General features: G+C 37.6%; 5 protein-coding genes across 6 annotated transcripts in view; 1 reads left to right on the top strand and 4 right to left on the bottom strand.

Moving 5' to 3' along the window:
- LOC137743410 (kinesin-like protein KIN-12E) overlaps positions 1–8,613 on the bottom strand; it is a 9,077-nt gene extending 464 nt beyond the window's left edge. The window contains exons 1-22 of the mRNA XM_068483294.2: positions 8,268–8,613; positions 7,904–8,059; positions 7,729–7,812; positions 7,474–7,593; positions 6,937–7,050; positions 6,747–6,839; positions 6,447–6,536; positions 6,246–6,316; positions 5,747–5,821; positions 5,536–5,623; positions 5,256–5,314; positions 4,941–5,004; positions 4,625–4,690; positions 4,002–4,160; positions 3,802–3,906; positions 3,301–3,536; positions 2,882–2,951; positions 2,729–2,785; positions 2,580–2,642; positions 2,037–2,096; positions 1,872–1,951; positions 1–1,682 (exon numbers count right to left, since the gene is read on the bottom strand). The exon at positions 1–1,682 is cut by the window's left edge and continues 464 nt beyond it. Of these exons, the coding sequence (XP_068339395.2) occupies positions 1–1,682; positions 1,872–1,951; positions 2,037–2,096; positions 2,580–2,642; positions 2,729–2,785; positions 2,882–2,951; positions 3,301–3,536; positions 3,802–3,906; positions 4,002–4,160; positions 4,625–4,690; positions 4,941–5,004; positions 5,256–5,314; positions 5,536–5,623; positions 5,747–5,821; positions 6,246–6,316; positions 6,447–6,536; positions 6,747–6,839; positions 6,937–7,050; positions 7,474–7,593; positions 7,729–7,812; positions 7,904–8,059; positions 8,268–8,519 (3,844 nt within the window). The 5' untranslated portion in view covers positions 8,520–8,613. The remainder of the gene's footprint in view (positions 1,683–1,871; positions 1,952–2,036; positions 2,097–2,579; positions 2,643–2,728; positions 2,786–2,881; positions 2,952–3,300; positions 3,537–3,801; positions 3,907–4,001; positions 4,161–4,624; positions 4,691–4,940; positions 5,005–5,255; positions 5,315–5,535; positions 5,624–5,746; positions 5,822–6,245; positions 6,317–6,446; positions 6,537–6,746; positions 6,840–6,936; positions 7,051–7,473; positions 7,594–7,728; positions 7,813–7,903; positions 8,060–8,267) is intronic.
- A 19,506-nt stretch (positions 8,614–28,119) lies between these two features.
- Positions 28,120–30,472, bottom strand: LOC148698030 (uncharacterized). Its single transcript, XM_088691131.1, has 4 exons — positions 30,129–30,472; positions 29,794–29,830; positions 28,710–28,793; positions 28,120–28,343 (listed from the first exon to the last, which is right to left on the bottom strand). Exons 1-4 carry the CDS (start codon positions 30,438–30,440, stop codon positions 28,291–28,293), a joined length of 486 nt encoding a protein of 161 aa, XP_088547257.1. The 5' UTR covers positions 30,441–30,472; the 3' UTR covers positions 28,120–28,290.
- Positions 30,473–36,338: 5,866 nt separating this feature from the next.
- LOC148698029 (ubiquitin C-terminal hydrolase 13-like) lies at positions 36,339–44,090 on the bottom strand. Its single transcript, XM_088691130.1, has 19 exons — positions 43,928–44,090; positions 43,703–43,822; positions 41,723–41,845; positions 41,375–41,452; positions 41,198–41,286; positions 40,991–41,099; positions 40,526–40,594; positions 40,343–40,450; positions 39,603–39,658; positions 39,290–39,467; positions 39,111–39,212; positions 38,960–39,031; positions 38,696–38,761; positions 37,992–38,057; positions 37,792–37,878; positions 37,553–37,669; positions 37,337–37,411; positions 37,108–37,194; positions 36,339–36,960 (listed from the first exon to the last, which is right to left on the bottom strand). Exons 1-19 carry the CDS (start codon positions 44,015–44,017, stop codon positions 36,919–36,921), a joined length of 1,734 nt encoding a protein of 577 aa, XP_088547256.1. The 5' UTR covers positions 44,018–44,090; the 3' UTR covers positions 36,339–36,918.
- Positions 44,091–44,837: 747 nt separating this feature from the next.
- Positions 44,838–47,312, top strand: LOC148698028 (uncharacterized). The gene has a single exon (XM_088690361.1). The coding sequence runs from the start codon at positions 44,838–44,840 to the stop codon at positions 47,310–47,312; it is 2,475 nt and encodes an 824-aa protein (XP_088546487.1).
- Positions 47,313–50,896: 3,584 nt separating this feature from the next.
- Positions 50,897–64,350, bottom strand: LOC148698027 (ubiquitin C-terminal hydrolase 12-like). 2 transcript variants are annotated; one of them, XM_088691128.1, is made up of 14 exons: positions 64,062–64,350; positions 63,669–63,738; positions 63,219–63,369; positions 62,986–63,143; positions 62,216–62,481; positions 61,903–62,121; positions 61,716–61,824; positions 61,517–61,632; positions 54,465–54,563; positions 53,569–53,678; positions 52,724–52,798; positions 51,784–51,862; positions 51,546–51,692; positions 50,897–51,184 (listed from the first exon to the last, which is right to left on the bottom strand). In XM_088691128.1, the coding sequence occupies exons 1-14, from the start codon at positions 64,089–64,091 to the stop codon at positions 51,038–51,040; spliced, it is 1,776 nt and encodes a 591-aa protein (XP_088547254.1). In that variant the 5' UTR covers positions 64,092–64,350; the 3' UTR covers positions 50,897–51,037. The 2 variants fall into 2 exon arrangements, with proteins under 2 accessions (XP_088547254.1, XP_088547255.1); XM_088691129.1 differs by having other exon boundaries at positions 64,042–64,252.
- Positions 64,351–71,609: the final 7,259 nt, after the last annotated feature.

Here is a 71,609-nt window from a genome sequence, read left to right as displayed (position 1 = left end):
GGTACTCAACGACCAGGCTTTCAATTTCAGTCTTTCCGTTATCTCTTACTTCCAACAGCATTTCCTTCTCTTTTAACACATTCTCAAGTGCATGTTCCATCTCTTCCAACGACTTCACAGCTTTCTGCATTTCCACTTGTACAGCTACCATCTCACTATCTACCTTATCAGACTTCCTGTTTAGATCCTCAAGTTTCCTTCTCTCGACTCCAAGATTTTCTCGACATTGCTTCATCTCCATCTGCAGTTTAGTTTTCTCTTCCGCAGACTTCAGTAACTCGGTAGCTTTACCTCCCAAATGCCAATTTTTCTGTGAGGGGTCTATCTTCTCAACATTATCTATCGCAAAGAGAACCTGTTCATTCTCCTGTTTTCGGTTTTCATCCTCTAGCTTTGACTTCAGGCATGCAAGACTTTTCTTTAGTTCGACTTCAGATTGTTGCATTTTCATCCGTTCAGTAGCTATTTCATCCTTTTGTGCTTGTAGGCAGACCAATTCCCCTTTCTTTTGGTCCAGATACGCTGTCGAAGCTCCTACCCTTGATCTTGCCCGAGCTTCTCGTTGCTCAAAGTAAACTACTGAGGAAGAAAAGTTAGACAAGGAGTACTTGAGAGCTGACAACTTTTTGTCTATCAGATTGCTATTTTCTTTCACTTTTGCAGAGAGGAGTTTATATGATTCAAAAAGCTGCTGCTTGACCTGAAGTTCATTTTCCGTTACTTCAATTTCTCTTGAGAGTTTTTCAACCTCAAAAATTAATTTCTCGATGGAACCAAATAAGGCAACAGTTTTTGCAGAATCTAGAAGTTGTTCATCTGCTTTTTCTAGATTCATTCTGGCCAAATTGAGATCTTCTGAAAGCTTTACTATGGTGAGATCTGATGCGTCCAGTTCCATGTCAGACACAGTTCCAACATCAACCTCATTTCCAGAATCCCCTTCAGTGTTAACTGTGCATATACCGGCAGTAACAAGCACAGATTTCGACCCACCACTTTCAATTTCCGCTTTCACTTCATCAGATATATGGCCGAGCCTAGCTTGCGCATTCAATCCAGACAAACCAGATTCCTCTATTGAGACTGCTCCTCCATCAGAACCAGAAAGACTATTATTGCCAATAAAATTCTTTCCCTCCAGAGACATAGGAGATGCAAGCATCCTTTTGAGTTCATCCCTCTCTTGCATGGCTCTTTCATACAACCCCATTAGTTTCTCATTTTCTTCATGCAAATCTGCAAGTTGATGCTCCAAATTCTCAACCACTTTAGTCATCTCAGCCTCCTTTTCTTTGGCAAGTTCCACAAAACCACCACTATTACTGTGAGCTTCGATGCCGTCATGAGAACATTCAGATTTGTTAATATTTCTGTAACTAGTCTCTGAAGTGGCCCCTTCATATAATTCAATGAGTTTATTGTTATCTTCAATCAAAACCTTAAGCTTCATTCGCAGTTCATCATTTTCTTTAGACAGGATTATTGCTGTCTCATGAGCTTCAGCTTCTCTTTGACTTGCAGCACCAATGGCATCAACCATGGTTTCCAGTTCCAGTTGATCACTGAAATTCATAACGGGCACAACAGCTGAGGATGAAGGAAGCTCAACTTGATGTTTCTCTTCTTTCGTGGCTCTTGACAATTGCTCTTCTTCAAGTTTTGTCATCAAATCATTGATATTCCTGCAAAGTTGGTAAATAATGTTAAGAGTAGAAACCTAATCACATTATAACATAGCAAATAAAAAGGAGAAAGCATAAAATAGAAGACCCAAGAATTTGCAAAAGATATGAGACCTATTTCATAAAACACAAACTCTCAATAGCCCCTCTTCACTCAGACAAATGGAAGATATAAGCTGAAACGATTACCTTTCCAAAGTCTCTTTCTCTTCAAGGCAGAGGTCCAGTTTCTTCTGGAGCGTGTCAATTTCTGATTGGTTATGAATGGCCTGTCACGAACAATTTAGAATCATATATGAAAATCACTTCTATCAATGGAAATAAAGCTCATCACAAACTGTTTGCATGTTTTACCTGCATACGGAGAAATTCATTCTCCTCCTTAATTGAAGACTGCCAAGGTGATGCTTGTTCCTGTTCACATAGATGTAGAAGAAACAGAAAAATCATATAGAAGAAAAAGCAACAAACACAAAAATAAAAGCAGAGAGGGTAAAACATGGTGTAACTTGAAATCCAACCACTTTTAGCGTGAAACTCAAGAACTCAAGCACCTCCAATCCAAAAAACCTAGTGTTTCTTTGAATTTGGGACACAACCGTGATCATTTATTCGGGAAATATAAATCTTAATTGAAAGTTACTTTAGTTCAATGCTCTTCAAACAACATGATGCAGGTGCAAGATGATTAGATGTTAAAATTAGGTAACAATAAAAAATTAATTTGATGTCAGACAATGCTCGCCATGACCCTGCTGTACTTTCCAGTTCAACAAGTTATTGAGACAAACAACTCTCACAGTAAGTTGTCACACATTTGGAAAGTAAAAAATACAACTCAGAAACTGACCAACCATTATATATCATTGGACAAGTAGGAAATAAATTGCAGCGAACCTGATTGGAGATCAGCAAATTATCATCATTTTGACCTTCCATCACCACATCCTGATTTGTATTCTATAGTACAAATGATATGAAAACTATGTAAGATAAAATCCTTTGGAATAACTCACCTTCAAACTTTAAAACAATGCATGGAATACCTGAGCTGTCAAGGACTCTGATTCATGCATGAGTTTCCAGTCGAGAGCTTCTAATAACTACATGTTAGTCACAAGAAGAATGTTCAGTTCAGAGGAAAAGGCAAAGGAGCAATGATTAAAGTCAAACAATTTTATACTAAGCAATTTCTTTACCTTGTTTTGTAGCACCATGATCTGTTGATTCATTATATCTCGTTCACCTTCCTCATAAAATGACTTCAACCTATAAAAATGTAAATGAGTAATATTCAATCTCAAAAAACCACACCAGTAAATTTTAGAGAAATTATTCAGCATATAAGATTAATAGAATAAAAAGCAACAAATCTATGTAGTATTTCGATGTAAAAACAGTTCTTTTTTCAAATGGATGACGTAAGTGAATGAGTGTTTCTGAAACTGATACATTTTAGTTTTCTATAGATAGAATCAAGATAACTTTATGTCAAGTTTAAAACCCTTGAAACTAGTGTATCATGATTAATTCCACTACTGTATGAGCCTCACTAGCAGGAAGAACTGTATATTGTGAAAAGGATGGCTCGCATGGCTTAATAAGAACAAAGACATGCCTTCTGATTTCCTCCTTTAGCCGCAAGTTTTCCATCGCAAACCTGGTCACTTCTTGGTTACGATCAACCTGGGCTCGTAGAACCTCAATTTCTTTCAAATGCTCCTCCTTTTCTTTTAGCAAGTGTGTCTCAGCTGAGATCTTTCCACAGGCAACTGCTTCCAGCCTTTTTATTCCAGCTTCTCGAAACCGTAGCCTCATCTTTAGGCCTTGAATTTCATCCTCTCTTTGTTTTGCCTGGTTCAGCACCAGGTTTATATCCAATATTAATATTTGAATCATTTAATAACTAAAGAAAGTTAAAATTAATATTACAATGACCAAAACTAAACAAAACTTAAAACATAATGGCATGACTATAGAAGCCGTATCCAAAATCAGTTTTTGATATGGAATTAGACATCATGAAGAATAGAAAAATCTTTTTGTGAAATAATCAAGGGATCTGCAACAATACATAAAAGCCTCTAAAATACCACAAGGACAATATTTTCATACATACCAGCTGCAAAGCTGCCTGGCTTTCAGCAGCCAATGTCTCCAATGCAATGTCTTTGTTCTTTTCCCTCCGGAAAGCTCCAACAAGGGCGACTTCATAGTCTTTTTTCTGAAAATCCAAAGAATTTATTTATTAACCAGAAATTTTCAGAGATACATACTTTCAAATTTTCGACTGTACAAGTCAGAAAGAAAGGCTGATACCTGAGATGTCCTCTTTCCAGAAGCAAATGGACTAAATGATCCATTAGGTCCTTCCCACTTAAAAGATCCTGGAGATCTTGGAAAGCTTACAGCTAACATATCATTGTCCTGACTTCCAGTTTCTCCATTGACTAGTCCTCGTAAGTGGGATACTTCTTTCTAGAAATAAATGAAGGTATGCATAAGATAGAATGTAAATCAATAAAAGCTATGAAATGTTCATTGTTTCAACTTAGAACTGCTAACTTAGTAGAGTTTGTCTAATTTGAATCTAGAAAGTAACTCTATTCAAGAAACAAAGCTGCATAATAGCCTTCCAGCAGAATCCTTGGTGTTTCATTACCCTATTCAAAATCAGCATTCAGTATAAAGTTATCTTATTCATAGTAATTATACCATGGCTATCAGTGGTTTTATGCTGGCTCCTATTAAGGTGTATGTGAAGTCATAAATTCTATAATGACTAAACCAGTGAAGCAACAAGCCCCAACCTAATCTTTCAAGAAAGATATCCAAGCAAAAAGGCCAAGCAAAAAGGCCAATAGTTAGCAAACACAATCTATATGACAAAATTATAGACAATGTGGTATTCCCCAAAAAACAGAGAAGATCAAACACTATACCTTGAGCTGTTGAATTTGCACCCTCATGGCAATGACATCTCCAGATGCGTCTTCATTCACAATTGCCTGAGTAAACATAGCACAATAACTGACATAAACCTTTTATCCCACTATTAAAGTAGTACCAAAATGCTGAGTCAAATCATTCCTTGATTGCAATAGTAAAACTCAGTCCATTTTGAAATACAAGAAGAATGCAAATAATAAGTCATGTATTTAATGTTCTATCATCTCACTATTTACCAAAATGTTCATAGCAGAAAAACCAATACATTAAGAGCGTGCATGCAGAAAACAAAAGAAAAAAGTATTATACATTGTTCTTAATGAATTTAGCACGCTGTGCAAACTTCAAAGTGCTCAATGTTTCCAACGAACAGCTGCAAAACCCCACATAAGACATTAAGCGTGATTGATCTTGTCATAAAACATATAGAAGACCGTAAACTATAATGTACAACAACAGGAACTCTACAAGATCAAAATTAAAACATAAAACAAGGCTTCACAACCAATAACCTCTAGGAACTGCAAACATAGATAAATAACAAAGGTTATGATTACAGGGTATAAACCGAAAGCAAAAGTATAGCACAACAACAAGAAGTGTAAGAAAAGGAGATTTACTAACCAGCTAGAAGGACTAATATTTGCTATTATAATTGTCTTTGAATTCCCTCCTAAAGAATCCTGAAAAGGAAACAAAATGGAGTTTTCATGTTACACAGAATCAGGATTATACAAGAAATTGAGAATTTCCAAACAACTAGGCTTACACGTCCAAATTTGTAGCCCACAAATACATGATGTTATCAAACATATTCACTATGCTATCTATAATACTAACCACATATAAACACAAATGAGAAATAACTGAATTGGATAGCATTGTAAATAATATCACAAGATACCTGAAGCAAAAAGGTAAGCTTTGAATCCCTGTATGGAACATGAAGTGACTTCCCATTCGACATGTTCACCAGATTCATAATCACTAGTCTGAAAATATAAAATTCAGTCAGTAAATGAATTGTTAATTAATTTAGCACTTGACATCAATGATAACAAAATTTTTAGGAAATTTCTTTAACCACAAAAGGCTAAAGATTAGAGGAAACATACCCCAATGTTGAAAGAGACTTGTTGATATTCGTAGCTTCCTTTAGACGCTCACCTTCAGCCCCAGAACTCTTTTGCCTGCCATGAACACATGGACAAATATCAAACTCGACACTTTCATTCACTACGGGAATTGAATTAATGATGAAGTATTTCCCGTTTTGATACTGGGAGCAATGCATAGATATGGAAAGTCATACTTCCCCAGAGATTCACACTTAATCAAAATGTGCAAAGAACTGAATAGAAAATAGCTTCTTATAGCATACATTTTCAAAGCTCGGTAGTCTAAATAAAGGGCAACCCCAAGCCAACAAGGCTCCCCGCTTTGCAAGGGTGGGGGAGCAACGTCTATCGTCCGTAGCCTTACCCTTGGTTTGCTAAGAGGCTGTTTTCACAACTCGAACACGTGACCTTATGGTCACAAAGGGAGCAACCTTTCCAGTGCACCAAGGCTTGCCCTACCAACCCCTTGTAAATAAAATTGCAAATTCACATTTACCTTTCAGACCCTGCTAAGTCAACAAGATTAAGCCGAGCAAAACGATGGTGAGTTACTCCTTGGCATTCCCTCTGGTAACAAAAGATCAAACAAAATTTCAAATTAACGAACACTTGAAAAGAAAGAAGAAAAGTAAGCCAAGATTGTTAAACTTCAGTAAGGAAAATATAATAAAATAAAAAAAGAGAAGAATTTGCTCACTTTGCTTTCAATGATGCACGTAAATACACTATGAGAGCGACTGCTAGCACGATTCATATTAGTAGCAGCTACTTTTCTGTTAGCTGCACCCTGTAACAAAATGAACTTTGGTACGTAAGCAAATTCCCAGTAGAAAATTAAATGCCCACAAATTCAGCATGAGATAGAGAAACTTTTCTATCAATATAAATACCACAATTAAGATTCATAGAATGACTGCAAAGCACTATTCTACAAATTACTAATTCAAATGTTTAAAGTTTAAACGACATGAGAACATTGAGCAGAGGTCTTATATACTTGAATAAGTTGTTGGATAACATCTCGAGCACTTGTCACTTCAACCTCTTTAAGATTTTCCACATAAACTCCTTTCTTTATGTCTTCTCTGATCTGCAATATGCTCATGATATTCAGAACAAAGTCAATTATTATATATTTTTATTGATACTGTAGAAATAGAAAATTCTCTGTTGTATGTGATCCATACCTGCAAGTTGTTAGATGAAGGGTCCAAAAGGTCTAGAATGTGTTCGTTGTATATTTCTAAAAAAGAACATTTACAAATAAACTTTAATTTCTCATCCCTGCCAGCCTCTTTTTCCTGGTACTCCACAATAAACAAAGAAACATGCATTAGTATCTTGCAAAGAGTATTAAACATAGATAAGATTCAATGTGCAACTCCCACCTAACTTTCAGCTTAGAATAGAACTAAATGGTGGAAAGTGAGTTATGTAGGCAGCCTAATGATTGTGTCTCGATTAAATATGACTGTTTTTCAAGTTAAGTGGTTGTGTCAATTTGATTACTTGACCACTAAGGCTAGGACAGATAAAAAAAGAACAAATCCCTTCCCAAATACAAAAATAGTTAAACGTCAAAAGGTTTTATATAGTGAGCGAGTAGGTCATAAGAAGCATTAAGCAAGAAGGATGCTTCGGAATGAAAAATTGCCTCATAAAAATGTTGCACTATCAAAATACCCTGGTAGTAAGTTATACCACTGGTTCTACAAGTCACACACCTTTTGAATTCTTGAGAACAAATATCCGAACACTCTAGGTGTCATCCCACAATTGACACTGTGCCTTCCAGTGCCTCCCTCAATATCTCCAAGCATTGTGTGGGTCTTCCCACTTCCAGTCTGCATAGACACAGTTAAGTCATATGAAAACATATCCTCCAATCTTCATATACTTCCAAAGACAAACTAATCACCAAGAAAATATGCACACAAACAAGAATATTTATTGTGGAAACAAAAATGTTGAAGACTCACTTGGCCATAAGCAAACATGCAGCTATTATAGCCTATCATGCAGTTGTCCACCATCGGCAATCCGGCCACTTTGAAGAGTTGCTCCTGCGCATGACAAACCTCAAATGAAGCCCACGCCCGAAGAAAGAAAAAGCGTCAAAATTGCAAAAAAACACAGCCAAATGAGAAAACTAACCTGGCTAACATTCTCATCTGCAACAATGTCAAAAGTAAACCGCGACTCGGGATGGCCAGTCCAAGTAATTGTCTGACAGCTCTCTTGCCGAACGCATTTGCCATAGCCTTGCACTGATATTTCAGCGGTGCTAAGCGGACGAACCCGAATAATAACCTAACCAAAACAGTTTCACCCTAATCGCTTTAATTTTAAAATCAAAAGCTCAAAATATGAGTTAGAGATTTAGGAACCTCAAAACTACATCAAATTCAACACGAATCGGAGAAGCAAATTAAGATTCGAAGCACAAATTAACCTTCATTTGGATTTAACAAATTAATTTTGGAAATCCATAGAAGTAATGTTTCTTTGTTCAAGGTACCTGCACATTGTGGTCTTTCCAAAAGGAAGGGTCTTCATGAAACTCGAAGCTCTGGTTTGAGAAAGTCGGGGCGGCACTGGCTTTTCCGTCGTCATCGTCGTCGTCCCAGTCTCCGATGCTCCGCACCGCCGAGAAGCTCTCTTTGGACGCGGATTTGTGGAGATTCGGAGTGCTCCGGACGGGGTCCGAGGAGTGGTCGTGGAACCCGAAGCGGCTCTTGATGGCGCTGGCGGTGTCCGATATGAACGGCATTTCGGGTCGGATCGAAGTGAGTGGTTCGGGTCAGAGAGTGGGAGATGAGGAGATGGGAGAAGTCGATTTGAATTTTTTTTTTGGGGTGGGGGGGGTACTGGTTAGGGTGGAAGTGAATTTGAATTTGGGAGAGGCGATGGGGCGGGGAAGGGAAATCTGTGATCGGACGGTGATTACTGGTTTTGATGAACGGTCGGGATGATTTCAATTTAAAGATTTGGACCGTTTGAATTCTGGATTCAAAATGTTCACGGAGCCGGGTTTTTTTATTCTCCGCGTCGCACAATACTCTAGAATTAAGGTGATCATATTTGTTTTTTTAAAGAAAAGGTGATCATATAGTGATTAATTAATTAGATGGAAAATTAATCATGTCTCTGTAAAATGGGTCTCGAAATATAACTGGATGGATTCATATATCTTAACTGTTGTTTAACCAAAAAAAAAAAAAAAAAAAGATCTTAACTGTTGAGTTTATTTTAACCTTAAAGTACAAAAGTGGTCCGAGACGATTTAATATCCAAATGGAACACACATATTTTTATTTACTTTTCACATACTCTTTTAATTTCTGGTCGAGAATTGGATGAATTGGAGAATATCAAGTGACAAAAATTAACAAAGAGTGTAAAATATCAAAAAGGGTGTGCTTATAGCACACTGTTATCCAAAATGTGTAGAGTGAGTGGTGCTTGAAATTTTTTTTATTTTGAAACTTCAAATTGCCATTGTAATAATGAGGTGGTGTAAATACAAGAACAAGGAGGAATCGATAATTTTAGAAGGCATTATAGTGTGAGAGGATGCCCACAACATTGTTAGGGTTAAACTACCTAATCATGGAAGCAAGTGAATGCTAAATAAGGAATCTCTAGCCTTCACAAAAAAGAGAACGCTCATCGACATGATTCAAAAGTTTTTTAACAAAGCATCATGATTTGGAATAAAATTCTAAATCTATTGAGTTGAATCATGAGTTGATCACTAAGGCAATTGAAAATGAAATAACCTAATCAAGATGATTGAGAGCATTGTATTATAGAATGAACATATTGCACTATAATTGCAACATAATAGGTTTTATCCTAAATAGTACATTGACTAGGGGACCATAACATGCGACTAGGCGTCTCGCATGGTCTATGAGATCTTCGAAGACAATCATTGTTGTCTTCATAAAGAGGTGGGTTGAAAGATGAGTTTTAGGGGATGTAGTCAATTTGGATTTCAGACAATTTTAATGGACTTTCTTTAGGTGACAGATTTTAAAGGATTTTAATAGATTTTACAATTCCATATAGATTTTGACATATTTATAAGAATTTCTATTATAAAATTGTATGGATTCCTTCTTGGATTTCCTAGGATTTTGAAAAAATTGAGATTCATACACAAAGCAGTAGGATCATTTTTAATGAAATCCTCCGGCTGGGATTAACCACTCCAACTTTCAGTTGGGTTTATGAACTAAAATTAAAAAATAAGAATCACAAAGGGAATTGTTATTGGCACTCCAAAAATCTCACTTTGAACTCCAAACTTTCTATAATTAAAAAGAAAAATACACTTATGAAGAGTGTAGAATGAGATTTTTGGACTACTAATAACAGTTTCCACAAAGAGAATTGTTATTAATGTGATTAAAAGTTAGTGATTTAGATCCTTTTATTTTGCTTCTTATTTTTATTTATCTAATTTTTTTTTTCTATAACTTGATTAACATAAATATATGAGTTAAGCCCTGTAATCAATTAATTTGTTCAAAATTTGGAACATTTGAGGCCGGCACTATCAAATAGTGATCAATTCTGTACTCTCATTTTTTGGGTGGAGGTGTTTTAACCAACTAGGGTTTGGAGCATTGAGATTTTTCAACTTTTGTAGCTTGAATTGTGGTTATACAGCAACCGGGGCACTGCTTATGTTACTACTCTTGTATTGGAACCAACGCAGGCACGCTATGAATTGAAGCTCTTCAACCACTGGAGCTTCGATGATATCTAGGTTTCGGGCTATTTTGTCTAAATTTCGTATCTTTGTACTCCAGAATCTATGACGAATTTGATGAAATATTGAATTAGGGATTTCAGATATTTTTCCTTCAAGTTATGGAAAGGGAAAAGCTCAGAAATTCAAACCTGCAGTTGGTAATATGTGTTTACGATTACAACTTGCATAAAAAAAATTATTTTAATAGACTTTTTTAAGTGATAAATTTCAAATTATTTTAATAGACTCTAAATTATATACGGGTTTTGACAGATTTATATGGATATATAGTATAGATTTCTGTGGATTTGTCTGGTGTATTTTCGTAGGATTTATAAAACATCACGACAACATAGATTGAATTTCTTTGAGATATTTAAGCAAGCCAAATATGCATATACTTAAGGATAGAGAGGCCAAATCACCAAACCCAAGTATATTCTCTTCTTCCTCCTGTCAAGAAGGAAAGGGCCTTGAGCTTATTTATGAAGTGCATATCACCTCAATGAATGGACTACGAGGAGGGAGGGAGTTTTTTCCTTAGAGCAGTTCCACCGGAGGTGGACTAGCCCAGCACCCTGTCCAAAAGTGAGGCCAGCACCCTGTCCAAGTGCTCCAACCCGCAAAATAGCCTGGCACCCAGCCCAAGCCAGGCAACAGACCAGCCCATTTCGGACAGACCCAAAAGCCGGCCTATTTGGCTGGCGCGTGCAGCACACTCGCGACTGGGCGCGAGTAGGAGACAAGGGTGCAGGCGGCAGGGCCCGCTTGTCAGTCCACTTGTGTTCACCCAGATAAGGGCTACGTGGCCCTCCTCAGTGTCGTTGGATTTCCAACGGCTAGTTTTTGTAGGCCGTTGGATTTCCAACGGTAAAAAAAATTTAAATTTGACTTTTAAAATGGACCGTCCGATCACAGATCAACGGTCCACGTTTTTTTCACAAAAAATAAAAATAAAACAAAAAAAAAGGCCCAATGGTTAGAATTTTGACCGTTGACCACGTGGCAGCTCGTTGGCTGTTGGATTTGAATATTTTTCAAATCCAACAGTCCAGATTAATTAACAACATTAAAATTTATTAAAAATTAATTAAAAATTATGATTTTTTTTTTAATACAGAAAAATTTTTAAAAATTATTTTTTTATTTTTTATTTTTTCTATAAATATCTAACCCTCATCTTTCACCTTACACCACATTTCAATATTTTCTACACTTTCTACACTTTCTACATTTGAATATTTTCTACACTTTGAGAGAAAAAAATGACTTCGTGGAAGCTCATTGAAGATGTTATGTTGTGTGAATGTTGGGTTCACACTACTCATGACCCGATTACTGGTAATGAGATGGATAAGCGAGAAATGTGGAGTAAAATTACGAAAGTGTTTTGCGATGTACATGGAAAAGATGCCAGATCTAGTCAAGGTCTTCAAGGTCGCTGGAAAAAACTCAACGCATCCTTTACTTGTTGGAAAAATACCATCTCTCATGTTTCCGGTAATCCACTAACACACCCCGACCCAGAAAGTCCACTTGGACCCTGAATCGAGCTGTGCTGGCCGACACCTGGAAGGTGACGAAGCCATAAAATGTGATAGTGTATAAAAAGTGAATAAATTTGAATCTAAAAGTGTCTAAATACCAGAGTGCGCTACGAGTAGGAGCGAACCCATTTCACACGCAATGCCAAAGCATAAGTAAGGTACAGTAGCGCGAGTAAAAATCATACCCTTAAAAGTAGCCACCAATACTAAGATTAGCTATATATCCTCGTCGATACGAACTCAACAGTTAAAACCTGAAGGGGTACAAAACAGAAAGTGTGAGTAAGCAGTAAAACCAAGCTTCCTAAAACTATTACATTTCTAACAGTAATAACCCTTCACTGTAATTCCCTTATCGTTTTCTATAGGACAGTACAACATATATACATATATCCAAACCATACTCAGAAATGACCAAAACCACGGTTTGCCATCAACTCCACCATGCAATAATAATAGGCCAAATGAACTTAATCAATACAAAATGATATATCAGTCGGAGTCATCTAATATGACATGTACAATTTATCCATATCTCATCAATCATGGCTAGCATATAAGTCGGAGTCACCTATAGTGACATGTACGACTTATCCATATCTCATCAATCATGACTAGCATATAAGTCGGAGTCACCTATAGTGACCTGTACAACTTATCCATATCTCATCAATCATGGCTAGCCAATAGCTCAATAAGTATACCTGCACACGAGTCGGAACCACCTAAAGTGGTCAGTACGACAAGACTAGGTGTAAATAAATACGCTCAAGTGCTACGATCACGTGAAGACTGTGCGAATAATCGCGGGTCACCTACGAGTCGGAACCACCTAAAGTGGTCTGTACAACAGGATTGTGCACCTACCTTGGATCCAAGGTGAGCGTAAGGTGTGGGAGGTGAACATCACGTGAAGGATTGTGCCCTGGCCACGGGCGGGAGCATTAACACCGGGGTGCAGGTTTATGAGCTCTCAATGCATCTCAATATAACATGTGCAACTCATGGCAACCAGTACGACAATATCAAAGTTTCCTAACACATAACTGTAGTCATGCTATAACGCAATCGATTCAACTAATACCATAAACTCACCTGAACTTACCTGGGTGTCCTGCGTTCACCTTTGCAGTTGAAAGCATTCCCAATAATTATATGCAAGTAATATACATATGGATATACCATGATGCAATCTAATACTCAATCATGTCGTAGCATTTTCAATTATAAACAATACGGTGTGAAATGTACAATCAATAACACCCTACTCCTGAACTACTTATTTTCAGGGATAATTATCCATGACAACCCAATTAACACTAATTTAATTAACTAATTCACAAAACTAAAACTTGCTTTTACCAATTTCCTCCGCATTACTTAATTTCCCAAGCAAGGCTTTTGTCTCAAATATTTTATGGTTGCATCTAACGTCTCATTAGACTGCCTACGTACCCTAAACAGGGATCAAGCCATTCGTAGTTCATATAGGTACTTCAAGCATTCACAATAATTATATGAAGGTAATATACCTAATCAATTTAAAAGTGTCGATAGAACTCTCAATAATATGTACTATAAAAAGGAAAAGATACCTGGAGTCCACGCTATGATTCTCTAGCGCACGCACATCGAGACATCACGATCTATAGTCGCCTGTGACCAATTATCAAATCACGTCTCAAGGTTTTTACCGATAGAATACATAATTTACATAAAACATATCCTCAAGGACATTCAAGAATAATTTGAGACCCATTGACCAAAAGTCAACCGTCGATCTGGTTTTTACTGATAGAATACATAATTTACATAAAACATGTCCTCAAGGACCTTCAAGAATAATTTGAGACCCATTGACCAAAAGTCAACCGTCGATCAAAGATCGACGGTAGGGTCTACAACCCTGTATAACTTGACCCGGAAGATCCGCATATCAGATTTCCAATATGTAACTCCCAACGATCCACAATATGTTTCTAGAATAACATATTAAAATTTCATTACGATCCAACGGTCAGATCTCCACCAATTGCCTAAAACAAGTGGTCGTGAACATTTATTTTGCTAACTTACAAATTCAATTCAGGAAGATCCGTACATCGGATTCCCGATCCATAAATTCCTATGATCTTTAAATATTACATATTATAATGTACCCAAGTTTGGTGACGATCCAACGGTCGGATCGTCGATTCACATTTTCATCAAGCAACGTAACGTAACGAATTTAGGTTCCAACGATCAACCTATGACATTCAAATAACAAAACTGAATTCAAGACATTCGACATAGCCTAAAAATAGCATTGGCGGCCCACTGGCCACGCACCGCCGCGGGTGGCGATTGGCCGCCCGACTCGCTGGAAAATCCAACTATTTCCAAAAATTCTCAAACTTCACAAAAATGAAGATCTCAGTGAGTGGAGAAACTTTCATACCTTCCATGAAGTCCAAAAGTGGACGGAAGATGGTCAATTTTGTCCACAAAGCCGGCAGGTGCCTAAAACTTCCCGACGTCGATTCGTCGTCCACGGTGGTCCAACGGGGTCAAGGTTGGTTGGGTTTTGCTCCTGGGATGATGTGCTACAAAGCCCAAGTGGTGGCATCAGCCATCGCTTCGCCGATTTGTCGGAAAATCGAAAATGGTGGCCGAAGCACTATTGATTTTCGTCAACTTTCGTGGCCTCAAACCGCCACATACCATGGTTAATCAAGGTGGTTCTTGGGTGGGTTTTGTAGAGGGGAAAGAGAGCTTCAATATGGTGGTGGTGGCATCGAAAGATTCCATTGGAGCTGGCCGGAATCGACCTTGGAAAATGGGTGGTCACATAGGTCGGGTATGGGTGCACGGGAAGCTTTCCCATTTTTTTTTTTTCTTTTCTTCTTTCTTTCTAATTGGTTGCAGGCTTCCCTTCTCTCTTCTAATTGGTTCCTTGTCCTTTTAATTTAATTGGTCCACTAATCCCACAAGGTGGGAATTTAAATATTTAAATAACCAATTTCAAACGTCCATAACTATACTGTTATAATCCGGACTCGCAAACGGCTTTCGCCTATGCGTTCACACCAACAAGTACTACGAGAATATGTTAAAAGAATAAGTAATACGTCTCTCTAGACGATGGTCAACATAAGTCAAAATCTTTGTCTCTATGGCATTTTCGTAAATTCACGCTTCTAAAATAAGATAAAAACGTAAAATTTGGAACGAGTTGTCACATCTACGTAGTGGGACAAGTTTAGTGGATCAGGTAACAATATTTTTATTTATTTATATGCATTCCACCCACATCAATATTTTAATTTATTTAATTTCTTATGTAATTTTTATTTAATTTCTTATGCAATTTTTATGTAATTTCTTATGTAATTTATATGCATTCCACGTGCATCAATATTTTAATTTATTTATTTGTGTTACACCCGTATTTTTTAATACTATCTTATCCCACATTTTTATAGGCACTACAAGCACAAGCATTCTACAATGCAAAGAACCGTAACAAATCATTCAACAAATGAAAATGTTGGCAAATTGTCAAAGATTGTCCTAAATACAAAATTGTGGCAACCGGTCCAGAAGTTGTCATGCACGATATGGGTCTACACAGTTCGCCAGAAGCAGACACGGCCGAACAAGAAGGCAACACATTTGAAGACACGGAAGGGACGCCTGAAGAAGTGCCGGAGACCCAACCGACTCGTCAGTCCCTCAGGCCTCAAGGAAAAAAGGCATCAAAGAAAAAAGGTAGTTCTTCCAAAAATGACTACACTAAATATATGGAGGAACTTGCTCGCCAAGGTGAACTGAACATGGCGTGGGAAAAGGCTAGAGATGAGGAAAAAGCTACTGCTATGGCAGCAATAATAGCAACTACTGAGGCTCGTGATGCGGCATCTGAGAGACAAAGAGAAATAGTTAATCGAGAGAATGAGATGATTAGAGAAGCACTTCATCGAGAGAATGAGATGCTTAGAGAAGAAAGGATGGCTCAAGCAGATCGTGACACTATGAACAAGTCTCTAGTAGGACTGCCTTCGAATTCAAAATATTTTTGGACGTCGGAAAAAAGTGATGTCGTGCAAAGGAGGCGTGCAAGAGATGCCAAAACAAGTCAAGGGGGTTCTAGCTACAAAAATCCTAGCAACGAAGATCTTAGCACCACATATCCTAACTCCACAGACTTTGTATAATTTTGTATTTATTTGTATTACTTTATTTAATTTGTTATGTAATTTGTTATGTAATTTCTTAACATTTTTAGAACTTTATTTAATTTCTTATTTAATTGGCTAAGTATTTTTAGAACTTTATTTAATTTCTTATGTAATTTTTGTACTTTATTTAAACACATTAAATAAGATTACATAAACTCACCAAATAAACTTTAAAAAAAAACACCAAATAAAATTACATAACCTCACCATATAAACTTAAAAAAAAAAATAAAAAAAAAAAAACACACTAAATAAGATTACTTAAAAAACAATACACTTTATTCTTCAACCACAAGCCTTATTTTAATTATCTTCACCTTCGTGCAATCGCCACTGGTGGTCAATCAAGTCATTCTGGCGGGTTATGTGCTAGTATGGCTCTTGCAATGAAGTGTACCGTTGAACGATCAATTCATTGTAACGTCCATCCTGTTCCAACGGCTCGTGTTGCACGGGATCTTTGGTCCGGTCATAAGCATAGTAGATTTATGTTCTTAAGTTGTTCATCAGATCCGGCTCGTATTCATCGACGGCATCATAATCATACTCGTCTTCAACAATCATGTTGTGGAGAATAACATATGTCATCATGATGGATCGAAGAGCCTCGACATCAAACATTCTAGCTGCAGCCCTGACAAACGCCCAACGAGCTTGCAGGATACCAAAACAACGCTCGACATCCTTCCTACACCCCTCTTGACATTTTGCGAAGTGTTTTTCTTTTTCACGCTGTGGATGTGGCACTGTTTTGACAAATGTTGACCACCTTGGGTAAATGTCATTTGCAAGGTAGTATGGTCCCTCGTATTTATTACCATTAACCCAATATGTGCATCTCGGTCCATTTCCTTATAGCAGTTCGTCAAACACTGGAGATTGGGTAAGGACATTTAGGTCATTCTGAGCTCCTGGAACACCAAAAAAAGCATGCCAAATCCATGTATCAAATGAAGCCACCGCTTCCAAAACGATGCTTTTGGCTTCTTTTCTGTCGCCATAAGCTCATTGCCACGCACTTGGACAGTTTTTCCAAGTCCAATGCATGCAGTCGATGCTTCCAATCATACCAGGGAAGCCTCGCATCTCACCCTTCCTCAGAAGCCTTTGCATGTTTCTTGGCATGGGTTTCCGAAGGTACTCATTGGTGTAGAGGGCTTTAATTGTAGAGCAAAACCGCATCAGGGACTCCATAATAGTTGTTTTCCCCATCCTTGCGATCTCATCCACTTGATCTGCAGATGCTCCATATGCAAGCATTCGCAAGGCAGCCGTAATTTTTTGCTTAGGAAGAAGACCTAGAACATGAAAAGCATCCTCTTTTTGCACAAAATATGGATCATGGTTGCAAACAGCACTCATGATTTTATTGAACAAACTTCGTTGCATTCTAAAACGACGTCTAAAAACATGATCAGGGAAAACGCTGTTGGGAATAAAATAATCTTCCAAGAGATCTTTACCTCGTCTTTCCCTTCTTCAATCAATGTTTGCCGCACGTCTGGGTTTGGCTATCTGACCCACAGCTTCTATGATACGGCGGGAATGTGAGGCCCTCCGCCTTCTATGGTGATCATCCTCATCCTTCTCCATTGCGAAGGCCTCATCTCCACCTCCACCTTCGTCAAGATTGACCAATTCTTCCTGTTATGCCAACAACCTTTTCTGCTGCTCTTGCAACTGTTTAAACACTCTCCTTGAAGAATACATTGTAAGAACTCAATATTTGAAAACGATAAAGAAGGATTCTGAGCTAAAAAAAAAGGATTGAGTTTAGTGTGAGGATGGATGTAGGGATGTAAGGTTTATATGGACAAAAAAAAGAAAAGATGAGGTTCTGGACAATGCCACGTGGCACTATGTGATTGGTTGAAAATCTTATCGAAATCTTGGCTAAATTATTGTAAACAGGAAGTGACTCGTGGCGTGTCGGGATTGGTTGAAAATCTTATCAGAAATCTATCCACAAAATAGTACGTTTGGATAATGACACGTGGCGTGACAAGATTGGTTGAAAATCTTATCGAAATCTTGCCGAAATTATTGTAAACAGGAAGTGAGACGTGGCTTGTCGGGATTGGTTGAAAATCTTAGCAGAAGTCTATTCACAAAATAGTACGTTTGGATAATGACACGTGGTGTGACGAGATTGGTTAAAAATCCTATCCGAAATTAAAACTATTTTTTTAATTTATTATTTTATAAAAAAATTATTAATATTTTAAATGGACTAGGTGCCAGCGCATTTTGTAGGGGTGAAGATCGTTTGTACCAGTGCATTTTTAGATTGGGTGCCAGCACATTTTTTTAGGGGTGGAGATGCTTTGGCCTATTACTGTTCATTAAGGTCTATTACTGTTCACTGAAGTGAATAAATGAACTGGGTGCTGACGCAAAGTCTTTAGGGTTAGAGTTGCTCTTAAGCACTCTCCAAACGTAATTTAAGAACAAGACAGGGTATTACAATGTTTATAGCCATTGTCTCTGCACCGTCTAATGTTTATAGTCATGGACTCATCAAAAGGCAAAAAGCCACAGCACTGACAGCGTTGAGCAGTTTTCGACGTTGTGCCTGGTGTAGTCTGGAGTAGTTGCTTTGAAGTAGTTTTGAGACAATTTACACATCAAACCAAAGTGGATCACCATTGGTTGAGCATGGAGCATTGAACCGGAGGAAGATGGGAGACACAGTGACGCTGACAAGTAGGAGGAGAATGGGTTAGAGCGTGAATTGAAATCCTCAGGGTTGAGGTGGATTCCTTTTAGTCTTTGGTTATATGTATTTTCGCTCACAAATCCAATGAAATCCACAACTTAGGTTTATAATCACTCTAAAAATATCCATTAAAATCCCAATTGACTACCCATGGATTTGAGTGCATTTTTAAAATCCTCTTAAATCCTTATTTGACTACGACATGATTTCAAAGTTTTTTAAAATCTTCACTGACTACACTTTGATTTTAAAGTCTATTAAAATCCTATTAAATCTTATCAAATTTTAATTTGACTGCACCCTTCTTAATGGATTTGGAGTATTTTTTAAAATCCTATCAAATCTTAATTTGACTATACCATGATTTCAAACTTTTTTAAAATTCTCTTTCAAAATCCTAATTGAATACATCCTGATTTTAAAATCCATTAAATCTCAACAAATCCTAATTTTACTACACTCACCTTAAATTCGGCAAAATAATTAGAAGAGTCAAATCATCTACAACCTAGACCATGAGAACCTAGAAGATTGCACTCTCTATTCTAGGTTTAGGGTGATGAAAATGATAAATTAGATTAATTAATTTGGAAATTAATTGATTAGATTAATTAATTTTAGTTTGGGAAAGTAATTAATTAAATTATTTACTTGGTTATTATTATGGTTATATATATCTAAGATGGGCCTCGAAATAGTTTTAGGAGTTGCCGAGTCCATAGGGCCCAAGTCCATTTAATATGTTTCGGAGTCACTAGTGGCCCAAATGGCCCAATACCTATTTTGAACGAGAATGGCATGCAAAATGGTGTTAAAGGAAGGGGTGGAAAAAAATACCAAAAATCCTAAACTATATCGAAATCATACTGAAACCGAACCAAAAAAAGCCCAAACTGAAAATCTCAAAAATTTTAGTATCGAATCGAACCAATCCCGAATTATTCTGTATGGGATTCGGTCTCACATTTTAACATCATTCGGTATTCTCATCCCAAACCGAAATTTACTAAATATATTATATATATATATATAAATAAATATGTATGTATATATATGTTGGAATATCTATAATGGGCCTATTATATATTGTTATTATTAAAATAATAAAGTGTGCAGAAAAGCATATTGGTGTTGTCTAAAGGCAGGTCACTGAACACTCACTCTCTCGAATTATCTCTCACCAAGAGTCCCAGACTTTCTTTGTCTCTCCTCTCGAATTTGAAGCTTAACAGCCACCCACCCACCCATCCTCTCACAATCTGACCTTGATGAACTCTCTCCACTCCGGCAACCACCATACCTCACGGGTTCATCCCTGCCTCCGATTCTTTCCAGCAATTCCCTGTGTGTGTGTGGGGTTTCGAATTAAGGTTAGGGTTTCGAATTGGGGGCTCGGGTCAGGAGGAAGACGTGGGTCTAACTATCTCTTCACTTTGTCTCTCTCTCGACCTTCAATCTTCACTGATTCACTCTCACTGTCTTAGATTTTAGTTTAGAGTTTTAATGCAGTTCAAATGATTTCAATTTCAATTTGGATGATTTAGATTTTAATGCAGGTTTGGTTTCAGAAAATCTCAAAATACAGAAAGCATTTTGGGAATCTTGAACTTCGGGAATATTGAAGGTTCGTTTCGGAATCGGTTGTCAGATTCTTGTCCCAAAAATAGTCGATTTGGGACTTGATATGCCTTTTTCGGTTCGGTATCCCATACCAAACCAGCCTTAGTTAAAGGTAATTTGCCTTGTTTAAAAAAAAAAATTGTTTATGTTGTGCTGTGAGAATAAACAGTTATAAAATAAAGTAGTTATATTTGGTAAACTTTGATTGTTAAAGTGTTTTTTTACAATAAAAACAATGTGTAAGTGTTTGGTGGGAAAAGAACCAAAGATCGATGTCCAGTCGTTGGAAATTACTTAGCCAATCGTTTAGTACGTGGAGAGACGCCTTGGCACAAGCTAGTAGTAATATTCGAAGTGGGGAAAATTACTCGGATCAGGTAACAATATATTATTTATTTGATACCCAAATTTACATTATAATTATTTGTTTGTATTATTTATTTGTTACGTACAAAATTTATTATTTATTTGTTACCGTCATAATTTATTATTTATTGTTTGTATTATTTATTTGTTACCTACATAATTTATTATTTATTATTTGTATTATTTATTTGTTACCTACATAATTTATTATTTATTGTTTGTATTATTTATTTGTTACCTACATAATTTATTATTTATGTAGCCCACTGGGAAGTTGCTCTAGCCCCCTTTTCACTTAACTTCGGAGTTCCTACGGAACCCGAAGCCAGTGAGCTCCCAAAAGGCCTCGTGCTAGGTAGTGATGGGAATATACATTTAAGGATCACTTCCCTGGGCGATGTGGGATGTTACATATTTGTTACCGACTTACATTATAATTATGTTGTTTGTATTATTTATTTGTTACTTATTTTCAGATAATGACACGTGACGTAATGACAACGATTAAAAATCTTATCCGAAATTACAAATAAAATTATTTTGTATTATTTAATAATACTTCGGATAATGACACATGGCGCAACGAGAACGATTAAAAATCTTATCCGATATTACAATTAAAATTATTTTGTATTATTTTATAAATAATAAAAAATACTAATATTTTATTGCCTATTGCCAGGGCTATTGAAGTGTAACGGTTGAGATGCAAATTCTATTGCCAGGGCTATTTACTGTTCATTAAGGGCAGTTACTGTTCATTAGGTGGATTGAATAGTGCATTGCCAAGAGGAGGGCTCCAACGCTGGAGTTGCTCTTAGTCTCACTCATTATACACATGCAAGTTTCACATGGTGGTACATCACGTGTTTTTATATAAGTTGTGGGAAATTTTATTTTTTAATTTATTAATTTTTTTTAATATCATATTCCATCATTTGTATAGTGACATGTGATGTACCACCCCGTGTTTCGATTACATTGAAAAATCTCTCCTTGAAAAGAGAGAGTTGTCATCCATTTATTCTTTTGAGAGAGAGAGAAGCTCTCATCCTCACAAGCATTCTCTCTAACTAGATAGAAAATGTGAGAGTTTTCAAGAGTGAGTTTTCTTTCTGAGGCTCAAAAAGAAAGAAATCTATGAGAGCAACTCCACCCCTATCCACTTTGCGCCACCCAGCCCATTTATCCACTTAATTGAACAGTAATAGACCCAATGAACAGTAATAGGCCAAAGCATCTCCACCCCAAACAAAATGTGCTGGCACCTAGTCTAAAAATGCGCTGGCACAAACGATCTCCACCCCTACAAAATGCGCTGGCACCCAGTCCATTTAAAATATTAAATAATTTTTTTATAAAATAATATAAAAAAATAGTTTTAATTTCGGATATGATTTTTAACCAATCTCGTCACGCCACGTGTCATTATCCGAACGTACTATTTTTTGAATAGATTTCCGCTAAGATTTTCAACCAATCCCGACAACCCACGTGTCACTTCCTGTTTACAATAATTTAGGCAAGATTTCGATAAGATTTTTAACCAATCTCGTCACGCCACGTGTCATTATCCGAACGTACTATTTTTTTAATAGATTTCCGCTAAGATTTTCAACCAATCACGTAGTGCCACGTGGCATTGTCCAGAACCTCATCTTCTTTTTTTTTTTTGTCCATATAAACCCTACATCCCTACATCCATCTTCACACTAAACTCAATCTTTTTTTTTAGCTCAGAATTCTTCTTTATCGTTTTTAAATCTTGAGTTCTTACAATGTCTTCTTCAAGGAGAGCGTATAAACAGTTGCAAGAGCAGCAGAAAAGGTTGTCGGCACAACAGGAAGAATTGGTCAATCTTGACCAAGGTGGAGGTGGAGATGAGGCCTTCACAATGGAGGAGGATGAGGATGATCACCATAGAAGGTGGAGGGCCTCACATTCCTGCCGTATCATGGAAGCTATGGGTCAGATAGCCAAACCCGGACGTGCGGCAAACATCGATAGAAGAAGGGAAAGACGAGGTAAAGATCTCTTGGAAGATTATTTTATTCCCAATAGCGTTTACCCTAATCATGTTTTTAGACGTCGTTTTAGAATGCAACGAAGTTTGTTCGCTAAAATCATGAGTGATGTTTGCAACCATGATCCATATTTTGTGCAAAAAGATGATGCTTTTCATGTTCTAGGTCTTCTTCCTAAGCAAAAAATTACGGCTGCCTTGCGAATGCTTGCATATGGAGCATCTGCAGATCAAGTGGATGAGATCGCAAGGATGGGAAAAACAACAGTTCTAGAGTCCCTGATGCGGTTTTGCTCTGCAATTGAAGCCCTCTACACCAATGAGTACCTTCGGCAACCCACGACAAGGGACATGAGAAGGCTTCTGAGGAAGGGTGAGATGCGAGGCTTTCCTGGCATGATTGGAACCATCGACTGCATGCACTGGACATGGAAAAACTGTCCAAGTGCATGGCAAGGAGCTTATGGCGACAGAAAAGGAGCCAAAAGCATCATTCTGGAAGCGGTGGCTTCTTTTGATACATGGATTTGGCATGCTTTTGTTGGTGTTCCAAGAGATCAGAATGACTTAAATGTCCTTGCCCAATCTCCAGTGTTTGACGAACTGCTACAAGGGCATGGGCCGAGATGCACATATTGGGTTAATGGTAATAAATACGAGGGACCATACTACCTTGCAAATGGTATTTACCCAAGGTGGTCAACATTTGTCAAAACAGTCCCACACCCGCAGAGTGAAAAAGAGAAACACTTCGCAAAGTGTCAAGAAGGGTGTAGGAAGGATGTCGAGCGTTGTTTTGGTATCCTGCAAGCTCGTTGGGCCATTGTCAGGGCTGCAGCTAGAATGTTTGATGTCGAGGCTCTTCGATCCATGATGATGACGTGTATTATTCTCCACAACATGATTGTTGAAGACGAGTATGATTATGATGCCGTCGATGAATACGAGCCGGATCCGATGAACAACTCAAGAACACAAATCTACTATGCTCATGACCTGACCGAAGATCCCGTGCAACACGAGCCGTTGGAACGGGATGGACGTTACAATGAATTGATCGTTCAACGATACACTTCATTGCAAGAGCCATACTGGCACATAGCCCGCCAGAATGACTTGATTGACCATCATTGGAGATTGCACGAAGGCGAAGATAATTAAAATAAGGCTTGTGGTTGAAGAATAAAGTGTATTGTTTTTTAAGTAATCTTATTTAGTGTGTTTGCTTTTTTTTTTAAGTTTAAATGGTGAGGTTATGTAATTTTATTTGGTGTTTTAAGTTTAAATGGTGAGGTCATGTAATTTTAAGTTTAAATGGTGTTTTAAGTTTAAATGGTGAGGTTATGTAATTTTAAGTTTAAATGGTGTTTTATGTAATTTTATTTGGTGTTTTAAGTTTACATAAGAAATTACATAAGAAATTAAATAAAGTTCTAAAAGTAAATAAGAAATTACATAAGAAATTAAATAAGGTTCTAAAAGTAAATAAGAAATTACATAAGAAATTAAATAAAGTTCTAAAAGTAAATAAGAAATTACATAAGAAATTAAATAAAGTTCTAAAAATAAATAAGAAATTACATAAGAAATTAAATAAAGTTCTATAAATAAATAAGAAATTACATAAGAAATAAGAAATTACATAAGAAATTAAATAAAGTCTGTGGAGTTAGGATATGTGGTGCTAGGATCTTGGTTGCTAGGATTTCTGTAGCTGGAACCCCCTTGACTTGTTTCGGCATCTCTTGCACGCCTCCTTCGCACGACATCTCTTTTTTCTGATGTCCAAAAATATTTTGAATTCGGAGACAGTCCTACTAGAGACTTGTTCATAGTGTCACGATCTGTTTGAGCCATCCTTTCTTCTCTAAGCATCTCATTCTCTTGATGAAGTGTTTCTCTAATCATCTCGTTCTCTCGATTAACTATTTCTCTTTGTCTCTCAGCCGCCGCATCACGAGCCTCAGTAGCTGCAATAATTGATGTCAGGGCAGCAGCTTTTTCCTCTTCTTTAGTCTTTTCCCATGCCATGTTCAGTTCACCTTGACGAGTAAGTTCCTCCATATATTTAGTGTAGTCATTTTTGGAAGAACTACCTTTTTTCTTTGATGCCTTTTTACCTTGAGGCCTGAGGGACTGACGAGTCGGTTGGGTCTCTGGCACTTGTTCAGGCATCCCTTCCGTGTCTTCAAATGTGTTGGCTTCTTGTTCGGCTGTGTCTGCTTCTGGCGAACTGTGTAGACCCATACCGTGCATGACAACTTCTGGACCGGTTGCCACAATTTTGTATTTAGGGCAATCTTTGACAATTTGCCAACATTCCCATTTGTTGAATGATTTGTTATGGTTCTTTGCATTGTAGAATGCTTGTGCTTGTAGTGTCTATAAAAATTACATAAAAATTACATAAGAATTGTGGAATGCATAAAAATTACATAAGTATTGTGGAATGCATATTACATAAAAATTACATAAGAAATTAAATAAATTAAAATATTGATGTGGGTGGAATGCATATAAATAAATAAAAATATTGTTACCTCATCCGCTAAACTTGTCCCACTACGCAAATTACCAGAAGCATGAGAGAGGGCGTTTTTCCAACAAGTAAAGGATGCGTTGAGTTTTTTTCCAACGACCTTGAAGACCTTGACTAGATCTTGCATCTTTTCCATGTACATCGTTGAACGATTTCGTAATTTTACTCCACATTTCTCGCTTATCCATCTCATTACCCGTAATCGGGTCATGAGTAGTGCGAACCCAACATTCACACAACGTAACATCTTCACTGAGCTTCCATGAAGTCATTTTTTTCTCTCAAAGTGTACAAAATATTCAAATGTAGAAAGTGTAGAAAGTGTAGAAAATATTGAAATGTGGTGTAAGGTGGAAGATGAGGGTTAGGTATTTATAGAAAAAAAAAATTTAATTTTTTAAAATTTTTATGTATTTTTTAAAAAAATTTTGACATTTTTTAATTAATTTTTAATAAATTTTAATGTTGTAATTAATCTGGACCGTTGGATTTGAAAAATAATCAAATCCAACAGCCAACACGATGCCACGTGGCCAACGGTCAAATTTCTGACCGTTGGGCCTTTTTTTTTTTTTTTTTTTATTTTTGGTGAAATAAACGTGGACCATTGATCTGTGATCAGACGGTCCAATTTAAAATTTAAATTTAAATTTTTTTTACCGTTGGAAATCCAACGGCCTACAAAAACTAGCCGTTGGAAATCCAACGGCTCTAAGGAGGGCCACGTAGCCCTTACCCGGATGACTACAAGTTGACCTGCACGCGGGCCCCAGCGCCTGCAAAGCCTGTCGGCTACTCGCCTGGGCACCCGCGTGTTGTGCACGCGCCAAGAAGAAAGCCCGGCTCCTGGGTCTGTCCATTTTGGGCTGGGTTGTTGACTGGCACGGGCTGGGTGCTAGTCAATTGTGCGGGCTGGAGCTCATTTTAGGCAAGCCGGGCCATTTTCTTCACTTGGTGCCAGTCAACTCCAAGCGGGCTGGAGTTGCTCTGAGTGAAAACACCAACACCACCGAAGTCATTCCTCCGGTTTGAGTAAGTGTGTGTCCTCGTTTAACACTCTTGCTCCTCCATGCTCACCTTAGTTTCATAGGTGAACTACGGCGGTTTGATCTTCGTTGGAGACAAAGTACGTAGGCAACCTACTCATATGACCGCCAGGTACAACAAAAAATCTACAAAAGGTGTTCTTGATCTTTAGAGCTGGAGCATGCATATCAAGGAAGAAGGCCTACCTTAAAAGGATTCAATACTTACGACGCTAGCCCTCTATTTTGTTATTGTTATACAACATGAAAAGTTTTAATCTAATTTGAATTCAATACTTACCAAATTTATATTGACAAGTCAAATTCAATGATCTGAATAGTCTATGTAGAGCCAAAACTAATTCAGAAAATCATGGAGCTGAACCAAAAATTAGATTGGTGAGGCCCACATTTGTTCCACTTCTCATGGCAAGGAGATAAGGCAAGGAAGTTAAAGATAAGATTAATAACTAAATCCCTATCTTTAAGTTTTCCTCATTGAAGACTAAGTACTTCGAGCGAGAAATCGCAATCAAATCCAATTAAGAATTGTAAGATATTATTAATTTATTTAATAATATCTCTGTGATTTATTTACTACTTCATCAAACAGATGACACACTTTGGCCAACTGGATGCCGATATATGCCGCGAGATCCATCACCACATAGCCGGCCCTATCTCCTATAAATAACCCTTCTACATCAATTTTTTGGTAAGCTTTTGCTACCCAATTAAGCCCTAAACTTTCTCTCTTTTAAAAGAAACTGTCTTAGGCATCATAGATTTGTTTGCCAAACCCCCTCCCCCTCTTTTGTTGTGTGGTTTTAGTCTTTGATCAACGGTGTTCAATTGTTTTGCAAGTAAAATTACATTAAGACTAAAGACAACGAATTTTCACTCCCACATTCCGATTATAAATGAATATAAATTAAGCATGATCTCGTCTGGATCCAATTCGTTTACATGATTAATCATGATCTGATCCAATAGCCACATTCTCTAATCTCAAACTACAGCGTAACCATAATTACAGTTTGATTTGGTTTGATAGAAGCTTCAACTTAATAATAAAAATAGAGAAAACTTCTTATCGTTTAAGATAGGGAAGTGATGTCAAATTTGAATAGTATTGAAATTTGAAATTTTGTATTAAATCAAAACTTTTTATCGTGAATAATCTTTTAAATTAATCAAACTCCTCATTTTAGTCTATGAGTTTCAAAGCCCATCAATTTTGTCTTTGACTTTCACTGCTGCACATCAATATGGTTCTTTTATGTTAATAATTTTTTTAGTGTGCTAATTTAACCGTTTGAGAACTATTTCATTTTTAATTTCTTGTTTATATTATTTTTGAAAGCTGAAAATTCGTTGGCCAACTATTTTTGGGTTTTAAAAATATGAAAAACTAAAAACTGAAAGTTACTTTTTGAGTTTTGAAAATTTGGCTTTTTTTAATCTAAAAGGAGTGTTACAAAATTGTCTATCAAACAGCCCGTAAACGATTTCGTCCATTTCTCGCTAAACGAACAATGCTTAAAAAGATTTCGATTCTAAGAAGAAACAAAAAATATATATATACAAGGGACGAAAATACAAATCAGAATTTACAATTTCTCATCCTCGACAATTTTTCGAATAAGCACATGAACATTAAAGAATTTGGCTACACTTGAAGGAACAAAAAGAAGATATGCATCTGGGGAGAAAAAGGAGTTGAGTTCATAGCCGTCGAGAGTATCCAGAACCTGCACATTTCTTGCAAAGTACCAATCCTACAGAAAAACAGAATTAATTTGAGACAGAAAAAGGAGAGATGGAATGGAACCGTACAAAACAAATGCCGAAAAAAGTTCACAATCTGATGAATAACTTGACAATTTGATTACTACCAGAATCATTGAGGGGCTAGATTATCATAATACACCTTAGTATTAATCTACGCGATTTACTTGTTCAGTACTACAACTTGTGACATACGACATGGTACTTTTGTAGTACCGTAGACATTAAAAAATCAGAATGGCGAGAAGTATTATTAACCAAAATCGTAGATCGATTATGTTCTTCGATGACCATACATGCCTAATTGAGGTCTAAGGGTCATAATAATACCGGAAACAAGTATCAGAAACTGTTACCTGCACCCTTGCACACCTTGCAGTCAACCAAGCCCGTCTCTACCTTCATTTTTCCATTGTTGCAGAAGACACATTTTGTACCACCTACCGGTCGCAAATCACATTTATATATTAGGTCAAGACGGACAGTGAGACACCAACACGGCAAGTCTCACTGTAAAGTGGCAAAATGTTGAAAGAAACAAAACAATTACTAAATGTTGAAACAAAGAAACATAACCAATAATGTACAGATTCATATAATTTTACATGCAGTACTAACATTTTTTGTTTGCAGCACTGTGATCCTAGTCCTATATATGATATATCCTTGAAATGCTTCAAACTAATATTCTGTAGAGTAGGGATCAACTATTAGATGTTGAACGATACATTAAGTTCTAATCGTTCGAGAACTCATCCAAAAACCTAACTCAAACTGTGAACAATACTGCAAAATGCTTACAAAAAGAGATTCCACCAAAGTGTATGGTGGTTACCTTTTTCTTCTCTATACCTTAACGTTTCCTTTCTAGGTCATTGCAATACTTGTGCTCTTCTGTTAACGAGTCTATCTTTTCAACGGAAAGAACATAAATCGTAGCATCCACAGCACATTGAAACTGAGAGAGTTCAAAATTATGAGGAAGATACAATTCAGAGTAGACTGCACCCAAGTTATGACGTGGGACAGTGCGAGCTATAAAAGGTAGTTGTACTTAAAACCCTTCTGTCTAAACTGGTTGGGTTCAGTCCTCTGTTAAAACCTCAATCTACGCAGGTCACCACTGGAAAATCTTACTTGTCCAGTGACCGAAACCATGTGAGGAATACTTCTAATCGAAATCCAAAAACCACATCTTGTCAACCAAGTCCATCTTCGGCTTATTTCTAACAACCAAAAGTGCTTTTGCCTAAGTTTGAGAGAAAAACTAAAAAGTAATTATGGGTCGTAGAAGTGCTTTTTAGAGAAGCACATAACTTGGATTTTTTAATAAAATTTAACATGTTTCTAATAAAAGCACTTCTAGTATTTCTGTCAATCATTCATTTCTTATGTCAAAATTAAAAACCAAGATAGCAAAAGCAACCGGAAAGTGATTACCATTGCCAGCACATCTCTCACAAGGCACAGGGTCACCCTGCAAATGATTCATCAAGTTTAACTCAAAGAAGCTAAAATCCATAATCCCCAATTTAGTAAACATAACCCTAATTTGGAAAAATAGCTACAATAGATAGATTTTGACATTTGGCATGCAGAAATGATTTGTAAAGACGACATATTGATCCCATATATCGACCACAACCCAACGATCATATAATAACGACAAAATAAACACTCATCAGTTCTGCAACCAAATGTCAAAATATGTTTATTGTAGCCAATTGGCCTTATAATTTTTTGGAAAAACAAAGGCAGAAGGGGTAGGTAGCGACCTTCAGACCGAGAAAGAGGGAGAGAGCAATGGCGGCCAAGACACTGATTGTGGCAAGAAAAGTTTGGGTGTCCAAGGGTCTGTCGAAGCCAGCAAACAGGAAAATGGGTTGGACCAACAGCCTCGCAGTTGGCTGAATTATAATTTCAGGTCCGGCGGCAGCAATGGTGGCAATGCCGGTGGCGGAGCAACGGATGAGTGGAGGAAGGGTTTCGGGTTTTGTTTGAGGTTGGTGTGGAAAAGAATGAGAAGTTGCTGACGGAGAAGAAGAAGAAAAAAGTGGGTGGAGGGAATAGCAGGGAAGTGTGGCCATGGATATCGAGTATAATGGGTATGTGGAGCTCAGTTTCGTTATTCGTGTTTGTTTTATTTATTTATTTATTTTAATTTTTTTTTTTAACAAATATTATTTACATTAAAGTGAGAGATGTAAGTTTAGTCTGAGCTAGTAATAATATGATTCAAATTCGCTTTTGACAAGAATCAAACCTAAAACCTCTTACTTACAAGTAAAGAAAAATACTAAAATATCGTAATACTAAGTGGCTATTTCTTTTCTTTTTTTTTCAAGGAAAAGAAAGAAGGGAAAAAAAGACCCTTTCCAACTTTTTTCGTAGAAAATCTTTTCCTACATTTTTCTCTTTACACACCTTATTATTCTTAGTATTAATTTAATAATTTGAGGGAAAAAGAAGACATAAAAAAAAGGTTGCATAGAATGGTAAAATGAGTATGTGAAATGACTTTGACTTTCAGTTGTTTGGTAAATATTTTGACATCAACTTGTAAGTTGTAGGTCTTCGATACAACTCTAGTGGATAACAAGTTTGATAAAAATTATTATAGATAACTTATTATGCCGAGTGGTCCAAGTCTATCATCACTAATATAAATGAGTAATTGCCAGGGAAACCAACTATTTAGATCAAATTTTGTAAAACATATGACGTGGTGGTTGATGATCGGATTATTACGTAAGTATTGCTTAACGTGCTTATTTTCTATTGGTGAAACACCACATAGTTTATAAATTTGGTCTTCCTAGCATTCCTCAATATGAAGATACTGTAGAACTCAAAAGAAAAAAAGTTATAACTTGGTGAAGGCCCAACCAGTATACGCTATGATGTGAACCCAACCCAATAATTGTTGAACATAGACTTGACGATCTATGGGCGCAACTCGGCATATAATCTGAACGAATAGTAGGTGAGGCCAAACTCTATTAGAAAGATGATACAAATATGAGATGAAAAAAGTGGTAAGAGTATCATTTTTGAAACAAGTGACCGTTTAAACCCACTTAATGAAATTCGAACTGGAACCAACGATAATTGTACTCAACATGGTGATGACCACCTGTTGAATATTTCAAGAATATATGGCCTCGTTTGGTAGTTCGGACTGTACTAACTAGTTCAATCGTATAGGATAAATAGTTATCGGATAGTACTGACTAAATTAGTCGGCTGTGTGTCGGATTAATCTATCCATCAGTAATATGTCAGACTATATCCTAGAAGTGGTTTGCCAAGAACTGTAACGCCCTGGTCCTAAAATATTTATTTTTGGGAAATAGTATCGGTGATAGGCCCAAACTAAATTATTGTTTAGTTAACTACCGTTAATCACAATTTCTTATTTAAATTCTTAATCATTCACAAAAACTATAACCTAGATTTAAATACCAAAACATAAGATTTAATTTTACAAATGAATCACCAAATTTCTTTTCTTAATTCAAATTCCCAACAAAAGATTTATCTCGATTATCTAAGGCTGCATCTAACACTATTAGACTATCTACGTACCCTTGAGTGGGATCAAGCCTTTCGTAGTTCACTTTTCATTCTATTCTCCATTTTCGAAGACATTCAAGTAATGGAAATAACCAACATTGGGTTTAATAATTGAAACACACCAATTGGATACCAAATTCATATTTAGAATATCAAAATTTGCACAAGATGGCACCATCGGCCCACTGGCCAAGCGCCGATGCACCTACCGCCGTGGGTGGCGGTTTTCTGCGAACGGAAAACCCAAATTCCGACCAACTCTAAAAAATTACCAAATTTTTCAGGAAGGTAGAGTTCAATGAGAGGAACAACTTTCATACCTGGGCCGAAATCCAATTCGATCGGGAAAAGCCCTAATTTCACTCAATTCCGTCGGAACCCTAGAGTTAGGGTGTACTCAATTTGTCACCTCAGGTGCCCTGCCGCCCCAACCAAGGCTTGGGACATGTTCTTGGATTCATAAGGAGTCTAACCATGGTGGTGGCTTCGCAAACGGGAGATCGTAGACACAGACCCATCGCACCCACCGATGCGGGTTTCACTAAATAAAAGCATATTTCCATCAAAATTGGGATGAAATTAGTGAACGGGTTGATTGGTGTCGAAGGGAGGATTATTTTGGCACCGTTCCCATCATCAACGGTGGCGGGAATCAGAAACAATGGTCGGGTTGAGTTGGCAGGTTGAAGGAAGGTCTGGTTCCCTCATCTCTCTTTTTTTCTCATTTCCTTCCCTTCTCCCCCTTCATTGGTACGTCTCTCCCTTTTCTGTCCTTTCTTTTCCATCATAGCCACCCATTTCCTTCCTTTCTGTTCTTTTCTTCTCATCTCAGCCACACACGTGGCAGAAACTAAGTACTCCAGATTTTCTAGAGCCTTCTAAAGGGGTTAAATTTACAATTATGTCCCTGACTTTAAACGTTAATAACTCCTTCGTTATAACTCCGTTTCATGAACGGTTTGCACCTACGCATTCGTGAGATCAAATTCTCTCCAAATATGCCTAGAAACATGACAAAACATATGAAGATAGAATATGTCCTCATAAGATTTCGTTTAACCGACTAGGGGCACTTCTGTCATTTCCACTTAATCGATAGATTTTACAACATAAATTATAATGATTTATGGTAACAAAATTTTAAAATTCCTCAATAAAATTTTTATAACCATAAATCGATTTATTTCAATTTTCTCCACATATTCATAATTATGAATATCTTATTCATGTATTTAAATTTCCAAGGTATTACATTCACCCTCTGTTAAAATAAATCTCGTCCTCGAGATTTCAACCATCGAGTTACGAAAGGAATTAGAATTACTCCCACCACTCCTTTAATGGTGAATATTATCATAATCTTAGTCTACGATTTTATTTAGGCTTCAAAATAAGCAACCAACGAATAATAATCGTGGTTCTCACCCACACTCTCAGATTCCCAGCCACATTCATTGACGGAATAAATATCAGAATCTTTTTAGCCATGCACATTGGCAAAAATAATATCAACATCAAGCCATAATTTTCATTGGCTAAATAAATACCAGAACATCAAACCACATCTACCATTGGCAAGATAAATACTAGCATAATAACACAATTATCATAAATTCCTGCCATAACCATCTTCGGCCAATTAAATATCATAATTTTAAGCCATAATCATTAGTGGCTAAGAAAATATAAAAATTTCAAACCAACCCATTAGAATTGGCAAATCAAATACAAAAATTCCAACCAAAATCATTGGAATTTCCAATCACACTCATCGGGTAATGGAAAGAAAGTTCAAAACCAAATCCGCAATACCATTAACATTGAACAAAATCAATCTCATTCTATGATTTCATTCATATCCACAATTAAACTAAATTACCCAAAGTGAATTTAAAAGCCTTTTAAATCTTTCTTTCAATTGTTTCTCTTTTAAATTGCTTCAAAGTGCAGGCATAGATCGAATAAATGAGTGACTCGCATATCCAGAGTACTATTCACATTCCATCAACCAAAGAAGAGAAATTTAAATATATTACAGCTCTATTGGCCAACAAAAATAAACCTTATTAACCGCATAGCCACGAGAATATGTGCTCGTCATCGATTCTGTTCGCAATATCAAATCCAACAATGACAACTCAAAACCATGATAACCAAACCAATCAAATTTGTAATTATACTTTTCCCGTCAATTCTTTTCATCAAACGAGAAAAACTCAGTTGGAAAATCATTTATATCAAACAAGCTCAAAATCTCATTTCATAATTTCATTCATGTCCACCAATAATAAACGAAGAAAATGTTCATGGTCTTTCCACCATTCCAATTATAATGGTTAAACCATAACCGCAGTTTATAATTTCATTCCCATTCCATAAATCATCATGACTTTAATAAATACTAAAATTTCCAACCACCATTATCATTGGCCAAAGGATTTTAAAATTTCTAGCCATACTTATCATTGTCAAAACAATGATTTCACCACCATTTTCTTTTCATCTCCATCAATGACTAGTAGACTGAAAAAGATTGTAATATATCTGGCCAAAACACATCACACATTTTTTTTTCTTTTTTTTTTCCACCCAATTTCACATCCACTGGCCTTTTTCCACCCAAATCAACATGCACGAGCCTTTTCCAAGAAGGTAGAGTTCAATGAAGGAACAACTTTCATACCTGGGCTGAAGTCCAATTCGACCGAGAAAAGCCCTAATTTCACTCAATTCTGCCAGAACCCTAGAGTTTGGGTGTATTCAATTCGTCGCCTCGAGTGCCCCACTGCCCCAACCAAGGCTTAGGACATGTTCCTGGGTTCACAAGGAGTCTAACCATGGTGGTGCTCGACGGTGGTGGCTTCATAAACGAGAGATCGCAGACACGGACCCATCGCACCACCGGTGCAGGTTTCACTAAATAAAAGCATATTTCCATCGAAATTGGGATGAAATTGGTGAACAGGTCGATTGGTGTCGAAGGGAAGGTTATTTTCCCATCATCAACGGTGGCTGAAATCCGAAACAATGGTCAGGTCGGGTCAGTAGGTTGAAGGAAGGTCTGGTTTCCTCCTTTCTCCCCTTCTCTCATTTCCCTCCCTTCTCCCCCCTTCATTGGTCCATGTCTCTCCCTTTTTTGTCCTTTCTTTTCCATCACAGCCGTCCATTTCCTTCATTTCTTTTCTTTTCTTCTCATCTCAGCCACACATGTGGTAGAAACTCAGTGCTCCAGATTTTCTAGAGCCTTCTAAAGGGGTTAAATTTACAATTATGTCCCCGACTTTAAATGCTAATAGCTCATTCGTTATAATTCCGTTTCATGAACAGTTTGCGCCTATACGTTCGTGAGATCGAACTCTATCCAAATATTTCAAGAAACATGATAAAATATGTCCTCGTAAGATTTCACTTAACCGCCTAGGAGCACTTCTGCCATTTCCACTTAATCGATAGATTTTACAACGTAAATTATAATAATTTATGGTAACAAAATTTTAAAATTCCTCAATAAAATTTTCATAACCATAAATTGATTTATTTTTTATTTTCTCCACATATTCATAATTATGAATATCTTATTCATGTATTTAAATTTACAGGGTATTACAAGAACCCTTTAGTAAATTCATTTGAGTAAATAACACTTAGAAAACGACTCAAAAGACATGTTTCAAATTATTCTCTATATTTCTACATTTATTCTAACACCACGGAGCCAAATCTAATGACTCACAGTCACAAAAAAAAAAGGACACAAGGAAGCATGTGTGGTAGATAAATGATGTTTAAGGCGTGTTTGTTTGGCCTCGCTAAGTTTCACTGGACTAAATTGGCTTGGCAAGAATTCCTAGTACGTGTTTGGTGTGAGCACGGACTAACTTTAATGCGGCTAAGTTGGACTTGTGTGGATTAAAAGCTTCGCTTGTATGGTAGATATAATAGAACACGAAGAAAAAATCTTGGGCAACTATTTTTCGTTTTCATTACTCCAGATATTAGGAAATGGGAAAGTTAAGTTGAGAAATCTATTGGATTGGAATTGAAACTAATGTTCCCGATATGAATTGCCTGATAAGCTGGTGGTTGTGGTGGTAGGGCGGTGGCGGCGGCAACATCATGGTGCAAGAGATGGTGGTGGATGGAGCTGGTGATGGTGACGGACATAGAAAGGCGGATGTAATAGCAGGTAGAAATGTAATTTGGAAATTGGAAGATTTGTAAGAATTAAAGTTCAAATTTGTCAATTCTTATGAACCCATACATGAGAATTGGTATATTTTGATTTCAATTTTTGTCTTTCGTCTAAATTTCAAGTTTAAATCCCTCGTTCAAACGTGAGGTTAGCGGATAAATCAACAAACGATGCCGGTTCCTGGATTCAGAAGAGGTTGCTACAAGCAAAACAGAAGCTGTTGCAGAACATCAGAACAAGGCTTCCATAACGAAAAAACAGGGTAGAGACCTACTGCCCTCAATTCACCGGCAGTGCCTGGAAAATCTGTTTTACAAAAGTCCAGAAACATGTTTGGGAACTGACTAATCACGCACAACACCACCCCTGTCCACCTCGCTACCTAAACTGAACAGAAACGCGAAGAGAAACACGCAAAAAGCTAACTTGAGTGACACCAAACTGTACCTGTATACATTCACTAGTTCAAAAATCTTGTTTATTTACTGTCAAAAGTTTTACATTGAACTGATGGTGAAGTCCATTGCCACGACACCAAAAGACGAACCGCCTGTGTCTAAAACTGCAGTTAAGATCAATGCTTGCAGACACTGATTTACGAAGAGTCGTCCCCAACAACTCCGGAAAAAGAATTAAATAGCTAACAAATCTGCCTACCGAGCCTTGCCTGACACCTTTTCAAAAGCTAATATCACTGGATGGCTGCACAATCACCCTTCACCGATTCCCACTTTCACCGCCACATGATGTGAAGAATTTACCAACGCATCTCTGGAGTGATTCATTCATCCAACAATTTCCTAGTTGTAAATTTTTACTGGCTTTTCAAACGTATGACGATTCTGCAAAAGAACAAATTGTAAAAATGGCAGTCATCAACAGGCAAGCCAACGCACAAACATATTTGAGCAAATATATAATCTACTAGTTTCAATTTCAAAGAAAAATGGTTACATAGAAGACGGACAAAACAAAACTACGCATCTCACCTGATTAGCTGCATAAGATCTTTTAGGAGCACTGTCACAGTGCTCCAGCCCAAGATATTGCTCCCAAGCACCGTAGACATCTCTTCTCTATATAGGATGGCAAATGAAAAGCAATCAATGAAAATAAAATCTTAAATTAGAAACAACTACAAAAGTAATAAACTTCTACTTCTAAGGATTTCCATATCTATAGTAAGATGTTTACTGATTTTCCATTTCTAATACACACCTGAAATCGACTAGACACAATATCCGAGTCCTGAAGATATTCTGGGCGACCTAAGGAAAGAAACGCAAACTTCCACTGGCAAAGGAAACAAAATTAATTTGATGTTGTATCAGTAAAATACAACAATCCCATTTATTCATTTAAAACGAATGAGAATGTCTATATTTCTAATGAAATTATGAAAGTGCATGATGGTAATGAGAACTTAGGTTGCACCTTAGCAAACTCCTCATCTGCAACCTGTAATTTCTTTTGCACTCGAGCTTTAACTTCAGCCAAAGTTTCACCTTCATGTATGACCAAGAAAAAAGGTTCCCCAAAGTTTTGAATTTGCTGTGAAAGAAAGGACAAATTTGAGCATATGAGACACATCATATGATATTCGGTTTTGAAAGGCAAGCATATATCCGGAGGGGAAAAATAGCAGAACCGTGAAACTAAATCATTGCAATTACCATTTGGTTCTGAGCTGTGTCTTTAGTGAAATGGTACACATGAATTACACGATCATTAGGACCAAGATTTTTCTCTTCCTCAGGAACCTATGAATTGAAAGGAAATGAAAAAACATCAATTAGACACTCAAAACCTAAAAAACACAACCAATAACTAGAATTAAGACCCCATTGAGCATAAGCATGTGAGAGAGAGAGACCTCTTCAGCTCGCAATGTCCAGTATTGATCGTTTATGTTCTCAATCTTTTCACTGTGAGGAAAAACCTGCAGATATTGTACATCAAGATCAATTAGCAATAACAATAAAATTCAACTTGGTATTTATAAGTATTCTAACAGCCATATAGAGCGGAAATGTGGATAAACAGTAAGCCACAAATCTAAATAATCCCATTCTTCCAACTAGTTATATCACCATTTGGTTGAGGAAAGAACTAGGACAAAAGGAAAGGTAGATCTCAAAGAACCATGGCAAGCCCAAAAAGCAATTAACAGAATAGTGTCATGCCACACACAAATGTGCTAGGTTTTTATGGACTTGTGCTTTAGTTTACTCACTGTTGGATTTCATGTCCTCACCATACCCGTAGTGCTTGATGAATATAAATTTTGATGAAAAGCTATGACCATCGCAGAATTCATGATGTTGTACATTTGATAGGCACAAATATAAAAAAGCCAATTAACACTCAGCTCACATAACAGGGACAAAGAAAACAGCGCTTTCAAAGAGTGTTCTGAAAAATTGTATACAAATAAAACCGTATTATTTAATGCTATTGTATAATTTACTTTAGAAAGAATCTGTTGCAGACCAACATATATCAATCTGTCTTTCATTTATCTACTTCAGAGGTATGCTAGTCAGACCAGTAGTTTTCATTGGAAGATGAAGCTCAGACCTTGTAAATCTTGTGATAGAAAACTTCAAGCAGCCTAAGTTCTGCATCCGGATGAGACAATTCAACCTGCTCCACGATGGGATACACCAGTTAGAACCATAAAATCAGAGTAGTAAACTAAGCTATTAAACTATTAAGGTAAACCATCAACAAGATCAACAATAAAAGTGGGAAAAAATAAAGAGTTCCACACACTACTAGTAAATAGGAAGTTTCAATTGGTTGGATAGGATGATAGCGACACTAACAAGCCAAAAATGTCACCTTAGTTTTAAGATCATTAATTACATCCCCCACAGTGCTCTGTTTTGGCAGTCTTATGGTGTGAACAACCACCTGGTAAATGACAGAGATATGTCAGGAAATAATTAAAACTAACAAACCATAACTTTGTAGATCTCGTATGTGTACTCACTTCTTCCTTAGTAGCAAGATGGAATGCAACCTTCAGAGTTTTCAAACCTTGTAATTCAGGCAGAGGGATGTCCAACACTTCATAGTACAGTATATCTGAAGTCTGCCATTAGATTGTTGTAAGAGTTTTGATCTTCTAGGTATTAAAATAAATATCACCTGGGGCTGTGGAGTTATTACCTGATTGTAGTGGACCAGCATATCAGTCAAGTGGTCAACCCCACGATACTTAATTGGCTGGGGTTTGGGTTGTTGTGAGTAACAGTTGTGTGGTGTAAGCCTAAGTTTGGATGGATCGTCCAAACCAAGTTGTTGAGCTACTCGTTCCACAACATCATCATAGGTATGAAGTTTTGACCTTAAAACCAATATGAAAATTGTAATGACAAATAATTTTTAGATCATATACAGGATATTTAATGAACACAAATGCCGCATATTGTAAATAATGTAGATGAACATTAACCAATAATAATATTATAATATAACTTACAGTTCTAGGGAGAAATCATCTTCCTTGGGTTTCTCAAGGGATCGGAAGTGAACAACCTGTGATAGATCAGATGATAAAGACTTGGTGAAATCAGGGTACCTTTTTATGAGAAACAATATTTTATTATAAGTACACAATACTCACCTCCAAAATTCAGAAAATTGTGGCAAAAGAATATTTCACTAGCACAAGAATACATAATAAAGATATAGGATACGTTTATCTTAAATAATGCTCCTCAAGAATATTTATGATGAAGTAACTAGACATCGGACACAACAGTCATGAGAGAACATGGTCTGGTAATCTAAGATAATAAATAAAAGTCTTCCCAGAAATTAGGAAACATGACTATTCCATCTTGTTATACATGACAAAAGGACACCACCTGAAGTGCACCACAGTTAACTTCTTATATGGGTGGGTGAAACAACCCAATCATCCAGAAAATAAGCATGTATTTTAACTCCTTTATCTAGCAACATGACCAGGCACGAGATCAAGCTTCAGTAACAGTCTCACAAATTTCTTATATGGGTGGGTGAAACAACCCCATCATCCAGAAAACAAGCATGTATTTTAACTCCTTTTTCTAGCAACTTGACCAGGCACAAGATCAAGCTTCAGCAACAGTCTCACAGCTATGTCAAAAGTCTGTTCTCATTTGACCACCAATTCAAATAAAGCACCAACGGAATAGTAGTTTCCAATGCGTAGTTTTAAGTTTCAGGAAGTCTTACTTGACGGTTGCGCACATATTCCAGAAAAGATGGGACATCAGGATAGCGGAGATGTTCACTTTCAACTGAAGTTGGCTTCTGAAAGCAGACAATGTCTCCATCCTCAAGCTGCATACAACGACAAGAAGTTCAAATACTGACAAGCAAAAGTACTCATGAACACTGATAACATTTAGAAAATACCTGGCAGGCTCGAAATATGAATTTCTTATCAATGGGTTCACACATGACAGTGGGTTCAAACTTGATTTCCTGAGAATCAGAGCACCAGTAAGAAACCATGGTTGACGACTAATGAAAGAATCAAAATAAATCAACCGACACATATAATTAGAAATAAAAGAGACCACTAATCAAGCAGTTCTACACCAGACAAATTCAACTCAAGGTTCATGAACCTTGGATTCAACCGGCAAAGGCACAAGGTTTTGGGTACTTGTTTATGGATGAAACAAACAAATTATATTTGTTATGAGAGAACCCGAAATTTCTTCAACTAGACATGGTTACTGTCATGAACTGACTAATGTGCCATCCTTGCCAGCTAAATTGCAAGTTTCATAGTCATAAGGACATATACAATGTAGTCCTAGAAGTTCCCTACAGAATGACACAAGGAACTGCCATAAGTTGTAATTGCATACAAACCTCATATAGGTCAATCTCTTCCTCGGGAGCATAGCCAGCCATTTCATTTAATTTTGACAAGATTTCAGCTGCCTTACCAGTACTCTTCACAAAAAGTCTTCCAACATATCTGACATTATGGAGAAAATACGCAAAAAACATAAACCTTCATATTCTTCAACAACTTATTAAGATTAAAATGTCAAAATAAATTTTAAAAAAATGTACCGCAGTTCTTCTTTTTCTGGATCATAAAGCTTAAAGAAAAGCAGGATATCATCCTTTGTTTTGTCAGGTGGAGCAATATGGTGTAAATCCTGAATAAAATTGCAGAAAATCAGAGAAAATGCTACAAAGAACATTCCATACAAGAATGACACAATGTTTAGTTGTAAATACAATTACCGGCCCAAGCTCTACTTCTAAGAATAACTTTAGTTCTGCATTATGAACCTTGTTTGATACCTCCCTCAACTGTCCAACCTACAATGATTGAAAGAAAGACTGAGCCACGCACATAGACTTCTATACAGAAACCAAAATAATAGGGCATCAGATATAATGCAACATAAGAGAACTGCTTCAATAACCCACAAGTAAAAGACAGATAGTATGACTTTTCATTTTCATTTTATAAATCGCACTATCTGAAAAGCATTAGCTTGTACATGCGAACGTAATCAGGAGCATTGAAGAAAAAGGAGGAAAAAATAAACTTAAAACATAGACATAGTAACAGCACAAGATAAGTACAGATTGTGTTTCCTCCATAGGCGTCAACGGACGGTTAGGACGATAAGTATGGTTTTGACGCTTTGCCCACAGCCAAAAACGCTGAAATTGCACTGGTATGCCAAACTCTTTTGCAACCTCCTCCTGAATGAATCATTATGGAAAAATATTAAGAAGCGCAGGAAGGAAACACAATCAACGTTAATTGAAGCACGTCACCACCAAAAAGAAAACACAAGAATATATAATAATTTAAATAAATTTCAGAATGGATATAATCACCATATGCTAGATACCTTGAAGTCCACTTACAATACTAGGCAAAAGGCATAAATCCCTTAGAATGATTCACTGAAATTTGACTCACATTAGCAGAAATTTTCACTGAGCCACCAGCCAGTTCACCAACAAATTTTTTAACCTACGATCCATGTAACCTACGATCTAGCAGGCATTCTCAAAATCTTTTACCTTTGATTTTTAAATCTCAACAGGGAAACAGAAATTTAAAAAAATGGGGATACAAATTGAGAAATCATAGTTGCAGAAATTTAAAAACAGCTGAGCACCTTACTCCCAAAACAAAGAAGTGTGTGCCAAGAAAATCCAGAAGAGCATGTATACATACCATTCAAGCCTCATTTGGCACATCCCAGATGATGCCAGGCTATTACAAGTGTTGATTGGGACTAAGTTAGAGGTACTTTAGCTACCTACACTTTCTCTTATGTTTTCTACTCGACTCTTGTTTTTTCATTTTATTTAGTTAGGCCTATTTTCGTACTTTTGTTATCCTTGGGTTTTCTTAGGTTTAGGTTCTATAAATTTCCAATTGCAATCCCTTTGAGAGGATATGGATGACTGAATAAAGTTACAGCAGTTTTCCTTCCAATATTTCTTCAGTGCTACCGGCCACTAAGTGCAACAGTGTTTGGACAGTTGGATTTTAAGACTGGTCAACAAAATTAAGCCGTGGATTAAATCTGACGGTCAAAACCCTTGTTACACTTAGTGACCAGTTGCAGTGGAGGAAAATTGGTTTGCTTCTACCAGGATTGTGTGTTGAAACCTAAACCTAACCCTACATGCAAAGCCACCGGGAGTGTTCCTACAAATTTAAGCCCTGCATCATAAGTTTAACAATTACTCAATGGCATCAAATTTAAGCCACTCGGAGGAAAAATATAAATACCCACATCTCACCATGAAACTTAATCGAATTAATATATAAAAAAAGAAAAAAGAAAAAAAGAAACAAGGACCTGCCATCCCGAATCCATGGTGGAAACAAATAGAACATACTTTGGTATACCTATAAATATTTTGTTGCACAGGAATCCAGTGCTCAAAACCATGACATGATTATCAATGTTGAATGAACGCCAAATCTAATCAGACATTTGTTCTCTATGTATCACTTCAATTTCCAGTTGCCATAATATTATCATGTTTACTACTTTTCTAATTCCCTATAGCGCAGACTCTCAATAATACACACACACCCCCTCAATATTTTAGGTTTATATATACAAAGTCGGAGAATTTTCTTAAATAGGTAAGAAGCTGCCTCCATATTCCTCTGTGTATACTTCTGCTTCTGTAGAATGCTTACAGTTACTTAACCGCAACCATGGAAATAAAAATAAAATATGACACAAACAGGTCAGTTAAATGTTATGAGACAATGTAAGAAGACTTGAAAGCATCAAGAGCTCTATCCTCTGCTTGTACCTTACATTCAACCGACAAAGGTGGGAAACAGAGCCTGCTTTCTTTAAGAAAAAAGGAGAACAATCCACAAGTAATAACTCTAGCCTTTCGAGTTTTAATACACAAACTAATAACTTGCAGAACCAAAAGAGGACATAAGCGGTCATTAAAGCATAACATATTTAGCAGACAAATGGATAGTTGGAAACCAGCGGAAGGAGAGAGTTTTTTTCTTATAGACAGAAGAAAAAAATTTTAAATCAGGTGCAAGAAGCACCTTCTGAGTTGTACCTTAAAAATGTTAAAAGGGGTCTGCTTCTGAATACGAAAACTTCTAACTTTGTCATGATCCACAAGATCAAAATAAATATCCTTCCCAATTTGCTCCATGAGGTTCTCATCCCGAGCAACCTAGATGAATCATATACCTCATAAGTGTATTTAAACTAGAAACTTGTAAAAATTGACCACAGAGTCACTTGTTAATAAGGGAGACATTAGCAGCTGAACCCTGACCTTTATAATAGTGTACAGGTAAAAAGTATTATGAACTGAAAGTGGGTTACTTTGAACTAATAAGTTCTGAGATTTGCTGGAGAATTCCATCTCCGATCGATTATCGCTGCCGTCGAGATTGATCGTATCCGATCTCCATCGTCCGTCGGTCTCTGATTCCCTCTTGCCTCAGCGGCGGTGGATCTCCGGTTAGGCTTCGCCGTCCGGTTCATAATTTCGCGGTCTCCGACAACATTGATCTGTTGGAGAATTGAATCGATTTGGGTTTATTTTCAATTGGGTGTACTGGATTCGAAGAATTAGCGATAAAGATCGATTCTTTTGATCTTAAGGTGCTTAATCCAGATCTTGGGATAGTGGAGTGGAAAAAAGTTACTGCTCGGATCTTCTTTGCATGTCGATTGGAAATGCATCGCTAGGAAATTTGGTTTTCCTGGGATTGTGAGTGAGTAGGATACGGGATGAGTTGGCTGGGTTTCAGAGTCGCCGCGCTTCTGCTCTCTTCCTCCTCCATCTTCCGTAAACTCGGTCTTCGACTCGGATTGATCACTTGATCGCTCTCTCACCGAGTCCACCCACCAACTCGGATGAACTTTTCATCTGGGTTTTTTCCAATTTGTCTAAGTTCTGAGATCTGCTGAAGAATTGGATCGATTTGGGTTTAATTTCAATTGGGTGTCCTGGATTTGAAGAATTGGTGATAAAGATCGATTCTTTTGATCTTTGGGATTTTGGAGTGGAAAAAGTTACTGTGATCTTAGACATGCATAGATCATGTAGTGCTTGAACAAGTATTTTGAGCCATTGCTCACATCTGAGCAAATGGGAAGGCGGCAATGGAGTCAGAAGGAGAAACTGCCCTGAACCACAACAGAAACTGGTAAGGGGAGCAGCATTCTAGTGGGATAAGATGACCTACCGACATTTATCCAGGGATTACAAAGTAGAGCAAAAGGTATTCATCTTAGAGGTGGAAGATAAGTCTTTTGGTGAAAGGATTCTGTTAACAGAGAGAACTAGATACAGAGGGTACCAGATTTCTTTCGATTTGGGATGTGCTGCTTGGCTCATTGATCAGTTAAAGGAGGCGGTAGTTACAAACGGTCAGATAATTTTCAGAAAATATAGAGGTCATAATTATCAGTTTTGGGTTGAAAGATTCCACAACAAAAACGGGGATTTTCTTGTTCTGTCCAAATCAGAAAAGGATGGTTTTGTAAGGAATATCTTCGTTCCTAAAGGAAGTAACTTTTTCGGCTGGAGAAGTCTGGAGGAACTACTGTCTGAAATTCTCCGAGGGGGAAAGAGAGCCGGGGCTTCTCAGATGAATGTGAAGAGGGATGGAATTAAGCCTATGAGCAGCCACTCGGGGTTTGGCCCTCAGGTTTCTTATAGAGACGCAGTTCTTGGAGGCAAGATGTTGACAAATAGGGCATCCCTTCGAAACGTCAGAGAGGAAAGTTGGATCAAGAAAAACTGGAATATGAGAGATACTTCCACGGAATCCTATAGTTGGGGGAGTGTAATCGTTTGTGAGAGACTTGTGGTGCATCAGCCTTGGAGAGTTGTGGAGGCCTCACTTCAAAATCTGCTGGGAAAGAAAATTTGGCTTTCACCATTCCAATGCAACAAGGCTTTGTTTGTTTGTCAGAACGAAGAGGAAGCAACAAAAATTGCACAACTTGGAGTTCTAGCCATGAATAAGTTTCCAGATGTGGTGCTGTCTGGATGGTGGGACAGTATCAAATCAAATGACAGAAAGGTGGTTAGTTATGGTGGATGGGTTGCTCTGGAAGGTTTACCACCGCATCTTTGGACCAATGATTTTTTCCAAAAGATTGGCGATGCATGCGGTGGTCTGGTAGAAGTTGATCGTAGAACAGCTAACTTTGGTTTTTTGATTGAAGCAAAGTTAAAAATCAAACTCAACAACATTGGCTTTATTCCAGAGTTCGTAAATGTGGTAGATGGAGAATCAGTATTCAGGGTAAAAATACGTCAACTTTCGCCAGCAAAGAGACCTAATCTTTCGGCTGCAGATGGTGGAGTAACCACAATATCAAATGGCTCTTTGAAGACTAAATCGAAGTTACAAAGGATCACCGGAATAATTCCGGCGAAAGCAGATTTTCAACAGACTGCCCCTATTTCAGGGACACGTGTCTGTTTTCAGATTGGAGATTTTGATTGCCCTGTCAATGTTGGTTCTGAAAGAAAGCAAGGAGAAAGCATGGATGTGACAGAGAGTGTGCGGATTGAGAAGCCTGTAATTAATGACTCTACTCTTTCTGTAAGAAAGCAAGGTGAACAACAGAGAGTAGGAAAACTAACAGGAGCGGTGGAAATGACAGAAGCGGTGGTTTTCTCAGAAGGAGCAGAAAAGGCAGTTGCAGGGGATTATTTTAATAATTCAATAGAGAAAGGAAGTCAGAAAGAAGTGGTCTTTTCGGTTGTAGGCAAGGGCTTGGAGGTATGTGGGACAGTTGGTGGCGGTGGTTGGTTGACAAGAGGAAGCAGCACTTTAATGTATTCAACAGAGAACATTTCTCAATGTTCTTCGGCTATGAAAGCTCATCACAAGGGTGTTTCAAGTAAAACTCCAATGTGTTTCAATTTGAAGTTCCTTGGGAGATTTGGCGATTCTGATATTTGTGGAAAAAGACTGAAACTTGTTCTTCCAGACGAGTTCGGATCTTATCTGACTCCTTTAGAGAGGCCTAAACTGAAGGAAATTCAATCTCCCAATCTCACCTTCTTAATTAATGAGTGTGAACAGATGGATGAAAAGGAAAGTGATGTCGATGATGTTCCAATAAGGCCTTCGGGCAAGTTGATTGAAGAGGAATCATCGGAACAAAGGATGAGGTTGACAGAGGATCTTGGTCTGGATTATTCTCAATTATCAGATTTTGGTGAAGACGAATACATGTCACAATCATCAGTTTCAGAGGAGGAGTTTGGTGATTCTTCACAAGACGAAAAAGAAACCTTCGAGGTTTTAGATCGCTTTAACGATGTGTTTCACAATCTCTTCACTGATACAACAATGGAAACAAGGACGACGTTGGATGAGGTACATTCTCAGTCGCATCATATAGCAAATTTAGACATTGAGGAACAAGTTGAATACAAAGATACTGGAAAAAACAAGAAACTGTTAAAGTATAGCAGAAGGAAAAGGTCGGCTAGGGCATCAGTCAAACGTGAAGCACAAACTCGAACTACCAAATTCATGTCAAATATGAAAGTTTCTTTGGTGCCACTGAAAAGGTCTTTATTTCTTGAGAGGAATACTGGGAAAGTCGTTGCTAGCAAGCTTGTGGGTGGAAACAAGGCAGAAAAGAAAATTCAAGGGGGCATTGTCAGATTTAATGAAGATAATTAGTTGGAATGTGAGAGGATTGGGAAGTAGGAAGAAGAGGTTGATTTTGAAACAACAATTCAGGCGACTAAAGCCCGATATTATTATCTTACAAGAAACAAAGAAAGAATCAATTGACAGATCTCTTGTGGCTAGTGTTTGGGGAAGCAGATTTAAAGAGTGGATTTACGCCCCGGCTCAAGGAAGATCTGGGGGTATAGCTGTGATTTGGAACACCAAACACATCTCGGTTATTGAATCTTTGGTTGGAGGTTTCTCTGTCTCCATAAAAATTAAAGCCCTCAATGGGTTGGACTGGTGGTTATCTGGTGTCTATGGTCCCTGCAAAAATAGAGAGCGAAAGGAGTTCTGGGAAGAAATGGCTGGCCTTTACGGTATTTGTGGATCAAGATGGTGTGTAGGAGGAGATTTTAACGTGGTGAGATTTGTAAATGAGAAATCAAATGGGGGAAGAATGACTACAAGCATGAGGAATTTTAATGATTTCATCCAAGATACAGAACTTAAGGATTTGGAGTTGCTCAATGCTCAATTTACTTGGTCAAACTTCAGAGAAGAACCTGTGTGTCGGAGGTTAGACAGATTTTTGATCTCGGTAGGCTGTGAAGAGATTTTTCCAGAGGTAAGACAAATGGCTTTGGCAAGGGTCACTTCTGACCATTGTCCAATCCAACTAGATACTAACAAGGTGAAATGGGGGCCAAGTCCTTTCAGATTTGAAAACATGTGGCTACAGCACCCAGATTTCAGGAACAAGTTCAAACAATGGTGGCAATCTGAGCAGGTGGAGGGTTGGGAAGGTTATAAATTTTTGTACAAGTTAAAAGCTATCAAAAGAAAGTTGCAAAGATGGAGTAAGGAAAGTTTTGGTGATGTTGAGAAACAAATTAAGGATGCTGAGGCTAGCATAGAGGATTTAGATAGGAGAGAAGGGTTGGAAGGGCTAGATGTTGCTGCTAAAAGAAAGAAGGAAGAGTTACTTTTCCTTGTGGAAGATCTAGCTTATAAGGAAGAAGTGAAGTGGAGACAGAGAGGTAAAGTGGAATGGGCTAAAGAAGGGGACGGAAATACTAAATTTTTCCATAGAATAGCAAGTGGAAGAAGGAAGAGAAACTATATAGAAAGGTTGGAAGTGGATAATAGGGGAGTGGTAGAGGATGCAAAAGAGATAGAAAAACATATTGTTAACTTCTTCAAGTCCCTGTTTAGTAGTAACGAAGAGGTATGTTGGGGATTGGAAGGCATCAATTGGGCCTCAATAAGTGAATCTGAGGCAGCTTGGCTTGAGAGGCCTTTTGAGGAATCGGAAGTACAAAGAGCAGTCTTTGATTGTGGAAGGGATAAATCGCCAGGACCAGATGGTTATTCCTTGCAAATGTTTCAACACTGTTGGGAATTCTTGAAAGTGGATATTTTGAAGGTCATGGAGGAGTTCTTTGAGACCGGAATAATAAATGCGGTGACAAACGAAACATTTATTTGTCTAATTCCGAAAAAGTCAGATTCTTTGAAAGTGACGGACTATAGGCCTATAAGCCTAGTTACTGGTTTATACAAAATTGTGGCGAAAACCCTAGCTTCAAGATTAAGGGAGGTTATGGGCAGCACAATCTCTCCACATCAAGGAGCTTTTGTTAAAGGCCGACAAATTTTGGATGCCGTCCTTATTGCAAATGAGGTGGTAGAAGAGGTGAGGCAGAAGAAAGAGGAGGGATTGGTGTTTAAAATCGATTTTGAAAAGGCTTATGATCATGTAGAGTGGAGTTTTTTAGACGAAGTTTTACAAAGAAAAGGCTTTGGCATTAGATGGAGAAAATGGGTGCAGGGATGTCTAAATTCTGCAAATTTCTCCGTTTTGATAAATGGGAGGCCTAGGGGAAAATTTCATGCTTCAAGAGGTTTGAGACAAGGCGACCCACTGTCACCTTTTCTTTTTACCTTAGTAGTGGATGTCTTGAGTAGATTAATGGAGAAGGCTCAAGAGAATCAGCTGATCAAAGGTTTAGGCATTGGGCAAGAAAGGGTGGAGATCTCTCATCTTCAATTTGCTGATGATACTATTTTCTTCTTGGCGGACGATGAGGAAGTTTGGAACAGCTTATTAGAGGTGCTCAATTTATTTTGTACTGTTTCAGGGTTGAAAATCAACAAAGAAAAGTGTTCTTTGGCTGGAATAAACTCAGATTGTGAGAAATTAAAAAGGTTGGCAGATTCTTGGGGTTGTGAGGTGGGTAGTTGGCCAATAAAGTATTTGGGTCTTCCTCTTGGGGGCAGGCCAAGAGCACTTACGTTTTGGGATCCAGTGGTAGAAAAAATGGAAAAAAGACTTCAAAATTGGAAGAAGGCCTTCTTATCCAGAGGAGGCAGATTAACTTTGATTCAATCTGTTTTGGGAAGCTTGCCAATCTACTACATGTCCTTGTTCAAAATTCCTTGCGGGGTGATTGGACGCCTAGAAAAACTAATGAAAGGATTTCTTTGGGAGGGGGTGGAGGAAGGAAAGAAAAACCACCTGGTGAAATGGGAGATAGTTATTAAAAGTAAGGAGGAAGGGGGTTTAGGAGTAGGGAATTTGAGGAATCAGAATGAAGCGTTATTGGCTAAGTGGTTGTGGAGATTCCCAAAGGAACCAAATTCTCTCTGGCACAAGGTGATAAGAAGCAAGTATGGGCTGCAGGATAATGGGTGGAATGCAAATCCTCCAGTGCGGGGTTCAAGTCGAAGCCCCTGGAAAGATATTTCGTGCGGTCTCCAAGCATTTCTACAATGTTGCAAGTTTAAGGTGGGCAATGGGGAAAGGGTGAGGTGTTGGGAGGATGGTTGGTTGGAAGGGGGACCATTGAAAGAACAATTTCCTAGATTATTCTTGCTATCGAGAAGGCACAACCAGAACATCGCAAGTTTTGTGGATCTTTCTATCAATTCTTTGAGCTGGAATTTTGATTTCAGGAGAAATTTGAACGAAGTGGAGATAGAAGAGGCGGCTAGATTATTACAGAAAGTGGAAAATGTTCGATTGTCTCAATCAAGAGCGGATGATAGAAGGTGGAAACTGGAGTTATCAGGATTGTTTACCTGCAAATCCTATCGCTCTTTCTTGAGCAACAATGGGATTGTGCAACATTTTCCACCCTCTTCACAGATTTGGAAATCAAAAGTTCCTCCGAAGGTCAAAGTTCTTGTGTGGCTAGTGGCTATTGGGAGGCTCAACACTTGTGATCAAATTCAAAGGAGAAGTCCTTTTATTTGCATCTCTCCCCATTGGTGCGGTTTGTGTAAAGCAAAGGAGGAAAGTGTTGATCACATTTTTCTTCATTGTTCTTACACGATTCAATTGTGGTGGAAATTGTTTCAGGAGGTTAGAGTAAGTTGGGTCATCCCAAAGGGTTGTTTCGAGCTTCTAAGCACTAATTTTGAGGCTCTAGGAATTGGGAGGAAAGCTAAAGCTTTGTGGGGTTGTCTGGTGTCGGCAGTTTTTTGGAACATTTGGTTGGAGCGTAACAAAAGAATTTTTGACAATTATACTGGCGTGGGGGTAGCAGATCTGTGGGGAAGAGTAAGATATTGGGCAGCCTTATGGGCTTCAGTTTCAAATGAATTTAAGAATTACTCTCTTTCACACATACTGTGGGATATGTTAGCAGTCGTAAAATGATTTTGGTTGAGGTTGTCCTACTTGTAATCTGATCCTTTGGAGAGATTTTCTTGTTCTGTTCTTGGTGGATTTCTTATCCACTTCTGTGTATTACATTTTTCTTTTTTAATAAACTGTTATAGTTTCTTCTCAAAAAAAAAAAAATAATAGTGTACAGGTGTGCTTCTGCCTTTTCTTTCTTCTTGTGCTCCTTTTCTTCTTGTTCCTTCTTTAATCTCTCCTGACACAAGTCAATGAATTTATTTAGAACTTATCTCCCATAAGGTAAAAGTATATTTGTTTTCCTTTGTATAAAAGTAACTCATAAATTAACCAAGTATGTCTAGAAAGCAGTTGATATGCCAAAATGTATGAACCAAACAAGCAAAGCATGACCTTATTTGTATCTCATTTATTTCTGATTCCAAGTTCAACAGAACTTGGATCATTAGAGGAATTTGATCTCAAACAACAGGACAATTGAGATCAGATCAGCATTGTTCAGAGGTTCATTCAAATACATCATCAAATGGAGAAAGTCACACGTCCAATTTCTTAAAATGAAAATACCCTAAAACTTGGCCTTAATAACAGGATCTCACCCTCAGATGTTCAGCAATGTCCTTTTCATCCACATTGCAGATTATTTTATCTCTGTCACTTTCCCGTATGTACACCAGCATGTATGCATTTGAATATTTCGTGAATTTGAAGGGAGTATTATTAAATCCAGGGTTTGTCTGCGGTAACTGTTAAAATAATAAGCAAATTATGAAAGAGGAAAAAAGTAAAAAGTAAAACATCGAGTCAATATTGCAGGCAGAAATTGGAAAAGCATACCTCTTCCTCACCACCATACTGCTCCTCTAGTGCCCTCTTTATATCTTCTTTTGTTACCCTCTCATCGTCAAATTTATACCTGTGAACAACATGCTTAATGACACGTGAAAATGAAAGATGCTTGATTGAAGATAAGTAGCAACCTCAGTTACTCGCATTCCCGGTATCCTATATGCATTTCTCAAAATTCAATCAAATTCTAGAATTAGCTTAAGTATACAACTTGGGATACATAATTGGCACAGTAACACACCAACTGAGATGCCTATTATGACCCAAGGCCTCAAAATATCTGCATGGCATAGTCATTTATTATGTTAGAATTACCTTATTTGTGGTACACTGGTAAATGTGAGTGTGGTATCTACTTATCGAGGAAATTGATATGCAGGTGATGTGCTTAGTTATAGATAGATTGATAGATAAATGGTACAACTACATCCATCTTCATACAGATAGACACTGCTAAAAATCAAACTACAGTTCACCCAGAAAGGAAACCAGATGCATAAACACAAAGACTTGATCACACAAAAAGATGAGAGATTGACAATACAACTATAGTGAGTCATTAATTGCCTTAAGATTCAAAGAATTCACAGATAAGGTCTCTTTTGTATTAGATAAGCTTCTTGTTTTTTCCCGCTTTTCTGAAGTGGTCCACTTGCCCAATTTTGAAATTTGGATTTCTACAGTTTATAAGCAATGAAATTGTCTCTTCTCAAAAGACAAATGTAGAAAAGGGTCCTCCTGATGCTTGGAAAGAAGATGAAATTTAAAATGTACAAGTATACATGTGTGCTTCCAGAGCTTCAAATAAACAATATGAAAACAACACTAGGGGGTTGATGCAGCAACGTAATGAGAACCAATCATAAGTTTTCCACACAAGCAAAACATGCGTGCACACTTGAGGGATAGATACAGAACTGATACATACCACTGATCAGAAAGTGTTGGCCTGATAAAGGCATAATAGTGTCCACCGTGCACCCCACCACTATGCACCAAAACACTGTAAAAACCATAAATGATAAGTACAATAGAAAAATCAACTACGAATCGAAGCTAATTCTTTTATGGGGAGATAAAAAATAGTTATCCTGAGTCTAAGGGAGACATAAAAATGCCTCAAAGTGTTCGTTTCTTCCAGAATAGCAATTTTTGTAAGAAACAAAATATTATTAACAGAAAATTATCAGCTATACATTATACGTTAACGAGCAGTATAAGACGGGAAAAAAAAGAACAAGAAGAAGAAAAAATAGAATAGGATAAAATGAACCATTTACACCCGAAAATGTAAAACGAGATGTAAAAGTGGCTTTTACAACTCAAATTTGCATCTCTTCATTGGAGATGCTCTTAGTATTATGAATCTCATGGATGAAGAGTTCAATGCCAATTTATTCCCCCACAAACAATATGCAACGAAAGTGAAATTCAGCACCCCTATCAGATGATATGCGTCGACCATAAAATCCTCACAGCAAAAATTGTGGCACCCTACCAACATTTATTAAAGGACGAAAATTTTTCTGTCCAGAAAAAGGAGATGCAGCTAAAAGAGCAAAGGGATTCCCCACAAAGCATGCATGAGGAATTTAGAATTCTTTCAATAACAAGAGCTACATAGAATCCTTCCCCAACTATATCAAGCACCAATAAGTGAACCTCATAAATATACTTATCACATAGAGGGATCACCAGAAAGCTTCCCTAGGACATTTAACTAAAGAAAGTGGTCTCTGATACATGACAAATAAGAATGATGCTGAAACATACCTGTGAAGTGTGTAAAGGTTGCGAACGCTCCTATCAGCTTCAGGTGATAAATATTTTCCATTCTCTCGATCAAGGTCAAGTTGCAACGGGAACTCATAACGATCATTAATCTACATAAAGAGAGCATAAAGAACTCTAATCTTTTATGTCGAGAAAAGAAATGCAGTCTCTCAGTCTTATGTGCTCAAATGCAAATCACATCACTCCAATCTCATCCGCAATAAACTATTAATAGACCAATATATAATGGCCCAATACACTTAAAAGTTCTGTGAATAATTAATAAACCAATCACTATGGGAAACTAGATGGGAGAAATAAAGGAACTCAAGCTATATTTGCCGGTGAGGAACCCATATATGAAAGACCAGTCTAATTATATTATCAGTTCAACTGGTAAAAATAATAAAAAGGGTCTTGCAAGTCAAATATCTGATAATATGAACCAGTAATGGCCAGATCACAGGACACGCAAATGTAAGGATATCCTTAATGCAAACACAACACGGGTCCTTACCATTTTTTATCTACACTTCGATCCATATTGGCTTAATTGACTGAAAGTGAAACTTCCGGTTAAATCTAATTTACTCATTTGTATTCTTTCGTTAGCATTCATACCGAACACACCATATCAAGTAAAATATGCACTGATTGTGGATAAATGGATATATTGAGCCATTAAATACAAACAACAATTTCCCATCTTCATTTTCAAACAATTATTTGGACACAATAGTAATGGATAAACTATAATGACATTCATGGTAATCATGCATAAAAAACAGTCACAATGGCATGTAATATAAAGTTTTTTTTTTAAAGATGTTATGTGGAATAAGGCTTGGTTGTTGTTGTAAAAAGAAGATGTTATAAGAAGCTTATTGAGTTCCAACCTTCACCATTGTGTCCCGCATGAAGTCGTACTCAAATCGTTTCAGCTGAAGTTGAAGCACAGGGGGGAAGTCAATGAACAGAACACCTTTCTTGGCATCCTGAAATGATTCCACAAAGTCCGAAACGATCATCCAACAAGTATGCCAATATAACAATTTTTTTTCTTATAAACAGCCAAAAACAAACCGCAACAAACTGAAGAAATAATCACACTTGTGGCCAAAGCAAGCCAACTATTAGAAATGGAACTTTACAGTCCCTCCACAAAACAAAAGACAAAGGTAGATTTAGCATGGCAAAGAGAGAGAGGAACAATAAATAGGAAAGAGGTAGACAACAGGAGGGAACCAAGGAAAAGAAAAAAATCGAACATAACTGCCCACCAAATCATTTTTATCAGTTTTTACAACTTTCCAAGATGAGATCCGCTTTTACAAGTCCTATTGGATTTTACAGAGCAATTTTGATATATCTAAGGGAAACCAACTGGTTTGAAACGACCGTCAGTTTCTTTTGAACACCCCTAATATCATGTACAGCTAGGAAAAATGAATACCTATTTCTGTGTCTTTATTCGAACTTTTTTTATGCGAAACAAACTTTTATTACAGATTAAAACAATACAACAGTAAACAAGATCTCTCTAAATTACAAGACAGAGGCTTTCAAGTTCTGAGAAACAACATTAAAGAGCGACCCCAAGTCAACAAGGCTCCCTACTTTGCGAGGGTCTATCGTGTTAGATTTTTTCAGCCCATGATAAGTTGTCCTAAGTCTATAAGGAATTATTTTGTTTTCCCAATTGGAGGTAGTTTCTCAATTGGAGTAGGATTCATAACTAGATTCCAATTAGGATTAATAATCCTTATTGAAGAAGACCTTTATTTTGTCTATAATAAGGGGCTATTGTACTAGTTTTGAATTGGAAGGGAGCAAAACAATAAATTGTATACCGCTCAAGGGGTTAGAGTGAGAGAATATTGTAAAGTGTGTGCGAGAGAAGAGAAAAGAGATAGTGTATTTCTTCTTCTTGTTCTTTCAGGTTTTTCATCAAGTCCTAGTTCTAGAGATTTGGCAAGATTATTGGTTGTACTCATTATTGATGTAGTGAAATACTATTGTTGCTGGCCCGTGGACGTAGGCACATATTGCCGAACCACGTAAATTCTTGGTGTTATTTATCTTGGTTATTTGTTTTCGATTTCCGGAGTTTGTTCTATTTTTCCCATTCTTAAACGCAATATTCTCAACAAGTGGTATCAAAGCCAGGTTTGGTTGATATTGTTTAGAATGGAAGGTGCAACCCACTTTAATTGGATTACATGGAAATCAAGAGGAGGACATGCTTTACTGAAGGTGTTAAGAGCAAGCCAACAAGTATGTCTGATGCTGATTGGACCAAGATAAAGATAAGTGATGTTTTCTGGCAAAGAAGTTTATAATTGCCTTTGCCAATGATGATGGTAGTTCGATCAGGGGGAGCTTGGTTATGGGTAATTTGATCAGGGGGAGTCTAGTCATGAAAAGTTTGATCAATGGGAGTTTGGTCAAGAGGAGCAATCCTATTTTTTGGTATACCTTCCTCATGGTCTGGAGGGGGAGATTGTTAGGTTTTTCCAACCCATGATAAGTTGTCCTAAGTCTATAAGGAATTATAGTCTTAGAGGATTACATTGTTTTCCCAATTGGAGTTGTTTACCCAATTGGAGTTAGTTTCTCAATTGGAGTAGGATTCATAACTAGATTCCAATTAGGATTAATAATCCTTATTGAAGAAGACCTTTATTATGTCTATATAAAGGGGCTATTGTACTAGTTTTGAATTGGAAGGGAGCAAAACAATAAATTGTATACCGCTCAAGGGATTAGAGTGAGAGAATATTGTGAAGTGTGTGCGAGACAAAAGAAAAGAGATAGTGTATTTCTTCTTCTTGTTCTTTCAGGTTTTTAGTCAAGTCCTAGTTCTAGAGACTTGGCAAGATTATTGGTTGTACTCATTATTGATGTAGTGAAATACTATTGTTGTTGTCCCGTGGACATTGGTACATATTGCCGATCCACGTAAATTCTTGGTGTTATTTATCTTGGTTATTTGTTTTCAATTTTCGGAGTTTGTTCTATTTTTCCCTTTCTTAAATGCGATATTCTCAACATATTGTACGCAACTCTTGATTTGCAAAGAGGCTGTTTCCACAACTCGTACCCATGACCTTTTAGTCAAAAAGGAGCACCTTTCTGAGAAACAACATAAAACAAATAATTACAGGACGGAGGCTTTCCATTTGACCAAATAACAGAAAATGAGATCTCTCTGAATTCCAAAGCTAGAGCGCCACAAAGAAGTCCAACAACATGCCCTTTCCCATAAGTATTCCACCTCCTCACCACAATATTCTCCAAATTTCGGCTTTTCCTATCCACCCAAAAAAATTGCCATCACAACACACCTCCCTAGCACTAACCCCCTTTTCTTTCCATAAAAAAACTTAAGCTTTTTACATAATAACTTATTAGATGACACTGGAATGGACCAACATAATCCTACCTCCTAATTAACCAACCCCACAAAGAAAAAGCTACTAAACAGAGCAACAATAAATGATCCAAAGTTGCAAAATTTTCGGAGCCTTTCTACACAATACACCAATGGAAAGAAAAAGAAACAAAGGGTTTGTTGGGTTTTTTCCAGCCCACGATAAGTTGTCCTAAGTCTATTGGGAATTAATAGTCTTCGAGGATTAAATTGTTTTCCCAATTGGAGTTAGTTTCTCAATTGGTGTAGGTTTTATAACTAGTTTCCAATTAGGATTAATAATCCTTATTGAAGAAGACCTTTATTATGTCTATATAAAGGGGCTATCATACTAGTTTTGAAAAAAGGGGCAAAGTGTGTGCAAGAGAAAAGAAAAGAGATAGTGTATTTCTTGTTCTTGTTCTTTATAGGTTTTTCGTGAAGTCCTAGTTCTAGAGATTTGGCAAGATTATTGGTTGTACTCATTATTGATATAGTGAAAGATTGTTGTTGTTGTCCCATGGACGTAGGCAATATATTGCCAAACCACGTAAATTCTTGGTGTTATTTATCTTGGTTATTTGTGTTTCGATTTCCAGAGTTTGTTCTTGTTTTTCCCATTCTTAAACGTGATATTCTCAACAAGTGGTATCAGAGCCAAGTTTGGTTGATATCCGTTTAGAATGGAGGGTGCAATTAAGATGAAACTCACCCACTCCAACTGGGTTACGTGGAAATCAAGAATGGAGGACATGCTTTATTGTAAAGATCTCCATGAGCCAATTGAAGGTATTAATAGCAAGCCAGCAAATATGTCTGATGCCAATTGGACCAAGATGAATCGTAAAACTATTGGTACGATTAGACAATGGGTGGATCAGAGCATCTATCACCATGTGTCTAAAGAAACTGATGCGCAAGCTCTTTGGAAGAAGTTAGAATCCCTCTTTGAGAAGAAGACCGCTGCCAAGAAAGCATTCCTTATCAAAGAGCTTGTCCACATGAAGTATGCGGAAGATGTTAGTGTAACCGAGCACTTGAACAACTTTCAGAACGTGATCAAGCAGGTAGCCACTATGGGTTTGAATATTGAAGAAGAGCTGCTAGCACTTTTATTGCTAGGATCCTTGCCAGATAGTTGGGAAACCTTCGTCGTAACTGTAAGCAATTCGGCTTCTAATGGTGTACTGTCGATGGATGTTGTTAAGGATAGCATGTTTAATGAAGAAACAAGGAGAAAAGTTTCAGGTGCAGGCGCTGGACAACTCTTTGTCATAGAGAAAAGAGGCAAAAATTCTGGTGAGACGAGATTCAATGGTGACTGCCACTATTGTGGGAAAAAGGGTCACATGAAGAAACATTGTCGTAAATGGAAAAATGAACAAAAGGATGGGAACAATATTGCAAGTGTTGTGACCTACGATGAAGAGCTTCCTTAATGCAGATGATTGATGGTTTTATGGCAAAGAAGTCTATAATTGCCTTTGCCAATGACAATGGGTATTGCGATAAAGGGAAGCCTGGTCAAGAGAAGTCTAATCAAGAGGGTCTTGATTAATGAGTAGTTCGATCGGGGGAGCTTGGTTATGGGTAATTCGATCAGGGGGAGTCTGGTCATGAAAAGTTCGATCAATGGGAGTTTGGTCAAGAGGAGCAATCCTATTTTGGTATACCTTTCGCATGGTCTGGAGGGGGAGATTGTTGGATTTTTTGAGCCCATGATAAGTTGTCCTAAGTCTATTGGGAATTAATAGTCTTAGAGGATTAAATTGATTTCCCAATTGGATTTTTCCAGCCCATGATAAGTTGTCCTAAGTCTATTGGGAATTAATAGTCTTAGAGGATTAAATTGATTTCCCAATTGGAGTTGTTTTCCCAATTGGAGTTGGTTACCCAATTGGAGTTGGTTTACTCAATTGGAGTTAGTTTCTCAATTGGTGTAGGTTTTATAACTAGTTTCCAATTAGGATTAATAATCCTTATTGAAGAAGACCTTTATTATGTCTATATAAAGGGGCTATCGTACTAGTTTTGAAAAAAAGGGGCAAAGTGTGTGCGAGAGAAAAGAAAAGAGATAGTGTATTTCTTGTTCTTATTCTTTCAGGTTTTTCGTCAAGTCCTAGTTCTAGAGATTTGGCAAGATTATTGGTTGTACTCTTTATTGATATAGTGAAAGATTGTTGTTGTTGTCCTGTGGACGTAGGCACATATTGCCGAACCACGTAAATTCTTCGTGTTATTTATCTTGGTTATTTGTTTTTTGATTTCCTGAGTTTGTTCTTGTTTTTCCCATTCTTAAACACGATATTCTCAACAGGTTGCCTTATTTCCAATTAATCATAGGTGTTTAACTTACCATGAAAAGTTCCAAGCTAAGACTTGCACCCTTGGAGGAACTTTGGCTTTCCAAACTACAAGAGATGGAGCCGGGATATCCGAAAGGTGTATTGGGAGTGACTTAGAATACGCCACAGAATGTTCCAATTTCCACACTCTCCTGTTCGCTTTATGAGGGACGAGGGAAACTGATTCTAGAGTTGCAACAACAACAACTCAAAACCTGTATCCCCAACCCATCCGTCTTACCAAAACCTCACTTTAAACTGTGCCCTTTAGAAATATATGTCCATGGGCAGCAACTTTTATCTCTTGCCACAAACTTAAGATCCCACCAAATCAAATAAACCATATTTCTGAATTTGTTTTATACCCTTACAGCTGCCAAGAACAATCCAGTATTTTAGTTCGTTATACCCATAGTATAATAACTCGTTAAATTTCCAAAACCCTGAAGGTTTATGAACTTGGATTGTGTAGAATACAGCCATTCCAGCAATCAGGAAAATAAGTTTAACAGCTGCCAACCTATTTCTTCCTCTCCCTCAAATTTAACACCTATTACCACGCCTCAATCTTATTCATCAATTTGAAGGGCCTATGAATGCCCAACCCTTGCGACTTTTGCTTTTCATAATTTTCGTCTCTTCTTTAGATTTAAAAAAAAAAATCACCTATTCACCATCCATTTGCAATCACCTAGTCACCATCCATTTGCAATCATCTTTTCTCTGTCTGCCTCAGGTTAACACCTTCAACTGGCTCATGGAGATCTTTACAATAAAGCATGTCCTCCATTATACTTCCACGTAACCCAGTTGGATGAAGTACACACATGCTTTCTCCAGGACCTTGTTTTCAATATACTTCCATGACTCACAATTAACCCATCACAAAGAATAAACAAACAACCAAAACACCACACACAAAAGAAAATGCACACCATGAACACAAAGAATTATAGTTCTTCGGCCAAAACTTGCCTATGTCCACTCCGGTGATTACCGAGATATTTCACTAGCATGCAAGCCTCTTTGTTTTACAATAAAACCCCCTTTGCTGTCACAAACCCTAGGTTTTAATATCTCTCATCCGGTCACCCTTCACTCTCTCAAAGTGTTTCGCTCTGCCGTTCGTGTGAATATTCAACCCACAACAAGCCTTTTTATAGTACATAGACTGATGGTTACATGCCTATTTTCTGATTAAGTTTCCTATTCTATATGGAATTGGACAGTAAACTTTCTTCCCTATTCTATATGGAAAAGGAAAGTACAATTTTTTTCATATTCTAAATGGAATAGGAAAGTACACTTTCTTCCTTTTCCAATTAGGCTTCTAGGATTCGTCATCTAAATTGTACTAGGAAACTTAATTCTTTCCTAATCCTTTTAGGACAAGAATCTGTGCACCATTAGTTTCCCTCATATAATCCTAAAAAAAAAAAAATAGTTCACTAACAATTGATTAGCCAATTCCTAACGTTGGAACAGGTGAGTAATTTCATCATGGTGCTAAGTGCACCCTCCATTCTAAATGGATATCAACCAAACGAGGCTCTGATACCAATTGTTGTGAATATTGCGTTTTAACGAACAAAACTTGAAAATCAAAAAACAAAACAACCAAGACAAATCACACCAAGAATTACCGTGGTTCGGCTATATGTGCGTATGTCCACGGGGCAGCAACAACAATCTTTCACTATATCCATAGCGAGTACATCGAATAATCTTGCCAAGCCTCTAGGATTAAACATGACAAATAACTTAAAAGAACAAGAACAAGGAACAAAAAATACACCCATATCTCTTTTCTTTTCTCTCGTACACACTTTGCCCTTACAATATTCTCTCACTCTAACTCCTTTGAGTGGTATAAGTTACACATTGCCCTTACAATATTCTCTCACTCTAACTCCTTGAGTAGCATACACCTTACTGTTTTGCTCCAATTTAAAACTAGTGCAATAGCTCCTTTATATTGACATAATAAAGGTCGTCTTCAATAAGGATTGCTAATCCTAATTGATATCTAGTTATGAATCCTTCTCCAATTGAGAAACCAACTCCAATTGGGAAAATAATTCCAATTGGGTAAATAATTTAATCCTCTAAGGCTATAATTCCTAATAGACTTGGGACAACTCATGCAAAATTGCACCAATTATCCGCACCCTGAAAAATGACTAGAGTTACCAACCTGTAATCCATACTGTTCAGCATGATACTTGTTATCACCCTCAAGACGTTCCACTTCAACATACTTATCAAAAGAAGCATAAACATCACGACAGCCTTTGACGTCAAGCTGAAGGTCTGCCAGGCACATATTAAAAAATGTTAGCATTATGCAAAGAAGTATAAACATGGGAGAACTCAAAACAGAAACAATGTAGTACCATAAAATGATTCCTTTCTTGTAGATTTGTAGTCCACGTTGATACATTCAATGTAGTTCATATGGTGTCCTTCAAATAACTTCTGTATAGTTCCCTCTACAACAGTTCCCTAGTAACAGGAAAAACAGTAAAACTTTTCATTAAGTATTTTGAAAATTCATCAAACTAAGTTAAGTTAGAATCTTACCTTCATTTTATCCTCAAGTTTTTCACACAAAACTCTATTGAGTTCTTGTACATCATGCTGCATAAATGAATCATATGTGTCCCATCCAAAAGACTTTGTCAGCTCTTTGGTTGCCACACTGTTGTCACTGTACTGGAGCTTGTAAAATAGACTCTGAAGAGCCAATGGTATGCTTTGCGACGGCAAATCATTCTCAGTTGTGGGCATATGGTAAACAGCCTGAAAAATAAATCCAAGAAATTTTTTTCCTCACGGATCTCTAAACAAATAAGTTAGCATGAGGCAGAAGAAAAAAATGTCGGCAGCTGCTAACCTTTCTGAAATAAGGAATATGATACAGAGTCTGGAGGAGGGAGTTCATGTAGCACGTTGCTCCTTGGTTCTTAAGCCCCACATAACCTGTCTCCTTTTTTGAGTCATATGTCCAGTAATCTACAACCCTACGAACGAGAACCTCGGCTTCAACTATAATCGTATCATTTACAAGATACCCTCTACTGGGATCGTAAAGTTCACTGAGAGGCATAAAGGATGTAAAACCCCAATCACTTTCTCGCGCATTGAACTGATGTTGTGTGTCTGTATCACACAAATACATTGAGTTAAAAATCTATAAACACATTATCGTTTAATTTTGCAGGTTCTTGTCAGTGAGTATACAAAATGTCAGAACCAGCTTAAAGAAGTGGTAAAAGACTATTGAATTTCTAAATCACATGAGCTGAAATCACCAAGTACCAGACGCAAACCAAAAGGCCAAACATAGATAAGTTAGACATTCTGAATTTCCCAATGACATAATGCACTCCTCACAACGAAGTAATCTACTGGACCAAAACTTTCATTGGGCCCCAATACTTGTAATGAACCATGAACGATTTCTCTCCTACCAGATCCACTTATTTTCATCAACATACCATTTTTTGCTACAATCTTGATTTCCACATTTAAATGCACACCCGTTCTAATAGATAGAGAATCACACTAACGTCATAGATTAAGGCCGGAGATTCTTATATGTCAAATGATCTAATTTGAAATTTAATAAGCAGTGGAAGAGTAGAAGAATCTCCAAGGTGTTACCTTTTCGTACCGAATACTTGTTATGAATTTGATTGATAACCCCCAAGCTAAATTGTGCATATCTACTCCACCCATATGGCAAACTTGAAAAATCCGCAACATCCAAATACATAGACAAATGATCCACATTATTTCCCTTTGGAAAAATAAGCACGCGCCTGCCAAGGAAAAGCAAAGAGGAACGTATCAGAGCAAGTGACGATGTAAAACAAAGAGAGAGAAATGACCAGTACCATTTGTAGCCGCCAACAACAAATACATCTGAATAATGCTTCTTTGTATTCATCCTAGTAAAGTTGTCAATTCTCCATGTGAATCTTGATGATGGAGGATCCTCCACTGGCTGGTTCTCCACATTATTAGCAGTTTCAGGTTGTGCAACAACTAATAATTTGCAAAGGAACAAAAATAAATACATAAATACGTTACAAATTTTTCATGCTGTTAGTTGTTGAAATAACAGTACTGTGAGAAATCAAAAAAACTAAACTCAAAAGATCTATTTCAGTATCCAACAGTGCAGAACATGTATACATGAATCTTCTTGGATGGATACTTTATGAGCACTTCCTTACAGTTTTGCTTTCAGAAGCAAGAAAATAATCTTAGTCAACACAACCACGTGTCAGATAATCGAAACACCAAAATTACTGGGAATGGACAAGCTGTACAGATCATAATACCTTCCATGGGCTGGTGATTGTTTTCGGGCAAATCCGAATGCGGGACAAGCATCTCCTCGTCCTCTGGTTGCTGAAACAAACACACAAGTGTGACAAAGAATTTTGAGCATTTTCCAAAAGCAAACCCTTATTATTGTTTCCAACAGAACCCTAAATTTCAAACAGCAATGGATAGAATCATAGACATACTATAGAAAATTGGAAACCAAAGCCCTAAACAACCCCAAATTTCAATTTGAGTTCTGGAAAAAAAACCCCAAATTACAATAATCTTATGAACTAAATACAAATTTGAACCAAAGACCACCTCTGCTATCGGCATATACACCTACACACGCATATGCAAACACCAAACACATAGATGAATGCATACTTAGAGAGAGAGGCGCATACATCAATAGGGGCAGGCGTCATGACTGTCATGGTTGAATGAAGCTGTGGAATGAGATATGGGAACAGCACAGAGAGAGGTAAGAGAGAGAGAAAGAGAGAGAGAGAGTAAAGGGTTGCAGTAAGAGAATAGAAGTGCAAAGTGGCGATCACCAGAAGCTGGTCGAGGAGAGAGAGGGCGGGTGGGGTGGTGTAAGGGAAGAGAGAGACGGTGTTTTTGGTAAATCAACCGACGGGGAACATGGGCCATGCGACGAGCTAGATATGCATTGGGCTTAACCACCAAATAAACAAGTACAAGAAACCACACTATTGACAACTTTATTGACTAATTTGTAAGTGTATTTAATGAAATTTATTTTAGGTTTCGGAAGCATTTTAAGTTTTTTTTTTTTTTTTTAACTATGAATTGATTTTAAAACATTTTATCAAAACACGCTTCCAATTATTTTAAAAACACTTATAAATGAGTTATATCTTGTCGGAAATTTTTTATAGATGCAAGGCTAAAAAAGAATTTTGACCTTCCTTTCAAAATGAAAAATTTTAGTTAACTCGTATAACCTCACGCTACATCAAACTTTGAATATAAATTGTCTTTTTCCCCGTATGACATAGCTATCATCAATACAAGGTGAAATCAACAATAAAACAAAAATTTATCAATAAAATCACACTCAATAATTAAAACCCTTACCATCACGTAATCATTTTCTATGTTCTATTATGGCCAAAATTCTATACTTGAGATTAGACAAAAAGTTATTTTTCTTTTTGTTTGTATGTATGTTCTGATATGTATGTATGTAGGGTGGGCACGTGCTAGACCGAGCCCAACTTGAAGGGACAAGACCAAATTTGTTTTAAAATGAAACGGGCTGGGTCGGACCGGATATAGCAATTTTCATCATTGGAACCGAACTTGAAACTGACCGGTTAAGGTCGGGTACACAAGTCCAATCACTTTTATTTTTTCCCCAAAAACAAATTATTATTAATATTAACTGTAAACACGAAAAATTCCTGAAACAAGAGACAAGAATACGTGTACAAAATATATTTTATGTTTAATGATTTTGGGGTTACAATCTCTTTGTAATTTGATCATCTGATTCTATCTTCGTAGGGTGTAGGTTTGTGGATGAGCTGTTGATCCAAAGGGCCGTCGGGGCTTGATCTAGGGATGAACAGTTGATGAACGGATCTTCGAGGGCTTTTGAGCTTGATCTTGAAGACTGGGTGTATGGATTTCTTCAAGGGGCCGTCGGGGCTTGATCTTGAGGGTTGATGGATGAGCGGATCTTCAAGGGCTTTTGGGCTTAATCTTGAAGACTGAGTGTATGGATTTCTTCAAGAGGCCGTCGGGGCTTGATCTTGAGGGTTGATGGACGAGCGGATCTTCAAGGGCTTTTGGGCCTAATCTTGAAGACTGATTGGATGTGTGGATTTGTTGAGGTTGTTGATCCAAAGGGCCGTTGGGGCTTGATCTTAGGACGAACGGATGATGAACACTTTCTTCAAGGGGCCGTCGGGGCTTGATCTTGAGTCGGTGGAAGTTCTTCAAGGGCCGTTGGGGCTTGATTTTGAAGAAAGATTTGACGAAGAACGAAGATAACTTTCTTGGTCCTTCGAGATTTGCTTGAGAGCTTTAGAGTTTCAAGGCTTCAAGGTTTTGGTGTGATGTGAATTCCCTTCTTTCTTTTTTTTCTTCCTTTCTTTTCTTTTCTTCTTCCTTCTTCCTTCTTTCCCTTCTTCCTTTCTTTCTTTCTTTCGAAATGAATGCCTTGGCCTCCTATTTATAGAATTCCAAAACTTGATTTTTGGATTTAAATAATCAGATGAAATAAATCATTTCTGCCAGATATTGACACGTGTCCTATTTGATGACCTTTCCAATTTATTTCGATTTTTCGTTGAGTCACACGCTACATGTAAAATTTATGTGACACGTAAGCGTTGAAATTTTAATTATTGGTTAACATTCATTTCACCGAAATTTCGATGTCTACATTAACATCTTCTTGGCTGCAGGCTGTAGTACAAAGCAACACAGAAGCACAACATGGAATGCAAAAATGAAGCTAGATTTCAGAAACTTAGGCCATCTCCAATCGAAGAGTCCAGAGGGTCAAAGGACCGAAAATAGCTCGAAAACCATCTCCAACTGAGGGCCAAGCCAAAAAGGCTCGTGGGCCCTACTGGACAAAAAAGGGCTAACCGGCTAGCCCAAAGGAACCAGCCAGCCAACCCCGAGCTAGGCCTCAAATTCAAAACCAACGGCTAATTGACGTCAGTTAAATTTTTTTTTTTTTTTGGGCCAAAATTTTCTAAAAAAATATTTAATTATGGGTTTAGATTTTTTGGGCCGAGAAAGGTGATTTGGTCGAAGTTGGGGTGTTCATTTTATAATCATGTTTCCTTGCTCATTCATCTCCCATAACTGATGTGGGACATTATAATGGGTGTAGTTATAGTTGTAGTTCATTTCATAAGCATGTTCCTTTCACAATTTATTTTAAATATTTAATTATATTACATTTAATTTGTTGTAGTAGTAGTTTTTAAATTTAAGTTGTTGTAGTTTTTAAATTTAAATAATAAATTATATTTGACCCTATGTGACACACCCCGACCGAGATCAGGGCGTGCTGGCCGTCACATGGAGGTGACGTAACCATGTGCACGTGTGGAAGCTAATAAAGTAGTAATATAAAAAGTACGAATAATTAAAATCTAGCATACAAAGTACTAAAAACAAGTGCTAGCGTAAGTGAGATGCTAAGTTCAGAGCATTAAGTCCACAGCAGTCCAAAAGAAAATGATACGACAATAGTACACCCGAGGGTGACCCTACGCTGGTGAGTGTCTGTCAGAAATGCCGGGAAAACCCTCTGGGAAACCACCGAACCTGCTAATCAACTATAACCTGGAGGGGCGCAAAACAAAAGCGTGAGTGGGCAAAAACAAAGCTTTTCTAAAACCATTTAGTAAAATACATTCTAACCCCTCGCCGTAAAACCTGTATACTTCCCAGAAAATAAACATATGTACGTATGTATATAGATATGCCAATCATACTCAAGAGTATGCCATGTTGAAACCTCATAATGAAATGCAAGTGCTCAGGTATAAATCATAACAATAACATATAATCTGGCAGCCGGAGTCACCTAACGTGACATGTACGGCTGCATGTAGAGCTCAAATCTCAAACTCAATAACTGAACCTGCCCACAAGTCGGAACCACCTAAAGTGGTCTGTACGACAGGCCTGGGTGTAACATGTATATACGCTCTAGTGCTACGATCACGTGAAGGCTGTGCGAATAATCGCGGGTCACCTACGAGTCGGAACCACCTAATGTGGTCTGTACGACAGGACTGTGCACCTAACTTGGATCCAAGCTGAGCGTGTGGTGCGGGAGGTGAACATCACGTGAAGGACTGTGCCCTACTCTGGGCGGGAGCACTAACACCGGGGTGCAGGTTATGAGCTCTCTAAGTATCTCAAACCACTACTGAATGTAAATATGGATAACACTTACCTGGTACTTACCTGTGCGTCCACAGCACCCAATATGCATATGTATATATATATGCAACTACTAACGTAACCAACGATGCATGAATAACGATAATGTAATGCATGGCATATGACTAATAAACATTAAATCAATTTCTGGGAAAAAAATATAGTATATAGGTATATACGGAAAACCAAAAGCCCACTCACTGGTAAGTAGAAGGGTCGTAGCCCCCCTGTCTCGAGTGACCACGCTCGTCCTCGGGATACGTATCACCTATATGCGAAACAACTACAAAAACGTTAATTTTTAAAGCACATAACCAACTTCTCGTAATAACTTCTCATACACTGCTCAAATTGGACAAATGAATATACTAACGTGCTCTACACAACCTCAGGAACACACCCAAATTTTTAGAAAAATTTTCCATTGCCGCACGCGCCGGCCAAGGCATAGCCACACGCGCCGGCCACGCGCAGGCACGTGCCTGACACGCTGACGGCGTCAACTGACGCCGTAAGGAATATTCCGTTAGTTCTAACGGATTCCGTTAACGACGTCAGGAATATTCGGTCAGACTTGACGGAATATTCCGTCTCCTTCCCCGGCGAACCTCCGGTGCCGTCGCCGGCGCCGGAAAATCGCGAAAACTGTAAACTTCGATATCTCTTCCAATTCTCAACCAAAATTCATAATTTTTGCACCAAAATGAAGCCTAGGACTAGGGGAACACAACCATACAACATTTAAGGGTTAAAAACTAGGGAATCTCACCTGTCACCACACTCCAATTCCGGCCAACTTCGAATACGGCGATCCCGACGTCCAATTCCGTCAAACGAACTACTCTGAGACTCCTTGGGACCTCACTAAGCTACCTACGAGCTTCATTTTCCCTAAAACGTGAGAAATTACGTTTGCATGAATATTACCCCAAATCGGACTTCGTGAAATCGACGTGAAAACGGTGGTTTTCTTACCTGAAAATGGTACAGCTACACTCCTCCCAGCCTCACGAGCTCGAATGTGACCTTGGTTTCCTCGATCTGTGGGTGTTTGATGGGTTTTGGGTGGTGTCCGTACGTATATGGTGAAAGGGAAGGGAAATGGGGCTTGGGACAGGTGCAGAGAAACAAAGAGAAATGTGGTGGTGTGTGGGAATATGTGTGTGGCTCCAAACATGCCAACAAAACCCCAAAACAAACAATAAACGTAAGGAAATCGAACTAGGGGCAAATTCGTCAATTCAAACGTACGTTACAAAGATTTTGGGACGGGCTGTCACACTATGGCCATTTGGCCCTCGGTTGGAGATGGTTTTTTATCACAGGGCTATGTTTGGCCTATGGCCCTTGGCCTCTCGGTTTGAGATGGTAAGAAATATGGCCATGCACTATTCATTAAAATATTAATTTCTTGAAGGGCCAGAAGGCTAAAATGTGACAACGTCCCTAATTTTACGTTTTTATTCATTTTAAAAGCGTGAATTTACGAAAATGCCCTAGAGGCAAGGACTTTGACTTCCGTTGACCATCAATTTGAGATATGTGGGACTTATTCTTTTAGCATATCCTCGTAGTACTCGTTAGTACGAACGCATAGGCGAAAACCGTTTGCGAGTCCGGATTATAACGGTATAGTTACAGACGTTCGAAATTGGTTATTCAAGGTTTAGTTTTAATTAAATTAAATCCCCACCTTGTGGGGTGAAGCCCAATCAGATGTTAGGCACATTAAAGGGGACCAATTAGCTACAAGGTAAAGGGGACCAATAAAATAAAAAAATAAAAAAATAAAAAGGAGAAAGCTCCCAGCTTTCCCGTGCACGCCACCACCGCCATCTTGAAGCTCTTATTCCTCTTTACAAAATCCACTCAAGAACCACCTTGATTAACCTCTGTATGTGGTGGTTTAAGGCCACGAAAGTTAACGGTTCTCACGGTGCTCTGACCACCCTTTTTTATTTTTCGGCAAATCAGCAAAGCGATGGCCGATGCCACCACTTGGGCTTTTTAGCCCATCATCCCAAGAGCAAAAACCCAACCAACCTTGACTCCGTTGGACCACCGTAGACGACGAATCGACACCGGAAAGCTTTAAGCACTCGCCAGCTTTGTGGGCAAAATTGATCATCTTTCGTCCACTTTTGGACTTCGTGGCAGGTATGAAAGTTGTTCCTCTCTGTGAGATCTTCATTTCTGTGAAATTTGAAATTTTAGAAATAGTGGAATTTTCCGGCGAACCGTGGTGACGCATAGGCTGAGACTTCACCTGACCTTCCTAGGCTAATTTTGAAGCCCCGATTCCATATTTGACATCTGTTTAGTGAAATTATGATGTTTAATGTAGTTTCATAGTTGACCACCTAGTTGGCCATTAAGAGGTCCTTACATGAATTAACGATCCGACCGTTTGATTGTCACCAAATTTTAATACATTATGGTATGTAATACTTGAGGATATTTCAAACTTATGGATTGGAAATCTGACATACGGATCTTCCCAAATTGGATTTGTAAGTTCGTAAAATAAAACGTTGACCGCCACTTAAATCGGCAATTGGTGAAGATCCAACCGTTGGATCGTAATGAAACTTTAGTATTATGTTTTATAAGTATAATGTGGATCTTTAGAAGTTTTGGATCGGATATCCGAGATGCGGATCTTCCGGATTGAGTTACGTAGGGTGGTGGACCCTACTGTTGATCTTTGACTGAAGGTTGACTTTTGGTCAATGGATCTCAAATCATTCTAGAACGTCGTTGGGATGTGTTTTATATAAAGCACGGGTTCTATGGATAAGAGTTCTGAGACGTGACTGAATAATTGTTCTAGGTGAAGATCGTTCGTGACATCTCAATATTCATGCTTGGGAGTTGTAGTGCGGACCTAAGGTGAGTGGGTCTTTGCCCTTCTATCGTGTGTGTGTCTATATATATATATATAATTGACATCTCCACCAATGTTTATAAATTGAATATTTCATATAATTTCTGTGAATGTTTAGAAGTACATTCGTGAACTACGAATGGCTTGATCCATGTTTAGGGTACGTAGGCAGTCTAACGAGACGTTAGATACAACCATACAAGAAGTGAGATTAAATAATTGAGACAATAACTTTGTTTGGGGAATTAAACAATGTGAGGGACATTGATGTAAAATGTGAAATTTAACCTTATGTGTTGGTGGTTAAATGTTGGTAATAAATCAATGTGTGAAGAATCAAGAAATTAAAGTAAGGAAACGTAAGTAATGATAGTTAATTAAACTAGTGTCTAGTTAGGCTTATCACTGATGATTATCCCCGAAAATAATAGTTCGGGAGTAAGGCGTTACAGCTTATGCATTTTATGCCTTATTATATATATGTATATAATTGAAAATGTTATGACATGGTTGAGTATTAGATTGCATCATGGTATGTCCATATGTATATTACCTGCACACAATTATTGTGAATGCTTTAAAGTGCAAAGGTGAACGCAGGACACCTAGGTAAGTTCAGGTGAGTTTATGGTATTAGTTGAATTGATGGAGTTATGGCATGACTACATTTATGTGTTAGGCAACTCCGACATTGTCGTACAGGTTGCCCATGAGTTGTACATGTTATATTAAGATGCATTGAGAGCTCATAAACCTGCACTTCGGTGTTAGTGTTCCCGCCCGTGGCCAGGACACAATCCTTCATGTGATGTTCACCTTCCGCACCTTACACTCACCTTGGACTTAAGGTAGGTGCACATGCATGTCGTACAAACCACTATAGGTGGTTCTGACTCATAGGTGACATGCGATTATTCGCACAGTTTTCACGTGATCATAGTACTTGAGTGTACTTATTTACACCTAGTCCTGTCATACAGACCACTAGAGGTGGTTCAGACTCGTGTGAAGGGATGTTTGATGACCTATAGATTAAGTCGTACAGGTCACTATAGGTGACTCCCAACTTATATGCTAGCATTAATTGATGAGATATGGATAAGTCATACATGTCACTATAGGTGACTCCTGACTT

This window comes from Pyrus communis, chromosome 3 (assembly GCF_041283825.1).
Source record: "Pyrus communis isolate YQ-2024b chromosome 3, ASM4128382v1, whole genome shotgun sequence".
Lineage (NCBI taxonomy): Eukaryota > Viridiplantae > Streptophyta > Magnoliopsida > Rosales > Rosaceae > Pyrus > Pyrus communis.
This window is presented reverse-complemented; position numbering and strand designations above follow the sequence as displayed.

Bases quoted from the DNA above. Each gene is read 5' to 3' on its own strand.
- LOC148698030 (XM_088691131.1), bottom strand. From the start codon at position 30,440: ATGGCCACACTTCCCTGCTATTCCCTCCACCCACTTTTTTCTTCTTCT. The intron at 28,794-29,793 runs GTAATCACTTTC...TGCGACCGGTAG, and splicing joins TGAGAGATGTGCTGGCAATG to GTGGTACAAAATGTGTCTTC. The intron at 28,344-28,709 runs GTAACAGTTTCT...GTTTTTCTGTAG, and splicing joins CAAGGTGTGCAAGGGTGCAG to GATTGGTACTTTGCAAGAAA.
- LOC148698027 (XM_088691128.1), bottom strand. From the start codon at position 64,091: ATGACAGTCATGACGCCTGCCCCTATTGAT. The intron at 62,482-62,985 runs GTAACACCTTGG...TGTGTGATACAG, and splicing joins CAAGTATTCGGTACGAAAAG to ACACACAACATCAGTTCAAT. The intron at 51,693-51,783 runs GTATGCTTTTCC...TTATTTTAACAG, and splicing joins AGTATGGTGGTGAGGAAGAG to TTACCGCAGACAAACCCTGG.
- LOC148698029 (XM_088691130.1), bottom strand. From the start codon at position 44,017: ATGGAATTCTCCAGCAAATCTCAGAACTTATTAGTTCAAAGTAACCCA. The intron at 39,468-39,602 runs GTAAGTTATATT...ATTGGTTTTAAG, and splicing joins GATGATTTCTCCCTAGAACT to GTCAAAACTTCATACCTATG. The intron at 38,762-38,959 runs GTGACATTTTTG...ATCGTGGAGCAG, and splicing joins TTAATGATCTTAAAACTAAG to GTTGAATTGTCTCATCCGGA.
- LOC148698028 (XM_088690361.1), top strand. From the start codon at position 44,838: ATGACCTACCGACATTTATCCAGGGATTACAAAGTAGAGCAAAAGGTA.